Below are 72,089 nucleotides of genomic sequence, written 5' to 3' on the forward strand. Positions count from 1 at the left end.
TGGAGCTGCTGCGGAACCGGGAGCTCGAACATCTTGCCTGGGTATTGCTGGTTGTCACTGTACGCTGAGGTATGGCTATCTGGATTTTGAGCAGTTCACTACTGGTACCATGTTTTGTTATGTTGCCTTTGTAACATTTGTCAAAGGCAGGTTCAGACGTGTAGATAACTTCAACACATTTATTTACACTATTTACACTTTTATAACTTGAGTTCGACACTACTGCCAATCCTATTATAGCTACCCAGACTGACTAACCAGCTGCCGTTTTCCACGTGGTGGGTGTAATATTGAATCAACCCTGTGCCTGTCCTCACTGACTGTCTCCACTGGCCAAAGGGCAGATCATGTGTGTGGTGTCCTTTATATATGGGTTGGTGTAATGCCCCCCTGTGGTCGTGTCACCTCCTTGTGTATCGTGAATGTCCATTGGTCACCTCCTATCTAATTTATCTATTGGTTGAGTGTGTGTGTGTGATGTTTCCGGTGCTCCCTCTAGTGTCTGGCTAGCTTACATGTATTTACAGTGATGCACATCACCAAGGGTCCTGCGCATAAAAGGTGGGTGGAGGGGGGTTTGAAGAGTAGGGGTGTGTAGGGCAGGTAAGTAGGAGTCTCTGGGAGGTTGGATGGGTGATGGGTGGGGGTGCTGTAAGGGACTTGGTGGGGCTTGAAGAGGGGGCACCCAGGCACCCCCATTGCAGGGTGTCCTCACCTGTGGGGTGTGGGGTAGTGCCCACGTGTATAGGGGATGACACTGCCCATGGGTGGGGGGGTGCAGGGGAACCACAAGCTCACGTAGAGATTGGGGCAACCTTTCAAAAAGGCGGCCCGATCACTGAGTTAAGCTCCCCAGTGCTAAAAGAAATTCTAAGTCTGGGTTAAACTAGTGTGAAACTCCCCAGGGCCCAAAAACATAACTAAGTGATATTAAATACTGGTGGGGAACTCGCCGGCAGAGCCAGTGGAAAACTCCCTGAAAGATCCGCCACGAATTGGGCGGAATTCTCCCACCCCTCGCCGGGTCAGAGAATCGGCGCGGCGCAACTCGCGCCACGCTGCACCGACGCCTGGATGCAATTCTCTCCAATGCAGAGAATCAATGCCATCGCCACCGGCGTGGTCGGAGCAGCACCGGTCGGGGTATGCGGCGACTCTCCGAGCCAGATGGGTATGAGATGATATACCTTCAATTCACCAAGACGCCGAGAGAGCAAGTGAACATAAGGCTTTATTAGTCGTGAACTTGCCAAGCCAGATTCGGTTGTGGAGATGGCCGGATGATATATGGCCCCGGTGAGGGTGGAGCCAGAGGCGGAGCCTGCCGGGGTTACGGTACAGTACCTGGAAGCAGCTCGTATCACCACTTCCAGGTCATAGGTTACATTAGGTGGATACAATGGTTACAGTGTCATGCATTATGGTGAATACATTCACCACACAGCTATAACCCCCGGGGAAACGGACAGGTGGAGAGGGAGAACGCGACGTTCTGGAAGGCCATCCTCCTGGCCCTACGGTCGAAAAGTCGCCCAGTCTCCCGCTGGAAGGAGGTCCTCCCCGATGCGCTCCACTCCATCCAGTCGCTTCTATGTAAGGCCACTAACCAGACTCCTCATGAGCGTATGTTTGCCTTCCCCATCTCAGGGGTCTCACTTCTATCCTGGCTAAGAGTGCCGGGGCACGTTCTTCTCCGCAAGCATGCGAGGAGCCATAAAACCGACCCCCTCGTCGAGAAGGTCCTGCTGCTCCATGCGAACCCCCAATATGCCTACGTGACACACCAGGACGAGCGGTAGGTCACAGTCTCCCTTCGGGATTTCGCTCCTGCAGGCTCCCCGGCGACAATCACCACCACACCCCACCCTACACCGTCTCCCCCCCACCTCCGCCCACCTCTCTCACGAACTGACTCCCGCAGGCCCACCGAGGACAAGCACCACCACCCCCGCCCATACACCAATCCCCCCCCCCTTCGCCGACTCAACATCTGGGTGAAGAAGATGACAACACGCTCCCGGACGCGCAGGTCTCGACGCCGACGCCAACACCACAGCCGGGACTGAGGCGGTCACAGCGGAAGGTCAAGGCCCCCGACAGACTTGACCTTTAACACCACTTCACTCCCGCCAGACGTTTTTAAACAGGGGGTGAATGTGGTAAACCACGTTATTGTGTTTATTGTATCATATTCACTGTGCTGTGTTGTACATGCCTGGGCTTGTCCAGGCTGGCTCCGCCTGTCGCTCCTCCCCTCGGGGCTTCTGTATAAAAGTAGCAAGTCTCCGCCTCCGGACCCAGTTTGGGTCCAAAGGCAGGAGGCTTGCTGTTTAGTGTATTAAAGCCTCAGTTACGTTTATCACTCGTCATCTATTATTGATGGTGTATCACTACAGTGTAGAAGGAGGCCATTCAGCCCATCAAGTCTGCAGCCACCTTCTGAAAGAGCACCCTATCTAGACCAACTAGCCACCTAATCCCCCAAAACCCTACCTAACCTTTGGACAGTAAGAGGCAATTTATCATGGCCAATCCACCTAAACTGCTCAACTTTGGACTGTGGGAGGAAACCGGAGCAGCCAGAGAAAACACACATGTACAAGGGGAGAGTGTACAAACTTGACACAGTCACCCACGGCTGGAATTGAACCAGGGTCGCTGGCGCTGTGAGGCAGCAGTGCTACCCAGTGTGACACTTCACTTATTTCTGGGACAAAGTGCTTATGAAGAGAAATTGAACAGGTTGGGCCCATAACAACTGAATTTAGAAGAATGAGAAACGATCTTACTGAAACATATAAGATCCTGAGGGGACTTGATACGGTGGATACTGGAGGAGATGAGAACTAGGGCACACAGATTGAAAGTTAGAGATGACCCTTTTAAGGCAGAGATGAAAAGTCTATGGAATTATTTTCCCCAGAAATTCAAGGCTGGGTTAGGTAGATTTTTGATGGACAATGGTTTGATAGGTGGGGGTTGCAGACAAAGAGTTGAGACCACAATCAGATCTGCCATGATCTTTATTGAATGGTGTAGCGAGCTAGAATAGCCTAGATGTTTACAGCATGGAAACTTGCCCTTCGGCCCAGCTTGCCTACTGCCGCTCTTAAATCCTATGCTCCTAATACCTCTCCTTATTGATCCTGAAAATGAGTTGACCAATAATCCCAAGAGGTTAAAGCACACGGTAAACAAATCACAAGCAGTATCAGATGCTTGCATCAAAGCAAATTAATTGAACCGGAGAGGCATAAATATCCTGGCCGCGAGGTTTGCTAGTGTCACACGGGAGGGTTTAAACTAGTATGGCAGGGGGGTGGGCACGGGAGCAATAGGTCAGAAGGTGAGAGCATTGAGGGAGAACTAGGGAATAGGGACAGTGGGGCTCTGAGGCAGAGCAGACAGGGAGACGTTGCTGAACACAGCGGGTCTGGTGGTCTGAAGTGCATATGTTTTAATGCAAGAAGTATTACGGGTAGGGCAGATGAACCTAGAGCTTGGATTAGTACTTGGAACTATGATGTTGTTGCCATTACAGAGACCTGGTTGAAGGAAGGGCAGGATTGGCAGCTAAACGTTCCAGGATTTAGATGTTTCAGGCGGGATAGAGGGGAATGTAAAAGGGGTGGCGGAGTTGCGCTACTGGTTAGGGAGAATATCACAGCTGTACTGCGGGAGGACACCTCAGAGGGCAGTGAGGCTATATGGGTAGAGATCAGGAATAAGAAGGGTGCAGTCACAATGTTGGGGGTTTACTACAGGCCTCCCAACAGCCAGCGGGAGATAGAGGAGCAGATAGGTAGACAGATTTTGGAAAAGAGGAAAAACAACAGGGTTGTGGTGATGGGAGACTTCAACTTCCCCAATATTGACTGGGACTCACTTAGTGCCAGGGGCTTAGAGGGGGCGGAGTTTGTAAGGAGCATCCAGGAGGGCTTCTTAAAACAATATGTGGACAGTCCAACTAGGGAAGGGGCGGTACTGGACCTGGTATTGGGGAATGAGCCCGGCCAGGTGGTAGATGTTTCAGTAGGGGAGAACATCGGGAACAGTGACCACAATTCAGTAAGTTTTAAAGTGCTGGTGGACAAGGATAAGAGTGGTCCTAGGATGAATGTGCTAAATTGGGGGAAGGCTAATTATAACAATATTAGGCGGGAACTGAAGAACATAGATTGGGGGCGGATGTTTGAGGGCAAATCAACATCTGACATGTGGGAGGCTTTCAAGTGTCAGTTGAAAGGAATTCAGGACCGGCATGTTCTTGTGAGGAAGAAGGATAAATATGGCAATTTTCGGGAACCTTGGATAACGAGAGATATTGTAGGCCTCGTCAAAAAGAAAAAGGAGGCATTTGTCAGGGCTAAAAGGCTGGGAACAGACGAAGCCTGTGTGGAATATAAGGAAAGTAGGAAGGAACTTAAGCAAGGCGTCAGGAGGGCTAGAAGGGGTCACGAAAAGTCATTGGCAAATAGGGTTAAGGAAAATCCCAAGGCTTTTTACACGTACATAAAAAGCAAGAGGGTAGCCAGGGAAAGGGTTGGCCCACTGAAGGATAGGCAAGGGAATCTATGTGTGGAGCCAGAGGAAATGGGCGAGGTACTAAATGAATACTTTGCATCAGTATTCACCAAAGAGAAGAAATTGGTAGATGTTGAGACTGGAGAAGGGTGTGTAGATAGCCTGGGTCACATTGAGATCCAAAAAGACGAGGTGTTGGGCGTCTTAAAAAATATTAAGGTAGATAAGTCCCCAGGGCCTGATGGGAACTACCCCAGAATACTGAAGGAGGCTGGAGAGGAAATTGCTGAGGCCTTAACAGAAATCTTTGGATCCTCACTGTCTTCAGGTGATGTCCCAGACGACTGGAGAATAGCCAGTGTTGTTCCTCTGTTTAAGAAGGGTAGCAAGGATAATCCAGGGAACTACAGGCCGGTGAGCCTTACTTCAGTGGTAGGGAAATTACTGGAGAGAATTCTTTGAGACAGGATCTACTCCCATTTGGAAGCAAATGGACGTATTAGTGAGAGGCAGCATGGTTTTGTGAAGGGGAGGTCGTGTCTTGATAGAGTTTTTCGAGGAGGTCACAAAGATGATTGATGCAGGTAGGGCAGTGGATGTTGTCTATATGGACTTCAGTAAGGCCTTTGACAAGGTCCCTCATGGTAGACTAGTACAAAAGATGAAGTCACACGGGATCAGGGGTGAGCTGGCAAGGTGGATACAGAACTGGCTAGGCCATAGAAGGCAGAGGGTAGCAATGGAGGGATGCTTTTCTAATTGGAGGGCTGTGACCAGTGGTGTTCCACAGGGATCAGTGCTGAGACCTTTGCTGTTCGTAGTATATATAAATGATTTGGAGGAAAATGTAACTGGTCTGATTAGTAAGTTTGCAGACGACACAAAGGTTGGTGGAATTGCGGATAGCGATGAGGACTGTCAGAGGATACAGCAGGATTTAGATTGTTTGGAGACTTGGGCGGAGAGATGGCAGATGGAGTTTAATCCGGACAAATGTGAGGTAATGCATTTTGGAAGGTCTAATGCAGGTAGGGAATATACAGTGAATGGTAGAACCCTCAAGAGTATTGAAAGTCAGAGATCTAGGAGTACAGGTCCACAGGTCACTGAAAGGGACAACACAGGTGGAGAAGGTAGTCAAGAAGGAATACGGCATGCTTGCCTTCATTGGCCGGGGCATTGAGTATAAGAATTGGCAAGTCATGTTGCAGCTGTATAGAACCTTAGTTAGGCCACACTTGGAGTATAGTGTTCAATTCTGGTCGCCACACTACCAGAAGGATGTGGAGGCTTTAGAGAGGGTGCAGAAGAGATTTACCAGAATGTTGCCTGGTATGGAGGGCATTAGCTATGAGGAGCGGTTGAATAAACTCGGTTTGTTCTCACTGGAACGGAGGTTGAGGGGCGACCTGATAGAGGTCTACAAAATTATGAGGGGCATAGACAGAGTGGATAGTCAGAGGCTTTTCCCCGGGGTAGAGGGGTCAATTACTAGGGGGCATAGGTTTAAGGTGAGAGGGGCAAGGTTTAGAGTAGACGTACGAGGCAAGTTTTTCACGCAGAGGGTAGTGGGTGCCTGGAACTCGCTACCGGAGGAGGTGGTGGAAGCAGGGACGATAGTGACATTTAAGGGGCATCTTGACAAATACATGAATAGGATGGGAATAGAGGGATACAGACCCAGGAAGTGTAGAAGATTGTAGTTTAGTCGGGCAGCATGGTCGGCACGGGCTTGGAGGGCCGAAGGGCCTGTTCCTGTGCTGTACATTTCTTGGTTTGTTCTTTGTAATTGGCTTGACAAACTTTAAAGTTTGTTGCCCATTCTTACGTCTGTTCAGTCCTTAACTAAGAGTAGGGTTCCTGTGTCTAGTCCATTTATTATCAACCGTTTTCCCTGCAAAACATGCTTTTGGTGGGCAATTGATAAAGATGTGAGGAAATGAAATTTCTAACATCCAAGGAACTCAGTGGAGAACTGATAGCAATATTCAGTTCAGTTTTTGGTAAAAATCGATAACAAGAACAACCGCATAACTCAATGTAGGAACTGAACCCAAAGATACTTAGACTGAGTCCAACAAATAGGGGAAATTGATGGAGACAATTCGCTTTCAATATTACGGTTACATGCGGATATCCCGGGCAATGTAATTTGCAGGAGATGGATAGAGCACAAAACAAACTCGCTCACACCATCGTAGGGAGAACGGCACATGACCCGGACCCGGGCGCGGGGGCGCGCGCGACACACATCCGCAGCAGGAGGAGGAGCCCAGAGCTCTTGCGCAGCTCCTCCCGACATATTGCCGGTTGGTTTTGAAGCTGGCGTCACATGCCTGCATCGACACACCGGAAATAACCGCCTCAGTACCACGTGAACAAGGGTAGCCAATCAAAAGTGTCTATCCACGGCTTGCACCCCCCCACCCTCCCCTCCCAGAAATCACATTTCGCTAATAGAAACGGAGGACAGGCCTCCGCACACCCTCACACGCCCTGCTCTAGGATTAACCAATGAAAGTGCCTGCTGCCGGCAGCTGTCTGCGCGTGCGCTCTGCTTCACCAATCAGAGTCATTGTTTTTTTTAATTTTTGGGTTTGTGCCGCGCGGAGAAAAATTCCAACCGGCGGCGCAGAGCGAGAGAGGGGCGGGGGGAGGGGCGGGGGGGAGGAGGAGGGTGAAGGAAAGAGAAAGAGAGAAGACTCTGAACAGGCGTGTGTGTGACCGTTCAGTCACGGCCATTATATTCGTGTTTGCAAAGGTAATTTTCACCTTTGTGATTAATGGAAAACAAGGAGGTGGCAGATGAATTGTGCAGGTATTTTGCCTCGGTCTTCACTAGAGGAACTAAGCAAAATACTGTGGATGCTAGCATCTGAAACAAGAACAATCCCTGACAAGATGCTGCCAGACCTGTTGAGTTTCTACAACATTCTCTTCTTGTTTTGCTGTCGCAGAATCATAGACCCCCCCCCCCCCTACCTAGGCCCAATTTGCCCCCCCTCCTCCCCCTCCTACTCTAAGGGGCAATTTAGCATGGCCATTCCACGTAACCTGTACATCTTTGGACTACAGGGGGAAACCGGAGCACCGGGAGGAAACCCACGCAGCCACCGGGAGAATGTAAACTCCAACACAGTCACCCAATGTTGGAATCCAGCTAGGGTGGTAAGGTAGCAGTGCTAACCACTGTGCTGCCCAAAAATGGAGGGCACAACAGCTCAGAAGCAGCTATAAATCAGGAAATGGAAGGGACGGAGAAACTCAGGCAAATTACAATCATCAGAGAAGTAAATTGTTATCTGTCTTGATGGATTTCATCCTCGGGTCATAAAAGAAGTGGCTAGTGCGATAGTTGATGCACTGGTTTTAATTTTCCAAGACTCGCTAGATTCAGGGTAGGTCCCAATAGATTGGAAAATAGCAACTGTAACTCCACTATTCAAAAAGGGGGGAAAAGAGAAAATGGCATGGTTTTGTGGAAGGAGAATCATGTTTACCAACTTAGAGGAGTATTTGAGGAATGCCCTGTGCTGTGGATGAAAGGGAACTGATGGATGTACTGTACTTAGATTTCCAGCAGGCATGATAAAGTGTTACATTAAAGATTACTGCAGAAAATAAAAGCTCATAGTATAGGGTAACATTGGCATGGATAGAAGATTGGCTGGCTAACAGAAGGCAGAGAGTAGGTATAAATGGACCTTTCTCAGGTTAGCAAAATGTAATGAGTGGTGTGCCACAGAGATTAATGCTGGGAACTCAGCTGTTTACAATTTGTATAAACTATTTTGATGGGGTGGTTGTAAAATTTACTGATGACAAAGGTAAGTTGTGAGGAGGACATAAGGAAGCTACAAAAATATATAAATAGGTTAAGTGGGCAGAGATCTGGCAAATGGAGTATAATGTGAGGGAAATGTGAAATTATACATTTGGCAGGATGAATAAAAGAGAAGCATATTATCTAAATGATAGGGTGTAGAGGGTGGCTTAGTACATGAATGACAAAAGGTTAGTATACAGGAAGGTACAGCAAGTAACTAGGAAAGCTAATAAAATGTTATTAATGTGAGGGGAGTTGAATACAGAAGTAGGGAGATTGAACTTCACTTTTATAGGGGACTGGATACATTACCTTACAGTCATGTGTGTCATATATAGTTGAGGCCAAGGTACTGAACCTTGCCATACAGAAGCATTAATGTTTGGGGTAGCGGTCATAAAGGCTCAAGGGGCTAGAAATCATATTTTAAAAACCCTTTTGTCTCTGAGCACAAGAGAAGGTTTGACATGAAATGATGGTACATTGTAATTACAGACTGTAATATTAAGCTGATCTGTGTATTACAAATTTTAAACTGTAACATGTATTCACAATTCTTTGGAATAAATTATAATTTTGGAGGAAAGAAATGGACAGTCAGGGCCTCTATTCTCTTTCACAGCCTTTTAATCAAGATTCTGTCTATTCCATTCCCCCCAAAATATAACTTATTTTAAAAAATCATGAATACACAATGTAGAGAACCAGTGTGGAGTTTCAAAAGGTAGGTCATGCTTGATTGAATTTTTTGAACAGATATCCTAACAAGTGGACACAAATGTTGGTTGTTTTTCTTACTTTCAGAAGCTGATTTAAGTAATGTAGAGGGTTAGTATAAATTTACAAAGATATTAATAAATTAAATGGGCAAAACTGTGACTAATTGATTCAGTGGAGGCAAATGTGAGGTCACACACAAGGTGGGTGAATGGGATTTGCTCTAGAGGCTAGAAACTGGAGTCCAAAGAGACTGGGATGGGGATTGTGGGGTTGGTGTCAATGAACAGCTGTAAAATATAATCAAAAAGGCTTCCCTAGTATGTGGAGGGTTTGAAAATACCTTTTCAGGCAAAGGGAGCTAAGGAGTTTGGAACTAATTTCTCGATCACTTAATTTTAAATCCGTAATTAATAGATTTTTGTTGAGCAAATATATTAAGGGATATGGGGCAAAGGCAGGTATTTGGCGTTGGGTCGCGGAACAGCCATGATCTCATTTAATGGTGGAAGAAGCGAGCGAACATAATGTGGCCAATTCCCTGATGTACATTCCTGCCTATAAATCACTTTTAACATTATTTCCCATGATAACCTGCCCCACTTTCAGCTAGCTGTGGTTTCAGTTTATTTGACTTTGCACCACCATTATGTCAGGAAGGGTAGTGGAGCATGAGCACTGATATTGATTAGTTATGTTGCGTAGTCTATGTAATTGTATGGACAAGTGGAATTATCATATTAATATTTGTAATAAGTGAGCATTTTCATTTCTTTGTACCACTTGATTGTTTATTTTGTGCGAGTGTGGGATTATATTGTTTATTTTGTACGAGTGTGGGACTACACAATGTTAAAGTGATGTTTTTTTTTTAAGGTATGGAAAGTGAAGCGATGAATGCAACTGTATCCACCAGCCATTTGGACTTCTCTGGCAAAATGAAGGAACGACGCAATGGTATTTTGAAAAAGACAAAATACAATGCATCTCTGATCTCCAAGATTAAGACCAAGATTCTTAGTAAGTGTTCTATTTTCCTCGACTCTGCTAGTTTCTGCACATCTCGCAGACCTTGTCTTCAACCTGACTTTGCTCAACTCATTTATGCAACAATATATTGGTCTTTGCATTCAAGTTAAAAATTCTGATTTAGAAATGCAGAAAGTTTTAAGTATCCAAACTAGAAACATCATAAATCATTGAATGATGTAAATAAAACGGAACAAAATATAAGTGAGGGTATTTGTCATGGACTCTTTAAAAGGTTTTTCATAAAGTCACTCACGAGCAATGTGTTGTGTGTATCTATGTATTTTTTAGTCCTTGGAGTGGGTAATTCAATTTAAAAATAATCCAGCAGCAAAACCATAATATTTAAAAAGGAAAAAGTTAGCTTCTTTCACACTATTGCTCTGGAAGTTACTGAAGAAGAGATAGTCACTGATACACACAAAGATTAGTTACAGAAGAAGATAATATAATACATGTAAAAATTGGATAAGTTCTGTCTCTATTGTTCAGTGGAGGCCTAATATGTTTGAAGTTGAGATGTTGCGTTGACTGAAGTTAACGTCTTGATATTGCAGGGTTGTCTGTGCAGCTGTGAGCTCTGAGATGCTGAGGGATCTGGGTGCATGAATCACAAAAGGTTAATATGTAGGTGCAGCAAGTAATTGACAAAGCTAATAGAATGGTATAGTTTTTTTTAAATGTATTTTTATTTAAGTTGTCACATTTTTACAAATATTGTATCAAAAGAAAAAGAGAAAAAAAAGCCATAGGTATCAATGCAAAAGAGGTGCAACATAACAGAAGTCATTACAAGCAAAAGAACAAATAAGACCGGATGGAGTCAGGGACAAACTCCATGGATACAAGATCCATCTGCAACAAAACCGGATACAGTCAACAACACAAGAGTGTTGCATCATATTGTCCCAGGGGCAATTTTTAAACAAACAGGTGCAGGAAGACATAAGGAAGGAGGGGGATGTCTAAAACTCGGAAGAAGTGAAGATTCTCTGTCGAGAGAAAGGGTTAGCCTGGTAGCAGGGAAGATGGCGGAGGCTGGGTCACTGGGTGGGGCCGCGCTGTTCATGGCAAAAAAAGATGACCGAGGTGATGGCTGTAAAAAAGTTTACTGAACACATGGAGATGATGAGGAAGGAAATGATGGCGGAAATGAAGGTATTGGTGGAGCGGGCGATTGCCCCGGTGAAGGTGGCGGTGTCAAAGACATCGGCCGAGGTGCGGGAGTAAGGAAAGAAGCTGAAGGGGGTGGAGGAGGCTTTGTCACAGCATAAGACCATAAGACATAGGAACGGAAGTAAGGCCATTCGGCCCATCGAGTCCACTCCACCATTCGATCATGGCTGATTTCAACTCCACTTACCCATAAGACCATAAGACATAGGAGCGGAAGTAAGGCCATTCGGCCCATCGCATAGCGACCAGTTCACCTCGATGGGTGAGATGTTGTAGAGGGAGGTGGAGGCTCTGAGAGCGAAGGTGGAGGACCTGGAAAATAGATCTAGGTGGCAGAACCTAAGAATTGTGGGTCTGCCCGAAGGGGTGGAGGGCTCAAGGCCAACTGAGTACTTTGCCAAGATGTTGGTGGAGCTGCTGGGGGAAGGGGTGATCTCTCCCGGTATGAATTGGATCGGGCTCATCGGTCATTGAGGCCTAAACTGAAGGCAAATGGGCTGTAATAATTGTTTTCACAGGTACCATATGAAGGAGAAGGTCAAGTTAGGCGAAGAAGAAGCAGGAGGTGCAGTGGGCTGGAGCTGGTATATGCATATACTAGGACTTGACGGTGAAGGAGGGGGGCGGCCATTGGTTGACCGAAGGTGGCAGTGCACAACAGTGGCGTGTGGTTTGATGTAGTCTATCCAGCGAAGTTGAGGGTGACCGACAACTTAAAAGACTTTTACTTCAAGACGGTGGAGGCGGCGGATGCTTTTGTGAAGGCAGGGGAACTTGGGTAGAAATGAGAAATGGGACTGAGGTTAGGTCTTGGACCGAGGGTAGGGAGGGGGGGGAAGATTGTATATAGTTCTATTTCATGTTGTTATTTATGATTCATGGGTGAGAGGTTGCCTGTTTGGGTAGGGTAGGAGTTGGAATTTTTTGCGATGCTGGTTTTCTGGGGTTTGTGTGTTTGCACTGGGTGTGGTTGTTTAAAGGGAATTTATTTGTTTTGGGGACTGGGCATGGGGGAGGGGATTGGGAGGAGGGAGACCTGGGTAGCGGCCTCCACACTAGCCAGCGTAAATTGGCTAGTGAACGGAAGTGTGATGGGGGGAGGGCCTGCAGTCATCGGAGCCTGGTCGAACAGATTTTGATGGACCTGGGAGGTGTGAAAGGGGGAGGGAGGGGGATCGATACTGGGAGAGGTATTTCAAGAGGAAGTGAATGGGGGAATTCTGGGAGGGGGTAGGGATTTGATGGCAACAGTGGGACAGGCAGGCCAATTCCAGGGTCCAGAGTTATGCGGATAGGAGGGGCGGGGGGGGGGGGATGGTGAGAGACCCCTGGTCAGAATAGTAACATGGAACGTAAGGAGTTTGGGAGGGGCATGGGATGAGATCGAAGGTGTTTGCACATCTAAAAAGCTTACAACAGACCCACCTGAAGGTGAGGGACCAGGTGAGGCTCAGGAAGGGTTGGGTGAGCCAAGTATTTCGTTCAGGGTTCGACAGTAGGGCTTAGGGTGTAGCGGTGTTGGTGAGTAAGAGGGTGGGGTTCCAGGTGGAGAAGGTGGTCACGGGGCAGATATGTAATAGTAACAGGGGCATTGGAGGGTAAGTTGGTGTGCTGGTGAGTGGCCCTAATTGGGATGATGCAATATTTGTGAGGAAGGTGTTAGAGGCTATCCCGGACTTGGACTCACACGTGCTAATAGTGGGAGGGGATTGGAATATGGTGCAAGAGCCGAGGATGGACAAGTCGCAGCCGCGCTCGGGGGGCTGGGGGCGTTCTGGGCTTATGAGGGAGATAGGAGGAGTGGACCCGTGGAGGTTCTTGCACCTGAGGAGTGCACCCCGGCTCACAATGTATATTCGAGGATAGACTTTTTGTGTCAGGGAAGGCATTGTTGGCTGTGATTGTGGGATCAGAGTACTCAGTGATAGCAATTTCAGGCCATGCGCCGCAATGGGTGGATGTGATCCTGGAGAGGGGTAGCTCAGAGACCAGGATGGAGAATGGAAGCAGGGTTGTTGGGGGACCGAAGCTTCTGTGAGAAGATCGGGAAAGTGATTGAGGAGTACGTACTGGGGAAGTATCACAGGCAGTGGTATGGGAGGCCCTGCAGGCGGTAGTGAGGGGGGAGGTGATATCTTTTAAGGCCAAGGTGGATAAGGCGGAGAGGGAGGAGCGTCAAAGGCTGGTGGAGGAGATGGGCCAGGAGTGGAGGGGCTGCGATTTCGCAGGCAGCAACCCATTTTGGGTACTTGGGGGTGCTCCGTGGTGTTGCTAACTTTTGTTGGCTCTTAATTTGTTGCCCGTTGGGTCTTTACTGAATTTGCTCTGTTTCTATAACCTTTGAACATAGAACATAGAAAATACAGCACAGAACAGGCCCTTCGGCCCACGATGTTGTGCTGATACCTTTGCTCTAGAGTCGCCAGGTATCTTTATGATACCGCCACGAGGTTCAAGTTCAAGTACTGATCAATAACTCAACACGCCAATTAGTAAGATTCAAATCAAAACACATTTATTATATACAGTAAGTCACTACTCGTACATATAACTCTACTTTCTAGACTATTTCTATCACTAAAAGGCCTATACTTAGCTTCGGAATTGGCCCACCAGGTCAGCGGAACAAATGGCCTTCGTTCAGGTCCTGAATCTGCAGGATTCAACAGCTGGTATGGACTTGTAGCTAGGAGCGCCTATCTCGTAGCGAGCATTGACTGGAGACTTACTTGGTTGGTGCAGCAGCTGGGCAGTTCAGTGATTCGCGTTGTTGAGTGACCCTGCCAAGAAGACCGACTTGAACTTGGGGACTCTACTTTATAGGCCCCAGGGGCTTCCCGCCCTTCGGGTCGGACTCCGTACCTGGTTCCAAGTGATTGGACTACGTTTCGATCACTTGGATCGATTTCTCCAATACTGGAGTTCCCTGATCGCTGGGCGGTCCCTGAGTGTTCGTTGGCCTTCCTTTGTCTTGGCTCCTGCTGGCGCCGAGGAGTCTGGCTTGGCCTTATTCACCTTAAATGTTTTGATTGTTCCCGGGGATCGCTCATTACTATGCAGATGGCTGTGAGTTTCAGTGCTGTCTGGGCTTTTGCAAGTTCTAATACACAGGATTTCTGCACTTGCTAGTTTTTGCCTGTGTTGGCTGAATTTCCCTGTAGTCTTTGCGGACCTCCATTTTAAGTCGGGAAGTGGCCAACCCAGGTGGCTATACACCCTCCTTGTGATCCGTAATGCGAAGCGTGAAGGATCACATAACTGCGTTGTCTTCACTTCCTGACCCAGCGAGCACTCTTCCATGGCCTCTACACTGACCATAACTATGCAATGAAAATTTTAACTAACAATTCTGAGTGGTGCTATGTCACAACAGGGGCATGCATTACAACATTTTAAAAAACGGTACTTCTAACTATCTTCCATAACTATCCTCACTCAAACAATTAGAAATAATCTACTACACTTTAAATTTACAAATAGCAGCAACGCAAGTTTGTCTGGCTTGGCAGTCAAGCACCGGTAGGTTTACATTCTCTCAGTTGTCTTTATTCACAAAATGACGCTGAACGAATGTCCTTTATTGTAGATCAAGGGGGTCGGGTGCCTGGTGAAAACCAAAAATAGGGGATCTCATCCTGTATACCGGGGTGCGAGAGCGGGAGGCTCTCCTTCGCCATTCCTCATGCGGATAGTCTGCACGATGCTGCAGAATATCGGCAGTACTAGAAGGGATTCAATTACGTATGATAGTGAATACCAGGTTATAATTGAATCACACCATGACGGGGTGTCGGTAACTATCTTGGGGTTAACTATTTCAGGGTGTAGTGTATGGTAGGGATGGGAATCATTCACGGCCTGTGTGGTAGGGGTCAGGGGGGTGGCATCCGCGCACAACTGAAGGGATCCTGCTAAGATCCAGGTGAACATGAAGGTTGTCTTCATCTTTCTGTCTTTTTCTTCCTCTGGAGTTCCTGAGGTTCCGGAGTTCTATGGACACAAGTGTAATATCTGTTACTATCTTGTGTAATATCTTGAATGTTAGCATGTCTGTTTTTTAGTGCTAATTTCCCTTTATAATTGGTCACCATGTGTGACTCCCTCTTTTTTTTTTAAACCAAAAATTTGGACGAGACATCTAAGAACATACTGCCATACTGCGAGCCGTCTCGCAGCCTGTGCCATTTACCATCCTAGTGTTTGAGGATGTAAATAGCAGAGGGAAGCAACCATAGGTTGCCAAAAGCAAACAAAAAGAATTTTGAACATAATGAGCCAAAAATGGGGTGCGTATGGGCCCCATGCGGGTAAGAATGTGGTCGTGTGGGGGCTGCCTCGTGATTACCTTCGAATCAGGAGAGTAGTTATGATTGTTGTCTGCCGACAGACTAGTTCCTCTGAACTATTGTCTGGGACAAACTTGTACCTTTAACAGCTGGGGGGCGCTAAAGGAGTGGTGACGTGGGGCCGTGAAAAACTTTCCGAGTTTACACACAACACTTAACGATAACACTAACGAACAAACATTCAACAAACATGGTGCAGGTTCCATCAGAAATGACATCGTAAATCACATTTGGACTGGGGTGTAACTAGCATATGGAGGCAGTGTAGTGTGGCCGAAGAAGAGAGGAAGGAGGAGTGAAACAAAAATGAAGTGGCCTTGCTGAGGTGTCCCTGCCAGGAGAAGTGGTGGGTAAGCGCTCACAGTTTGCATGGGGCAGCTGGGTCCTTGTAGCTGCTGTGGGTGGTGTTCGCTTTCATATCTGGGGGCTAGTCTCGCTGGTGCGGGTCTCCTGCAATCTCGGGCGAAGTGTCCTGACTGCCCACAGTTGTAACATGACCCCTGGGGCACATAAGGTGGAGCAGGCTCTCTGGTGCATTGTTCCCTTGGGTATGGTTCCCTAGGTGGGGGGTCGGGGCTGTTGGTGTCTGCTGGTTCGGGGGGCATTTGTGGGCTGATTCCGTTGCTGTTTCAGGTGGACTTGACAGTCTCATGTGTAATGTCCTAATTGTCCGCAATTGTAACATTCTTGAGCTTTGGGCTGGGGTTGGCTGTTCCTGCCCTCATTTACCCGTGCGGGGTTCTGGTGTGCTTTAACTGGGTTCATTTCTACCTGCTCTTCATCGGGTGCTATAAATGCGGTTTTGTTTTGGCCAGATTGCTCCCAGGTGCGGGACAATCTTTTTAAAACCCACTATTCGTTGTGCGCTTCTTCCGAGGGGTCATAATTGGTACAGGCTTTTTGTCCTGCCTCTGTGGCATGGGAGATAAAGGTGCGGGTCCATTTGGCCATGTTATCTTGGGACAAATGGGCGCGGTCTAAATTTCCAAAAACGGCTGTAAAATGGATCCACAGGCATCCAGCAAACGCTGTGGGGTGTTCTGTCTTTTTCTGCCTGCACTTATTCAGGCCTTCTACTGGGTCACCTCTGTTGTAACCGATCGCGTCTAGGATCGCCGTGTGCATCTCTGCAAGGGTGTCTCCTACATTCTGTGGGTCGGGAAGGGCTGCTACAACCGAAGGAACTAAACTCAAAATTGTGAACTTCACTTGCTCACGTTCATCCAGGCCGTACATGGTCGCCTGCTGCTTCACTCTAGCAAAGAAGTGGTGGGGGTCTGAGGTGGGGAGAAACGGTGTGATCTTTTCGCACGCATCCCGTAATTGGGTCACGGTTAAGGGGGTGGTGTAAAGGAATTCCGCGTCTCCTTCCGATGTGACTGTGCGGTGGGTGGTTACTGGATTCATGGATGCCTGATCTATCTGCTCTGTGGGGGGTTGGGGTGCTTTTCTCCTTTCGGGCTTTCCTTGCGTACATGTTCCCTGAACATACCTATGCGCGGTTTTGTTTCATTCTTGCCAATCAGGGCCGTCTTCCTCATCTAATTGGGATCCAAAGGTGTTCTGAAACCCATTTTGCGCTGAAAGCAAAGACTGCAGTTCCGCAATCTGCTTCCTGCATTTTGAATGATCCTCTGAGCTTTGTCTGTGCTCCGTGGTGGCAGCATGGAGTGCTCTTAACGCTGCTTTTAAATCGCTGCACTGCCTTTGCAGTGCCTCTACCTGTTTCTCTGTCTCTTCTCTTACCAGGACTGCACGTTGCGTGTCCTGATAAGCCCTCTCATATTGGGTTTGGAAGCTGCTCAGATGCGCTAGACAAGACTGGTGTGCCCTCTTGGCATCATCCACCTCTCCGTCCTTTGCTGCCAACTTCCTTCTCAAATCTATATTCTCTCTCAATCTCACTAACATCGACCTTGCTCATTCGATGTCTCTCTTCTATCTCTTTGCGGAGCATCCGAACGACCTCTGTGCCTCGCAATTGTGCCAAACAGGACACGATTGCCATCGGCTTGCGAGCTTTCCCTAAGCTTTTCTTATGGATCTCTGACAGGTTCTCCCACCAAGTATGTCCTATACTCCCGGGTCCTGTTTCCTCATTATCACAGAATTCACTCCAAAGGGGCCATCCTTTCCCTTTGAGATATTTTCTGATCTCTTCTTCCCAATTTTACTAGTTTGGTGGGGAGGGTGAAAGTTGGCTTGGCAAATGGGATAACCTCCCTCTGCCAATGGTGGGCCAGGTTCAGGCGATTAAAATTAACATGTTGCTGCGATTTTTGTTTTTATTTCAGTGCCTGCCAGTCTTTTTACCCAAGGCATTCTTCACGGAAGTGGACAAATGGGGGTTGGTCAGGTCAGGAGGGTGGTCCTGCAGAGAGGATGGCAAGCGGGGGGGGCTGGGCCTCCCCAATTTACTATACTATTATCGGCCGGCGATCTTGGAAAAGGTGAGGCGTTGGGTCTGGGGGATGCAGAGGGGAGAGAGTACCGATGGATTAGGATGGAGGAACGTCTCTGAAGGAGGTCGTATTTGGGGGTGCTGGTAACGGCCCCGGGCAAGTACTCTGGGAGACCAGTGGTGGTGCACTTTAACTTGGGGGCTGGGTCAGGGGAGATGCCAATCAGGTGGACTCAGAGGTTTGAGCTGGGGAAGCTGGATGGGAGGTTTCAGAGATAGGAGGAGAGGGGGGATCAAGATATTTAAAGACCTGTTCCGAGGGACATTTTGCAAGGTTGGAAGAGTTGTTGGAGAAGTATGGACTGGGGCAAGGGGAAGGGTTTCGGTAACTGCAGGTCCAAAACTTTGCAAAGAAGGAGGTTCCGAGCTACCCGATAGCGCCAGCCCCCTCGTTGTTGGAAGAGATATTAATGGCAGGGGGATTGGAGAAGGGGGTGGTGTCGTTGATTTATGGGAAGATTTTGGAGGAGGACGGGGTGTCATTCGAAGGGAAGAAGAGTTGTGGGAGGTAATGAAAGAAAGTTTGTGGTGTGAGATGCTACGAAGAATGAAAGCCTCAACCTTGTACGCTAGGTTGGGCTGATACAGCTGAAGATCGTATATAGGGCGCACCTCACGAGGGCGAGGATGAGCCGACTCTTCAAGGGAGTGGAGGATGTCTGAACTGGCTGGGAGAGGTCTCGCAAATCATGTACATATGTTTTGGTTCTGTCCAAAGCTGGAGAGGTATTGGACGGAGGCCTTTAGCATCATCTCAGGGGTACTACATGTGGACATGGATCTAGGTCCCTCAGAGGCCATTTTCGGGGTGTTGGGCAGGTGCTGGGGCAAATCTTTTACCCTTTGCCTCGCTGATTGCTCGTAGACGGGTCCTGTTGGGGTGGAGGTCAACTTCTCCACCCTGTGCCTCGACTTGGCGGGGGGGCCCAGTTGAATTTTTGATAATTGAAAAGGTGAAATTTGAGCTGAGGGGGATAAATGAGGGATTCTACAATTCATGGGGACTGTTTAGTATGCACTTTCGGGAACTGGTTGCAGTTGAACATTGGGTGTTTTGGGTTTACCGTTTTACTGTTTTGTTACCTGGAATGCACAATTGCATGTATTAGATTGTATATTGAGGGGTTGTTGTTTCTGGGGGATTGTTACCGTGTTTGTTTTTGTCTTTCTTTTGTTGTTTATTTGATGTAAATGTTCAGAATGAAAAGATTTTAAAAAACTTTTATCTGCAATGTCACCAGTCTGCTCTCTCATTTGTTCACTACATTTCCAATTAGTACCAGCAGAGGGAGGGATTGCTCCTTATTTTAATAAAACCTTGGAGCCCAACTGTGTTATTGTGGCCAATTATTTTTATGCATGTTAATATAAACTCACATATCCAGAATTTTATGTTAGAAATTGTCACCTTGTATTTATACCTTTCAGCCAGGACTTCAGTTGATAGAAGGGATTCATTTTTGAAGCATCGCCAGTTTACATAAGTAATTGTCAATGTAAATATGGAGCTAGAAAATTCTTAGAGAAAAAGTTGAAGAAAAGCACACGATATGAGATTTTTGTGGCATGGCAGACAGCAATGGGAGAAATTAGTTAATATTTTACCTGTCACTGTCTTTGTTTTTGCTCAATAGTCTGCCTCTCCCGGATCTGTTATCTCTTTACTATCTTACTCTTCTTGTGTGTGTGTGTGTCTCTCTCTCTCTCTGTTTGCCATTTTCTTTTATTTCAGTTCTGATATTGTGAGTGATATGGTATAATAGTGAAAGGGTTACAGACTTGGGATGCTTTGAGGTTGCAGGGAAAAAAATCAGGTTTACAGCAGCTACTGCCATCCTACTTCCTCTCCAACTGTCCAACCACAATGCTTCTCCCCTAATCTGCCCCAACGCTGTACCATATTGTGTTCCCTGAACTGGCCTGCTGTTCATTTTCCTCCCTGCTGCATTATTGCCCTTACCACTTCCCACTCGCATTCTTTGAAAGATCAAACTAAAACTTTTCAATACAGATTTTGACAACTTATGTGACACACCATGATAGCCTGATTAGAATTTCCACGATAAATCTCTAATCTGCTCATTTTTCCCATCACTCTTGTGGTTAGCATATTATTGCCCTCAATTTAATTTACTCCAATGTTGCGAAGCAAACATTTTCCTGCAGCTGATTAGATCCTTTTCATACCTATATTAGTAAACCAATATGTGTTAACTCTGAAAGCAGTCCCACAAGTGCCCATGTAGAAATGGCCCCACTAATATAATTGACACAAAAGTCCTATTTAACTAAAGACTTATCTTGTGAGCTGTCCACTAGTTATATTTGGCCATTCCCTTGTAACTGTCTCCCAACCTTGTGTTTTTCTTAAAAGAATTGAATCGCTCCAAAATACATGCATATTTGGGAAGATTCACACTTAGGATAGACTTGACTTGTTTTTCCTTGAATTCTTTTTCTTTCTTGGAAATAACAGCACATTTCAAGTCCGTTTTACAATGTGTCCCACTTGTAATTGTTCTGAATTCAGCATATTTCCTTCCTGCATGGTGGTTAGCACTGCTGCCTCACAGCTCCAGGGACTCTGGTTCAATTCCGGCCCTGGATGACTATCTGTGTGGAGTTTGCACTTTTCCCGTGTCTGCGTGTCCTCGAGGTGTTCCTGTTTCCTCCCACATTCACAAAGATGTGCAGGTGAGGTGGATTGACCATGCTAAATTTCCCCTTGGTGTTCAAAGATGGTGAGGTGCGGTTATGACGATAGGACGGGGGAGTGGGCCTAGGTGGAGTGCAGACTCGATGGGCTAAATAAACTCCTCCTGCTTCTATGATTAAACAGCTGCTACTAAAGTGAGCAATTCAGACACTGAAAGAAGCATCTCAATTTCTAAACTGCATTTTGCACTTAATCCAAAGCAGATATTTTTCTCTTTCAGACAATTCATCAATGATGAAGATCTCACTTAAGAATAACAACAAAGCTTTGGCATTAGCTCTTGCTGAAGAGAAGAAAAAATACAGAATGGCTGAACAAGAAAAAGTAATTCTTCATAAAGAAATATACACCCAAAATTATGATATAGTTATGCTCCAGCAAAGATTAAAAACTCAGGTAATAAATGCAAATTACGAATTGCCTCATCTTCTTTAATTTTGGATTGTAATTGAGCAGTTTTTGAAATCCATCTACGTTTTCTTTTCACATTTTAGATCATTTTTAGTTTATTTTATCTGACTTCTCATAAGTTGCCAAGTCTGTATGCTGCTTCCAGCCTGAAAGTCCATAGGTTTTTCGTATGAGTGTTGCGGGAACTTCACCATTAGTTATTCAATATAGCATAGTTCACTCCCCAACTGCCCAGATGAGACGTGGGGCGTGATTTTATGGCCACACTGCGCCCGAAAAGCAGCTCTCCACAGTGCAGCGTGGCCGATAGAAGCAAGGAGACCCTGCTCCCGGGATCTACCCGGCTTGCAATGACTCACGAGATCTAATGCAATGTCACAAGACAATGCTATGTATATCCCGCCCACTGCGGATGGGATCACCTTTTAGTAAATCTGCATATTAAAGAGAGACTGCTAGTCTCACTTGATTGTGCAGATTCCCAAGTTACCTGAGGTGTAGTATTAATTTTCTTTGCCTCGGAGACCTCGGGCGAGTGCCGTTCAGTACTACTCTCCACAAACAGAGCGGCACTTGTGGGGGTCTCTCAGGGGATTAGAGGCCTCCAGGTTCATGCTTTTTGGTCAGTGTCACCCTGGCACTGCCAAGGTGCCAAATTGGCATATGTGTGTGCTGGCGTTCAGGCCTGGGTGCCCCCTGCGGGTGTTAGGAGGGTGTGGACCCTCCCAGAGTGCGTTGTGGCTTTGGGGGGATAGGAGGGGGCGTCGGGGGCCTTGGAGGTCGGGAGGCCATTCAAAAATTACGTCCTGATCTCTCCCTATACTGAGGAGTTTCGGTGAGCGGAGCACCTCAGTATAGAAAGGTGAGGGGAGAGATACGCGGTTAAACGTGCTCACTATGGGACTTTGTTCCCTTTTTGTAAAATCATGCCCAGAGTTGAGTTTCAGTTCAGAACTTTTATTCCAAGCTAGCAGGGAAGCAAAACTACCACCAGATGACTTGCCTGCTCCCCGATCACAAGAAATACAGCGTAATTATATCATCCATTCTCTCTTCAGGTAATTAACCTATACCAATCAAAGAATACATTTGTTTAGAAATTATCTATGTTCATTCACAACTAATAATTAAGATTACATAATGCATTACATATGAGTATAGTTGCCAATCACAAAGCATGTACATAGTATTATAATATCGTCAGGCGCGTAGGTGTCTCTACTTCAAACAGTTATTAGATTAAGTATACGCCTGAGCTATAGTTCCCAGACTCCTAAGCCATTCTCCTGTATTCCATGATGGTGACGTGAGCAGCAGCTGGCATGTTCAATTAATTTTATGTGTAGGCATCCTTGCCAAAACTACAAGTCCTTCGAATTTTTATCTATTGCAATAGCAATGGCTTGCTGCTATCTGTCTATGGAAAATTACTAGCCTCTCAAACAGGAGTTCATGTGAGCCCTTAGTTTTTTTTTAAACCTGGTATATAGTTTTGTACATAAATCTACCTCTTTATACCTAAATCTACCCCTTAAATCAGCATAGAACGTCGTTCCACAGTACAAACTCAAGGCAAGGTGCGGGTATAATCACCAGAAATTGAGAGGGAGAAACTAAGACTGATAACTGAAAGTATGGCCAAAGGAATAGGCTTTAAGACAGTGAGAGTATGTGTAAATGTCATCCGAGTCAACAATTTTAATGTGAGTTCATTATGTACTTGAATACTGTCAAAATTATACCTGAATTTGTCTCTTTTGCGAACAGAATGCTAAACTTTCGACCTTGGAAGATTCCTTGATGAAGATAAAAAGCTGCTTCTTTGATGCTACCGAATATTTGTCAGCTGCCATCAATACCTGTGAATGTGATGTAAGGATTTGTCTTCATCTAGTTTCTTTACAGCCTGTTGTAGGTTTTCCATGGAATCCGGGCACTGCACCGAACCGTAAGTGGGGCAGAGATTTAAAACATTAAGTGGGTTATTATAATCTGAAGTACACTACCTCAAAGTGCAGTGGAAGCAAATTCAGTGGAAAATTTAATTAATAAGATAATTAGATATCTACTTGAAAAGAAGAATTTTCGAATTCTTTCACAGGATGTGAGTGTCTCTGATAAGGCCAGCATTTGTTGCTCATTGATAATTGCCCTTGCAGATGATGGTGAACTGCTTTCTTGAACTGCTCCAGTTTATCTGGTGTAGGTATACCTGATGTTAAGAGGGCATAAAGAGTCTACAAAAGGATTTAGATAAGTTGAATGGGCAAAAAATTGGCAGATGGAATGTAATGTGGGAAAATGTGAACTTGTCCACTTTAGGAAGAATAGAAAAGCAGGATACAATTTAAATGGAGAGGCTTTGCAGATCTCTCTTCTGCAGTGAGAGCGGGATGTCCTGGTACATGAATCACAAAGTTGGCATTTGGGTACAGCAGCTGATTAAGAAGGCAAATTAAATGTTGGTGTTTATTGCAGGGGAATTAGTTGGGAGGTATTGCTGCAAGCTTACCAGTGACTTTGCGAGATCACATCTGGAATACTGTATACAATTTTGGTCTCCTTCCTTAAGAAAGCATATAAATGCATTCAAGAGGACTTCTGGTGGTGGCGAAGTGCTGAGCAGACGTACATCAGGTGGCTCACCTCCCAATCGGACCCAAAATAGCAAATCTTTCAGGATTCTTGACTCAAAAATCCACCCAAAACTCCTTTTAATAAAACCAAATGGCATTAGTAGCAAAGAAGCAGAAGAGAAGATGCTGGCAAGCGGTAGCTCAAAGGGCCGGCGAGAAGGCAGATGCGGCGGCATGGGACAGGAGCAACGAGCAGAAGGAACAATGGACACACGAGGCGAGGCGGAGGCCCCGGCGAAATGAGAGGGGGCGACCGCTGACCCGAACAGAGGAACAGGCAACTACGACCCCCAACACACCGGGTCAGGGATGGGAAGACATTCCTAAAAAAAAGAACTTGCGCCATGAGGGAGGCGATCAAAATGGAACTCTAGGTGGTGATGGAAGAGGTGGTGACAGAAATGATGACCGCCCTCCAGCGCACAATAGAAGGCCTCGGAAAGAAGGTGGAAGCCCAGGAAAGGACAACCCTGGACCTGGAAAGAGTGGCAATTGACCAGATTGGTTAGAACCGTGGCTCTGAAGAGTGAGGTGAAGAGTTGGTGGCGGCCCAAGAGAACCTGAGGGGAAAGATAGAGGACCAGGGAAATAGGTCCAGGCGACAGGCCAACTGTATTGTGGGACTGCCAGAGGGGGTGGAGGGAAGGAACCCATCGGCCAAATGCTGGACAACTTGGTCGGGACGAACCGCTTCCCTAACCCCCCAGAACTTGACCAGGCACACCGGTCGCTCCGGCCAAAACCCAAGACTGGGGAGCAGCCGAGAGCGATCATTGCGAAGCTGCACCAGCATCAGGATGGGGAAAAGATCCTGAGGTGGGCCCGACAGACAAAGTCGTGCTCGTGGGAAGGACACAGAATAAGGGTTCATTAGGACATTGGGGCAGACCTCGCAAAAAAAAGGTGATGAACAGGGGAATATGAACAGGCAGCGACGGCACCCAACACACCTAGGAGGGATGGGAAGACATTCCTAAAAAAAGAATTTGATAAAGCAAATTCGGCGCTCTACAAGAGTGGGGTTTGGTTCAACATGTTGTTCCCGGCCAAACTCTGAGTAACTTATGAAGGGAAAGAACATTACTTCGGCACCCCGGTGGAGGCCGAAGAGTGAAAACCAACAGTCTAGAGAAGGAACAGACGCAGCAACGGTGAGGGCAGCGGGCGAAAAGACAGAAGGTGGAGGAAGAAACGGTACCAAGATCTGCTGAATGGACTCGGTGTTTACGTGGGACAATGCTGGCTCGTTCTCGGACTAACGTAGGAGGACAGAGAGAGGGAAGCGAGGATAGGGGAAACGGGTGAGGGGGCGAGGAAGGAGACGGGCAGACAGAACAGAGACTGGGCGAGACCAGCTTCCGTACTAGCAGGGAGGACTAGGACGGGAAGACGAGCAGTAAAGAGGGCTACAGAGCACCTCTCGGGGGAGAGGGTGCGTCTGGCCAGGGCTGGGGGGAGGGCAGGACGCAAAGGGAGGCGAATACAGGGGGGAGGATAGGGTGGGGAAGAGGGAAACGGGAAGGGGGGGGAAATGACTCACAGAACAGAAAAGGGGCAGAAGGATAGGAAAGGGTTGGCAGTGGGACAGGCATGGAGCAGGCTGAGGAATCAAGATGGCGCCGCAAACAGCCACTTTGGAGGGCCCCTAAACAAAGGAAGACCCCGGAGTGTAAGGGTGCACCCACGTGGCGTACACACAGTTGCTGGCCGTATTGGGTGCTCCTGGACAAAGGAAAACCCCGAAGCGCAGGGACCCGACATCATGGCAAAAATGACGACCGTGACCATTTTGGACGGGCCCCCATCAAAGGGATACCCCGGAGTGCAGGGGCGCGTCCACCAGGTAAGTACGGTTGATCCCGCAGGACCTGGGGATCAGAAACCCCTTACCAGGATAGTCACCTGGAACATAACGAGACTTAACAGTCCAGTGGAAAGATCCAGAGTCTTTGCCCACCTGAAGCCTGAAGAAGGACATAGTCTATCTGCAGGAGTTACACCTGAGGGAGAAGGACAGATTACTGATGAGGAAGGGCTGGTTGGGACAGACAAACCATTCCTGCTACGGGACGAGGGCTAGGGAAGTGGCCATACTGATCAGCAAGAGAACGTGATTTACTGAGACCAGAACGGTTACAGACCCAGGGGGACGGTACGTCATGGTCTGTGGTATCCTAGACGGGCCAACAGTAGTACTGGTAAACCTGTACTCTCCCAACTGGAACGACACAGACTTTATAAAAAAGACCATGGCGGAAATCACCGACATTGACACGCACTGACTGATTATGGGGGTCGCATTTAACTGCGTACAAGACCCGCCCTCTGACCGATCAAGCCGCAGAACAGGGAAAAAGACCGGCATGGCTAAGGAAGTGGGAGCATTTATGGAGCAGATGAGGGCGCTGGACCCGTAGAGCTTCCTGCACCCGGGAGAAAAATAATTCTTGTTTTTCCCGCAGGTGCACAAGGTATATACCCGTATTGACTTCTTTGCAGTGGGGTAATCAGTGGTTCCAGGAATTAAATGAGCGGAGTACTCCGCGATTGTCATCTTCGACCACGCTCCACACTACGTGAATATGAGGTTGCCCAGCGCCCCACATGGAGGCTGGCCACGGGCCCCCTGGCTATTAAGGCCTTTTGCCAGAAAACATCGCAGACCCTAGGCAACTACGTGACTAACAACCGGAATGGGGAAATCTCACCTTCCAAGTTCTGAGAGGCACTGAAGGCTGTGATCAGAGGGGAAATTATAGCCTACAAGGCACGTAGAGATGGGGAAGAGGGGGAGGCCAGGCAACAGCTGATCGATTCCATCTTGGTAGACAGAAATTACTCCAAGGCCCCGACAGTAGAGCTGCTGGCTGAGAGAAAAAAGATACAAATGGACTTTAACCTGCTATCCATTTGGAAAGCAGTGTACCAACGCCGCCAGGCACGGGGGATCTTTTACGAACACGGAGACAAGGCTGGCGCCTATTGGCTCACCAACTGAGAAAGCAGGCAGCCACAAGGGAAATAGCGCAGGTAAAAAAAAATAGCAGAGGCAGACTGGGAGCGTGACCAAAAGAGGTCAATTAAGCATTTGAGACCTTCTACTGAGGGCTGTACACCTCCAAACTCCCCCAACGGGGACGCGAGGATGAAACAGTTCCTCGATGGACTGGAAATGCCGTTTGTGGGGGAGGATAGATGGGGGGAGCTGGAAGCACCAATAGAACTGGGAGAAATCATAGAGAGTATCAGCTCCATGCAGGTCGGGAAAGCGCCGGTACCTGATGGGTTCCCGGCGGATATCTACAAAAAAGTCTTCCTGGCCCTACATCTAAGGGACATGTTCGCAGACTCACTGGCAAGGGTAACTTGGCCTCCTACGCTAACTCAGGCCACAATATCATTGATACCCAAAAAGACAAAGACCTGACGGAATGTGGATAAAATAGACCCATTTTGCTGCTGAATGTGGATGCGAAAATACTCGCAAAGGTCCTGGCCAAAAGGCTGGAGAAGGCCTTACTGGAGGTGGTCGCTGAAGACCAAACGGGCTTTGTCAAATGTAGGCAACTCACTGCGAACATCAGACGACTGCTGAATGTAATAATGCCCCCCCCCCCCCCAAACACTGTAAAGGAGGAAAATTAAGGCAGGCCTGACACTGCCAAACCTGCAACACTACCACTGGGCAGCAACAGTGGAAAGAGTGAAGGAATTGGTGCACTAACCCAACTCTGAGTGGGTCCAGTTGGAGGAGGCCTCCTGCAAGTGAACGACCCTCCGGGCCCTGGCCACAGTACCACTCCCATCCCCCTTGACGAAATACACATCGAGCCCAGTGGTAATGGCCACACTGAAAACGTGGAGTCAGCTAAGACAGCACTTCAGGCTGACCAGGATGTTCCCCATGGCCCCCATCTGAGGTAACCACAGATCCCCGCCAGCCATGCGAGACGCAACATTTAAAAAATGGAGACTGGACAGTGGAGTGCTGACAGTTAGTTACTTCTATGTAGGGCACAGACTAGCGACGCTGAACAAACTGACGGAGGAATAGGAATTGCTGACTGGACAGGAAATGAGACACTTACAAATAAAACATTTCCTCCACAAAGAGACAGTAGGATGCCCCAGGGTCCCGGAAACCACACTATTGGAGAACCTGATGACCACGGACAGTAAGGAGGGGGGGGACTCTATGGGAAATATACGGACAGCTACTGGACAGAGCCCTAACACCACTGGACGAGACCAGACTGAAATGGGAGGACGAACTGGGGACAGAAGTGGGGTGGAGACTCTGGAGCAAAGCATTGAGCAGGGCGAACTCCACCTCCTCCTGCGCAAGGCTCTGCCTCATTCAGTTCATAGTGGTGCACAGAGCACACCTGACCAAAACCCGAATGAGCAGGTTTTTCCCAGAGGTGGAGGATAAATGTGAATGGTGCCAGAGGGGCCCTGCCAACCACACCCACATGTTCTGGCCATGCCCCAAACTCGCTGGTTCTGAACAGCCTTTTCCGAGGCAATGTCCAACGTTGTAGGGGTGAGGGTGAAGCCATGCCCAAATGTGGGAATGTTTGGGGTGTCAGAGCAGCCATAACTACACATGGGGAAGAGGGCCGACGCCCTTGCTTTCACTTCCCTAATCGCTCGGCTGGCGATCAGCAGCACCACTCACAGCTGCAGACTGGCTAGCTGACCTTTCGGAATTTTTCCACCTGGAGAAGATAAAATACGCCATCCGAGGGTCAGAGGAAGGCTTCCTGACTGCATGGGGGCAATTTGTCGGTCTGTTCCAAAACCTGTTTGAAGCCAACAACAGCCAGAAGAGAGGGAACTGGAAGCATTAGAGGGGAGAAAAACAAAAAGACAAGGAGGAAATCCAGGGACGCACAACCCAGGGGGAGGGGTTGGGGGGGGGGGGGAGGAGAGGAGAGAGTCTGAGACGGACAAAGAGGGATAATACAGGGGGCAGGGAAGGGGCAGCCCCCTCCCACCCCCTCACTCATCCACAAAAAGAAAAAACAACACGGCTGAAGCTGACAAATGGAGAAGCGAGGAGGGGGGGAGCACACCTCCGGATCAACCAGGGAGGATAGCAAGGGGGATGGGCAGGGAAAGGGGGGGAGGGGAGGACACACCGAACTAGACGCCAACAATCTATAAATAAAGCAAAGCAAGCCAAAAGCCTTTTTTCGTTACACTGTACAATAAATAAACACGAACGTCAATGTACATAATGCCGAAAATGCCAATAACATTTTCTTTTTTTTAAAATACATTCAAAACAATGCAGAGATGGTTCACTTGTCTAATTTCTGGGATGAAGGAATCTTATGGGGAAGGCTTGAGCAGGTTGGGCCTATAACTATTGGAGCTCAGAAGGATGAGAGGTGATCATATTGAAACATATAAGATCCTGAGCGGACTTGACAGGGGGATACTAGGAAGATAATTTCCCCTTGTGTGGACTCAAGAATGAGGGGACACCACTTAAAAAAATTAGGGGTCGTCCCCCATTTAAAACTAAGATGAGGAATAATCTTTTTTCTGTCCGAACATTGTTAGTCTGGAATTCTCTTTCCCCAGAGGCATTTTAAAATGAAAGGTAAAACTCTAAAGGGGGTGTAAGAGCTGACAGACTTGCAGGTGTTCGTGTACAAATCATTGAAGGTGGCGGGGTCAGTTGAGAGATAAAACACGTGGGACCCCTGGTTTCATCAGTAGGGTTTTTTATAAAAATTAAGGACGTATGATAAAGCTGTATAAAACATTGGTTTGGGCTTAATTGGAGTATTCAGCCAGTTCTGGACACCACACTATAGGAAGGATGTGACCCTTATCTTTGTGCCCCATGATCTTGCTTTCCCCAACAGTAGAAATATCTTCTCAACATCTACCTTTATAAGAAAAATCTTTAAATTGTAAAGGCCTCTTTATCAGATTAACTCTTAAAAGGTTTTCCTGGATAAAAATTCTCCTGGCTGTTCAGTCTTTCCTGACGAGCATTACCTTTCAGTTCTGATTTTTTTATATATATATAATATATATATCCTTGTTATAAAATGGAGACCAGAATTGTGCACAGTACGTAAAGGCGACCTAATCAATATTCTATGCAAATTCAACAAAAATTCTCTGCTTTTCAGTCCTTTCCCTCGTGAAATGAGCCCAGTGTTTTTTGCTTTTTTAACTGACATGGAGTGATTTATGTACCTGTACTCGAGATCTATTTGTTCCTCCAACATATTTACCAAGGGGTATATGGCCTCCTTATCATTCCTATAAAAGTTACCACATCACACTTATTGAAGTTAATTTGCCAATTATGTATCTTGTGTCAGTTTATTAATATTGTCTTGTATTTTGCCGCAGTCTTCTGTAGCGAAATTAAGCTCCTAATTTGGTATATTTGACATGCAAGTACTTCACTTTGAGTGGCAGTCACATTTAGGTAGTTGCTTTAACCTGCTCTTTCTCCACCCCCTCCCCTCCATTATAAAACTGATGCGCTGATTGGTAGCTATTTTTTTGAAAGATTTTCTAAAATATTTATTACATAATATTCTGATTAAAGTAATGAAAATTAGACTGACCATTTAGTACATGTATTTGTATCCTCCCTACTGAGGCATTTACCTCTTTCAATGTAGTTTCAAGAACATCAATGGGACGGTATGTTATTCCAAAGAAGTAATAGTGTTAGTGAAGATTCCGGCTCTAACTTGTAAGTAATCAATGAAATTATGATACTTTTTTTTTTTAAGTCAAATAATTTGCCAGTTATATTTAAAGTTTAATGAAAAAGATCAATAATAGTTGACACTGTATGAACTTGTACTACTTCTGAACTCTGGTGAGGTATTAGCTTATGCGACTCAACTATAGTGGAGTTAAATAAGTAAATGTTACTAACTGATGGAAGTAGTTCAAATACACCATTCCTATTGTATGAGAATTCTGAAGTCGATTGCTTTTGTGAAATGAATTACAATTGTTTTGGTTCAACCGACTCACACTGATTTCTTTGGGTACCCGAAAGTGGACTTCAAACCAAGTCCGCTTTTGGGCATGTTTGTCGGAGTGTTTCTTGGCGCTGTAGCTGCCAGGATTCACCCCACTATTCATCAGCAATGTCCAAGGTTGTGAGGGTGAAGCCATGCCCAAATGTGCCAATCTTTGGGGTGTAAGAGCAGCCAGAGCTACACATAGGGAAGAGGGCCGACGCTCTTGCTTTCGCTTCCCTAATTGCACACCAGAGAATCTTGCTCGTCTGGCGATCAACAGCACCACCCACAGCGGCAGACTGGCTAGTTGACCTTTCAGAATTTCTCCACCCAGTTTTTTGGGCCTCGGGGAGTTTCTCCTTGCCGAGGCTGATCTTTAGTTGATTTTCTGCACTAGAGAGTGGAGCTCACTAGCAGGAATCGCTACCCAGATCTCGTTGGATGCCATGTGATGCCTGAATCGTGCCCTTTATTTCTTGTCCTACACCAGCTTAAGAGGATAAGCATCCAACTGTTTCCAAGTTTTTGGCTGCTTTCTTAATTGGTTCTGGGTGGCAAGCTGTTTTTGGTAAAGCACCTTGCTGAGGTGAGCAAATCTCCTGATGTACAATGATCAATGGCTTTGGTGTTAATATGAACAAAAAATCAGTTGAAATCATCTGAAATTTTGTTATGTGGACCAATCCCTTTTCCATTATGAAAACTGATCTCCAATTAGATAAATCTGTCCTGCTAAGTTGTTGGAAGGTTGGAGTAGGTTGGTCAGCATGGATTTGTTATCTGTCAAAGGAAGGTCTTGCCTCACAAATTTGATTGAAGCCATTGAGGAAATAACAAGAAGGGTTGATGAAGGTAGTGCAGTGGATGTGATGTACATGGATTTTAACAAGGTCCCACATATGCGATTAGTCAAAAAAATAAAAACCCGTGGTATATAGGGTAATGTGGGAAACTGGATAAAAAGTTTGCTTAGTAGCAGGAAACAAAGAGTAATGGTCGATTGATGCTCTTGTGAATGTAATGTTGTTTCAAGTGGTGTTCACAGGGCTCAATGTTGGGACCGTTGCTATTTGTGTTATATATTAATTTGAACGTCAACATGGGGGGCACGATTGGGAATTTGCAAGCGACACAAAGATTGGCTGAGTAGTGGATAGTGTACAGGATAGCTGTAATCTCCAGAGCTATATAGATGGGTTGGTGGAGTGGGTGGCAGATGGATTTTAACACCCACAAGTGTGAGTCATGCATTTAGGGAGGTTAAACAGATGTACGGAGTACACCATTAATGGGAATATACTCAGGGGTAGGTGAAGTGAGAGATCTTGGCTGACAAGTACACCGGTCCCTAAATGCAGCAATTCAAGTAGACAAGGTTGTAAAGAAAGCATATGGAATGCTCTCCTTCATTGGCAGAGGTATAGAATATAAAAGTAAGGATATAATGTTGGAATTGTACAAAACACTGGTGAGGCCACACCTGGAGTATTTTTTTTTTTATAAATGTTTTATTGAAAATTTTTTCCCAAACAACAATTTTTCCCCTCTTACAAAGCAAACGCAACAATAACAATACAGAAATTTTAAACAATACACAAGTAACAAAACCCCTTTATCTTTGACCTAAACTAAACCCCCCCCCTCCCTCCCCCTGGGTTGCTGCTGCTGGTCATCTGTCTTCCCTCTAACGTTCCCCTAGGTAGTCGAGAAATGGCTGCCACCGCCTGGTGAACCCTTGAGCCGATCCTCTCAGGGCAAACTTTATCTGCTCCAGTTTAATGAACCCCGCCATATCATTTACCCAGGCCTCCAGTCCGGGGGGTTTCGCCTCCTTCCACATGAGTAGGATCCTGCGCCGGGCTACTAGGGACGCAAAGGCCACAACGTCGGCCTCTTTCGCCTCCTGCACTCCCGGCTCTTCCGCAACTCCAAATAGAGCTAACCCCCAGCCTGGTTTGACCCGGGCCTTCACCACCTGCGAAATCACTCCCGTCACTCCCTTCCAATACCCTTCCAGTGCCGGGCACGCCCAAAACATATGTGCGTGGTTTGCCGGGCTCCCGCCACACCTCCCACATTTGTCCTCCACTCCAAAGAACCTGCTCAATCTTGCTCCCGTTATGTGTGCTCTATGTAGCACCTTAAATTGAATCAGGCTAAGCCTGGCGCATGAGGAAGAGGAATTTACCCTGCTTAGGGCATCAGCCCACATACCCTCCTCTATCTCCTCCCCTAGTTCTTCTTCCCACTTTCCTTTTAGTTCGCCCACCGACTCCTCCCCCTCTTCCCTCATCTCTCGGTAAATCTCTGACACCTTGCCCTCTCCGACCCGCACCCTGAAAGCACCCTGTCCTGTATCCCCTGTGTCGGGAGCAACGGAAATTCCCTCACCTGTTGTCTAGTAAATGCCCTCACCTGCATATATCTCAAGAAATTTCCCCGGGGCAACTTATACTTTTCCTCCAATGCTCCCAAGCTCGCAAAAGTCCCATCTATAAATAAATCTCCCACCCTCCTAATTCCCAACTGGAACCAGCTCTGAAATCCTCCATCCATTCTTCCTGGGGCGAACCTATGGTTGTTCCTGATTGGGGACCCCACCAGGGCTCCCCGCACCCCTCTCTGTCGCCTCCACTGTCCCCAGATATTCAATGTTGCCGCCACCACCGGGTTCGTGGTAAACTTTTTAGGTGAGATCGGTGGCGGCGCCGTCACCAGCGCCTCTAAACTCGTCCCTTTACAGGACTTTCTCTCCAGTCTTTCCCACGCCGCTCCCTCACCCTCCATCATCCATTTACGTATCATTGCCACATTGGCGGCCCAATAGTAATCGCCCAAGTTCGGTAGTGCCAATCCTCCTCTGTCCCTACTACGCTGAAGGAACCCCCTCCTTACTCTCGGAACTTTCCCTGCCCACACGAAGCTCGTGATGCTCCTGTCTATTTTATTGAAAAAGGTCTTAGTGATTAGTATAGGGAGACATTGAAATACAAATAAGAACCTCGGGAGGACCATCATCTTAATTGCTTGCACCCTGCCCGCCAGCGATAGAGGCTGCATGTCCCACCTCTTGAAGTCCTCCTCCATTTGTTCTACCAACCGTGTCAGATTAAGTCTGTGCAAGGTTCCCCAGCTCCTAGCGATTTGAATCCCCAGGAATCGGAAGTTTCTTTCCACTTTCCTTAGAGGCAAGCCTTCTATCTCTCTACTCTGGTCCCCTGGATGTATCACAAATAATTCACTCTTCCCCATGTTTAGCCTATACCCCGAGAAATCCCCGAACCCCCTCAAAATTCGCATAACCTCTATCATTCCCCCCGCTGGGTCCGACACGTATAACAATAGGTCATCCGCATATAACGAGACTCGGTGTTCTTCTCCCCCTCTAATCACCCCTCTCCATTTCCTGGAGTCTCTCAACGCCATGGCCAGAGGTTCAATTGCCAACGCGAACAACAATGGAGACAGCGGGCATCCCTGTCTTGTTCCCCTATATAGTCGGAAATACTCCGATCTATGTCGACCTGTAACTACGCTTGCCGTTGGAGCCCCATAAAGAAGTCTAACCCAGCTAATAAACCCGTTCCCAAACCCAAACCTCCTTAACACTTCCCATAAATACTCCCACTCCACCCTATCAAATGCCTTCTCTGCGTCCATTGCCGCCACTATCTCTGCCTCCCCCTCCACTGGGGGCATCATTATCGTCGCACGTTAACATTCAGTTGTCTCCCTTTTACGAACCCTGTCTGGTCTTCGTGCACCACCCCCGGGACACAGTCCTCTATCCTCGATGCCAGTACCTTTGCCAACAATTTGGCGTCCACGTTCAACAATGAAATGGGTCTATAGGTCCCCCACTGCAACGGATCTTTATCCCTCTTCAAAATTAACGATATCGTCGCCTCCGACATCGTCGGGGGTAGGGTCCCCCCTTTCCTGGCCTCATTGAACGTCCTCACCATCAACTGGGCCAACAAGTCCACATATTTTCTGTAATACACACCTGGAGTATTGTGCGCAGTTCTGGTCACCACATTACAGGAAGGACGTAATTGCTCTGGAGAGAGTGCAGGGGAATTTTATAAGAAAGTTGCCAGGTCAGGAAAAGTGTAACTACGAGGAGCGATTAGATAGGTTGGGGTTATTTTCCTTGGAACAAAGAAGGCTGAGGGATGACTTAATTCAGGTGTACAAAATTATGAGGGGAAGAGATAGAATGGACAGAATAAAATTGTTTCCCTTGGAGGAGAATTCTACAACCAGGGGACATAGATTCAAGATAAGTGGCAGAAGGTGTAGAGGGGTCATGAGAAAGAACGTTTTTACGCAGAGAGTAGTGGGAGTCTGGAATTTGTTGCCTGAGTTAATGGTGGAGGCAGAAACCCTAAACTCTTTTAAAAAGTACCTGCAACTGCACCTTAAATGCTATAAGCTACAGGGCTAGTGGCCGGGTGCAGGAAAGTGGGATTAGAAAGGGCAACTGGGTGTCCTGGGGCTGGCATTCACAAGGTGGGCCAAATGGCCTCCTGTGCTGTAACTTTTCCATGGTCTTATGATTCTAAGACCAAGTATAATATAAAAGTATTAAGTTGATTGTTCTTTCTTGGGATGTGTAGTGAACAGCAAACAAAAAACATTCAGTAAAATAAATTGACCATCTATTGAATGCCTATTTTGATTACAGAAACACACGGTTACCATCAGGAGTCCCACCCAACTTTAGAATTGAAGAAATAAATCAAGCCAGTAGCATCCAGGATGATAAAGTTGATTCCTTGAAACAAGCTGTAGCAGTTCTAGTGGATGATTCTACATCCTCAACGGGTGCACTTGCATGTCAAGCCTTTACTGTGAATCTTCATGAAAACATTTCAATCAATGATCCAAATATCAGAGAGCATATTGAGGTTGGACATCCAAGTCAAGGCAAGTACAGTTTTTCTGTCTAAATATTCTTACAGCTGACAACCACTTAAGACAATCATTGCCTGTGTACATTCTAAGCAACATTAACAGCAAATTAGAACTTGGGTAATTACAATTCTGGGAAATTAAATGAGAGTAATTCATCCGCTGAATCTACGCTCATTACTGAGGGACGTTTTTGGGAATGACTGGCTAGCTGCCGCTTACTCGGCTTTCTGTTTCGGCCGTAACTTGGTTCTTCTCCAGAGTAGCTGACTTGGATGAAAAACTCAACTGGTTGAGAATAGAGTCTGAATCCACCTCTTCCTTTACTGTGCCTTGGGAAGCTACTCCCATATCGACTGGATCAAAACAGCCACCATATTTTCCTTAGAAATTGTTTGTGGGAGTTTTAAATAAATGCAGCCAGCCACATTTGAGAAAGCTTGTTGTTCAGTTCCTTAAACTAAAGTGAGGAGAACATTACATCTCCTAAGAAAAGCATGAAAGAATTCCACTAATTCTTCACTGCATTGATGGGAAAATTATTGAAGTTTCTTGAGGATGACAGATGTAACAATGCAAGAATATTGGGTTTGCATTTATTTTATATGGTTGAGTTAGATCATATTTGTGAGGCTTTTATATTTAGCATCAATTCACTGGAATATAGTACGTTTATAGAACTTAATTGAGGATGGGGCTGATGCTGTTCAGATGAAGGAATCCAACAACTGAAACCTTTCAAAGTATACCGTTGCCAACAATAGTGAATCAGAGGTGTGAATTTGTATAACACTGAGGATAATTTCTGTAACATTGAGGATAATTCCAGACTTACAGTTTCAAATGTATTAAAATTCATACTTTTGAACTATTGTACAAATCATAGTTATGCCTCATCCCATATCGATTAAATCTTCTACTCCTCCTACCTCAGCAATAACTTCCAGAACCCTCCAACGATCTGTCTCAGGCCATTTCTCTTTCTCATCCACATAGTGTTGCTCTTATCAGCCTTAGTTTATTACCTCTGATTATGTCACCTTTGCTCATGAGTCGTCAGGTATCTTTCTGATACCGCCACGTGGTTCAAGCTCGAGTTATGATTAATAAGTCAGCTTAGTAAGATTGAAATCAATGGTCATTTATTATATACAACAAGTAATGCTTACACAATAATGCTACTCTCTATATAGGAACCTACCACTACTGGCCAATACTTAACTTTAGGAAGGGCCCACCAGGTCAGGGAAACAAATGGCTTATCGAATCGGATCTGGCTCGTGGGATTCAAAAGGCTGATACGGGTCGATGGCTAGGAGTCTCTATCGTGTAGCGATCGCTGGAGTCAAACTTACGCATTCTGGTCGATGTTCTTACGAAGGTGGCGAGCAGGCGAAGAAGGGAGAGAGAGAGCGGTCTGAACTTGGCCCCTCACTTTATAGGGTCCCGGGGCTTCCCGCCTCTCGGGGCGGCCCTTGACCCTGAGTCCCAAGTGATTGGACTTGTTCCCAATCACTGGGTTCGATATATCCCATAACGGGGCGATTCCTCGATCAGGGGGGTGGTCGTTCACCTGTCTTTGTTTCGGCCACTGCAGGCGCCGGCAGGTCTGGCCCGGCATTCAATTGCTAATATGTTGCAATTGTTCCCGGGGATAGCCGATTAAACTGCAGATGTCTGGGTTGATGTGCTGCTAATGGTCTTGAGTATCGATCTGGGCCGACTTCCCCAGAGCCGAATACGCTATTCTGTCTGCAGCTGTCCGTTTGTGTCCTGTTGACTGCTTTTCCCATCAGCCTTTTCGGTTAGCCATTTTAAATCGGGTTTTGGCCAAATTAATAGGGAATCAGCCATTTTAGGTGGCTACAATGGTCAGTGTTTATGATACTGTTATGCATGTACCTCCTGGTCTCCAAACTTTCCATATGGGAGGACATAAAATTCTGCCTTTAGTTTTGCTGCTCAGTATACAGTTAGGTAGAAAATGTTTTATTTTGTCCTTAAAATAAAATATTTTTTATGTATTTCAGATCGAGTTTCAAATCATACCAGATTTTCTCAGAATTTCAGAACATCCACCATGTATAGTGTTCCACAAATATCGTTAACTGAACAAATACCTGAAACTTTGCTGAGTGGAGCTATGTTAGAAAACCAAAATATTACCTTAAGAAAGAAAGATTCGTGCTCTCGAAGTTCTAAAATCTCTATGGAATTAATGGAGAAGAACGGTACTTCCTTGATTCGAGAATCTCATTCGAGAATTTCTAAATCCAGTGATATCTCTGAATTTAACAGGACAAGTTTGGTTGTGCCACAAGTTAGAATTACTCCAGTGCGGTACAGTTCACCGCTTTTTGATTTAAAAAAGTGCAGCACAAATCTATTTGCTGAAAAACAGTCCGATGAGCCATGGAAATCTGAAGTGACTATCCTTGATGCAGAAATGGACCTAACTACCAGTGAAGCAGTAGAAATTGTTACTGTTGCAACTAAATCTACAAAACACAAAATCAAAAAAGCTGAAGGAGACGAGGTGAAAGTTGAAGCATCCTCAAAGAACGGGGAGACATTGCGAAAAGTAAAACGGCCAAAGGAAAAGGATTCCAACAGCACAAAAAGGAATTGCAACATTAAATATCTAGTGTGTAAAAAGAAACAAAGAAAAAGTTCTGAGGAGGTTTCTGTTTTTGACCAAGGCTTTATAAATAATAATGAAGAACCCATTGCTGGTATTCCAAACAATGAACCAAATGATTGGCATAAAGACAGTATCCCAAACAGTCAGGAGGATTATAGCCAGGTTGTGAGTTTTTCAAAAGAAAACATTTGCAATATCAAAGGAAAAGCTGAGAAAAAGACCTGTAGAGTTGATGAGAGCATTAAGGAAAGCACATCTAATTTAATTGTACCAGGAGCTCGTGGAGATTACCATGAAGTGGAGCTAAATGAACATCTAAATAATGTGGAAGTGAGCAGTGGAATTTCAAATGCTTTGCAAGATCAGCTTTGTAATGTAAAAGAAAACATTGGCCAAGGGACATTTGTTGTGACTGAAAAGTACCACAGCATTAAAGAAAGTACATCTAACCCAGTTACACAGTCAAAGGGAGACTATGATGTGGAGGTGGCTGAACATCCAGATATAAAAGATTATGGGAATTTAAATAACAAGAACACTAGCCGAAGGACATTTGTGGTTACAGAAGAGCACAAGAGCATTAGAGATAATACAACTAAATCAATTTGGCAGGAGAAACTTAGAAAGCACCACAACATTAAAGAAAGTACATCTAATCCAGTTGTGCAGAAAAGGACAGAACATGATGTGGAAATGGCTGAACATCCAGATATAGAAGATTATGGGAATTTAAATAACAAGAACACTAGCCGAAGGACATTTGTGGTTACAGAAGAGCAAAAGAACATTGGGGATAACGCAACTAAATCAATTGGGCAGGAGAAACTTAGAAATCAGAATGTAATGGTCACAGATAACTATCCAGATAGTTCAGAAGAAAATATTGGTATTAAAGGCAAAGCTAACCGAAGGATAGAAAAGCTCAAGAGCGTTAAAGATAGCTCCTCTAAATCAGTTGGACAGAAGAAACTTAGAAAGCAGAGTGTAATGACCACAGATGAATATTCGGATAATTTCGAAGAGGTTTGCAGGACCCGTGATGCTTCAGAAGAAAACACCGGTAATAAACGCAAGGCTAGTCTAAGATTTGTAGTGTGCAAAGAACAGAAGACGGTTAAAGACGGTTCACCTAATTCAGTAATATGGCAGAAAGGCAAAGAACAACATGAAGTGGAGATGGCTGAGCGTTTAGGTAATCTAGAAATTTGCAATGCAAATAATGAAGATAACCAAAAGACGATTGTAGTGCCTAAAAGGCACAAAAAATTATCCAAGTGGGAGAAATGTAGCGAGCAGCAAGAAATTGTGATAGATAATCTCGTAAAGATTCGTCTGGATAATCTGGAAAAGGGCAATAAAAATTCTAATACCGTAGAATGGAATATTAGCAATGAAAAGTGCAAGGCTGACAGAAGAACATTTGTGATATCTAAAGAACATAAGAGTGCGAAAGAAAGTTCTTCTAAACTAACTAAAGAGAAAGAGGAAGAACAGTATGTGACAGCTGAACATTTCCCCAGTACAGAAGGGAGCAATGGAGCAACTGACACACCACAAGATTATATAAAAGAAATAGCTGACCAAAGGACATTTGTGGCAAACAAAATACCAATGAATGTTGCACATTCACCTAATCTAATAGTGGAAAATCAAGGTAAAAAGCAGTGTCTAACGGATGTAAATCAGCATTTTAATCGTTTAGAGATGGGGAGCAATAAAAGCTACAACCAAAACGCAGATATTTCCCAAGAAAACTTTACCAATATAAAGAAGAGATTGGACAGAACAATTGTTGTTTGCAAAAATATTGAAAAAGGCCCAACTCAGTCAGCTTTGCCAGTGAAAAAAGCATTGCTGTACGAAGTCAAGAAAGTACAAGTAGAGTGTGAACAGAACACACACAGAATTTTAAAGAATGATTGGATGGCTATTTCAGAAAAAGGAGGCAAACCTGGTAGGAAAATCTGCATAAATGGCCCCAGTGAATCTGTCCCGCAACTACCCATAGAGGACAATCTTTCAACTGCAGTGCATTCAAAAGTTCAAGGTATACCTTTATCTTTGGTCAAACAATTATGTGCACTTGCATGGTATATATTAATGACTTCTGTAGGTGAGTATGGCAATAATGTGTTGGCTCGCTTCTCTGGAAAAGAAATCTAAGAAGCCAAGATCTTATGGTATTTAAAGTTATGAAGTGATTTGGTAAGATGGATGCGAGGACTGTTTCCACTTAAATATATTATGGCCATTAAACAATCAAATGCGTGGGTCAAGGATGTCTCGGAGGGGTTACAGGACATTTTGGAGAGGGAAGGTGAACAGACGGGCCGTGGTAAACACTGTTACAAAGTCAGAAAATAGGGAGTTAGGAAGCAAGTTGAAAAGTAGAAGCTCAAAAGTGGTCATCGAGATCTACAGCACAGGAAAGGCCCTTCAGCCCATCACGCCTGCTCCTATCAAAAACAACCATCTAACGATTCTAATCCCATTTCCCAGCAGGGAAAAGCCCGCAGCCATGGATGCCATGGCATCACGAATGCATACCTAAATAATACTGTGGCTCCACCATACTTTAAGACAGTGAGTTCCAAACTCCCATCACCCCATGGGACCCCTCACCATCGCAGAGCGGCGGTCACTGGTTGGTGGGCCGTGGGAGAGGGCAGTTGCATGGGCGGAGATCGGCATCAGCGAACCAAGTGAGCCCCTGCTGAGTTGTGGTGCCCCGATGGCACGCAGCGCAACCCCCCCCCCCACCCTGTCTTCCGCCACCCCGCTCTGCCCCACCACTCCAACCCGCAATCCAACCATGCGTCATGTCTTGCAGGATCACCCGGCGCACTACTGGTGTCCCCTGCCCCCAGCCACAACCCCAGAACACGTCAAACGATTGGGCGGCATAGTACAGCGACGCGAGCCCCCAATCACCAGCTCGCAACACCCTGCAGCACCGTAGGAGATTACACCAACTTTCTGTCACAACTGTCTCCAAAACCCTCCACCATTCCAGAGACACGAGCTCCCAATCACCAGCTCACAAGACCCTGCAGCACCGTAGGAGACTACACCAACTTTCTGTTACAGCTGTCTCCAAAACCCTCCACCATCCCAGAGACATCGCCTCAGTTAGACATTATAGTGAAGAGGCTCCTGGGGCATCATCTGGTGCGCAACACACAAACACACATGCAGCAGTACATCAGGTGGAGCTAGGAACCCCCCCCCCCCCCCCAGTGGGTGGACGGTCGGATGGTGGCCCGACCCCAGGGACTAGCTACCGTCTAGTTGGCTCTCGAACTTCTGGAACGGGTGGTCCCATCGATGCTAGAAATGCAGACACAGAACCGGGCACTACATGAGGGGTTGTCAGCAACCATCTGGTGCCTGCAGGTGCTGGTGTAAGAGTCCAACCGCCTGCAGGGGCAGGAGATGGTGCCAAACATGTGTGCCATCCAGATCACCACAGCATCCACGGTGGAGGCCTTTGGGACGAAGGTATCAGCCATGGGTCAGGGTGGCCCTGTCACAGGCAGCCATGTACGAGAGCCACCTTGACATTGCAGCGGCGCTCCAGAGCTTGGCCCAGTCACACCAAGTAATGGCTGTGGGCGTCGGCTGCAATGCCCGGGCACTGGCTGACCTGAGCCAGTCACGGAGGGATGTGGCACAGTTCCAAAGGGAGGTTGCCCAGTCCCTGTGCTCAATGACCGCGAGCATTAAAACCCTGGTTGAGACGGGAGTGAGCTTCCAGGATTGACAGTGCCAGGTGGCTGTGGAGCCCCCTGAGCCCACTGTAGATGCATCCACGTCTCAAGAGGTTGTCCGGCAGACTGAGGGAGGAGGAAGTGATGGGACCTAGGCAAGGGAGGTGCTTTGAGCCAGTTTTGCAGTGCCTTTAGCACAATGCCCTGTTCAGGGAATCTTGGGATGTATGAACATAAGAACTAGGAGCAGGAGTAGGCCATCTGGCCCTTGAGCCTGCTCCGCCATTCAATGAGATCATGGCTGATCTTTTGTGGACTCAGCTCCACTTTCGGGCCCGAACACCATAACCCTTAATCCCTTTATTCTTCAAAAAACTATCTATCTTTATCTTAAAAACATTTAATGAAGGAGCCTCTACTGCTTCAATGGGCAAAGAATTCCATAGATTCACAACCCTTTGGGTGAAGAAGTTCCTCCTAAACTCAGTCCTAAATCTACTTCCCTTTATTTTGAGGCTATGCCCCCTAGTTCTGCTTTCACCCGCCAGTGGAAACAGCCTGCCCGCATCTATCCTATCTAGTCCCTTCATAATTTTATATGTTTCTATAAGATCCCCCCGCATCCTTCTAAACTCCAACGAGTACAGTCCCAGTCTACTCAACCTCTCCTCGTAATCCAACCCCTTCAGCTCTGGATTTAACCTAGTGAATCTCCTCTGCACACCCTCCAGTGCCAGTACGTCCTTTCTCAAGTAAGGAGACTAAAACTGAACACAATACTCCAGGTGTGGCCTCACTAACACCTTATACAATTGCAGCATGACCTCCCTAGTCTTAAACTCCATCCCTCTAGCAATGAAGGACAAAATTCCATTTGCCTTCTTAATCACCTGTTGCACCTGTAAACACACCCAGGTCTCTCTGCACAGCAGCATTTTTTAATATTTTATCATTTAAATAATAATCCCTTTTGCTGTTATTCCTACCAAAATGGATAACCTCACATTTGTCAACATTGTATTCCATCTGCCAGACCCTAGCCCATTCACTTAGCCTATCCAAATCCCTCTGCAGACTTCTGGTATCCTCTACGCTTTTTGCTTTACCACTCATCTTAGTGTCGTCTGCAAACTTGGACACATTGCCCTTGGTCCCCAACTCCAAATCATCTATGTAAATTGTGAACAATTGTGGGCCCAACACTGATCCCCGAGGGACACCACTAGCTACTGATTGCCAAACAGAGAAACACCCATTAATCCCCACTCTTTGCTTTCAATTAATTAACCAATCCTCTATCCATGCTACTACTTTCCCCTTAATGCCATGCATCTTTATCTTGTGCAGCAACATTTTGTGTGGCATCTTGTCAAAGGCTTTCTGGAAGTCCAGATATACCACATCCATTGGCTCCCCGTTATCTACCACACTGGTAATGTCCTCAAAAAATTCCACTAAATTAGTTAGGCACGACCTGCCCTTTATGAACCCATGCTGCTTCTGCCCAATGGAACAATTTCCATCCAGATGCCTCACTATTTCTTTCTTGATGATAGATTCCAGCATCTTCACTACTACTGAAGTTAAGGTCACTGGCCTATAATTACCCGCTTTCTGCCTATCTCTTTTTTTAAACTGGTGTCACGTTTGCTAATTTCCAATCCACCGGGACCACCCCAGAGTCTAGTGAATTTTGGTAAATTATCACTAGTGCATTTGCAATTTCCCTAGCCATCTCTTTTAGCACTCTGGGATGCATTCCATCAGGGCCAGGAGACTTGTCTACCTTTAGCCCCATTAGCTTGCCCATCACTACCTCCTTAGTGATAACAATCCTCTCAAGGCCCTCACCTGTCATAGCCTCATTTCTATAAGTCACTGGCATGTTATTTGTGTCTTCCACTGTGAAGACCGACACAAAAAACCTGTTCAGTTCCTCAGCCATTTCCTCATCTCCCATTATTAAATCTCCCTTCTCATCCTCTAAAGGAGCAATATTTACCTTAGCCACTCTTTTTTGTTTTATATATTTGTAGAAACGTTTACTGTCTGTTTTTATATTCTGAGCAAGTTTACTCTCCTAATCTATCTTACTCTTCTTTATAGCTTTTTGAGTAGCTTTCTGTTGCCTCCTAAAGATTTCCCAGTCCTCTAGTCTCCCACTAATCTTTGCCACTTTGTATGCTGTTTCCTTCAATTTGATACTCTCCCTTATTTCCTTAGATATCCATGGTCGATTTTCCCTCTTTCTACCGTCCTTCCTTTTTGTTGGTATAAACCTTTGCTGAGCACTGTGAAAAATCGCTTGGAAGGTTCGCCACTGTTCCACCATAAAGTCTTTGCTCCCAGCCTACCTTAGCTAGTTCTTTTCTCATCCCATTGTAATCTCCTTTGTTTAAGCACAAAACACTAATGTTTGATTTTACCTTCTCACCCTCCATCTGTATTTTAAATTCCACCATATTGTGATCGCTTCTTCCGAGAGGATCCCTAACTATGAGATCATGAATCAATCCTGTCTCATTACACAGAACCAGATCTAAGACCACTTGTTCCCTCGTAGGTTCCATTACATAATGTTCTCGGAAACTATCGCAGATACATTCTATAAACTCCTCCTCAAGGCTGCCTTGACCGACCTGATTAAACCAATCGCCATGTAGATTAAAATCCCCCATGATAACTGCTGTACCATTTCTACATGCCGTTATTTCTTTGTTTATTGCCTGTCCCACCATAATGTTACTATTTGGTGGCCTATAATCAGTGACTTTTTCGCCTTACTATTCTTGATTTCCGCCCAAATGGATTCAACCTTATCCTCCATAGCACCGATGTCATCCCTTACTATTGCCCGGATGTCATCCTTAAATAACAGAGCTACACCGCCTCCCTTACCATCCACTCTGTCCTTCCGAATAGTTTGATACCCTCGGATATTTAACTCCCAGTCGTGACCATCCTTTAACCATGTTTCAGTAATGGCCACTAAATCATAGACATTCATGATGATTTGCATCATCAACTCATTTGCCTTATTCCGAATACTGCGAGCATTCAGGTAAAGTACACTTATGTTGGCTTTTTTACCTGTTTTGAATCTTAACACCTCGATCAGTAACCTCTCCTAAGTTATATTCCCTCTTAACGTTTCTCCTAATTTTCCTTGTCGTTGAACCCATATCTTCATGTAACAACCTGCCGCGTCGCTTACCATTAATGTTTTTACTTCCCGTTTTATTCCTTTCAGTATTATTGGGCCTATTCACTGAGCTCCCCTCAGTCACTGTACCTTGTACTGTCGCCCTTTTTGATTTTTGACTATGACTTCTCTGCCTTACTTTCCCTCTTACTGCCTTTTGTTTCTGTCCCTGTTTTACTACCTTCCAACTTCCTGCATCGGTTCTTATCCCCCTGCCACATTAGTTTAAAAGTGCAAGAAAGTGACTTCGACAATCAAATTGAAGAATTCTCACAGAGGCACACAGAATCTAAATTGGAAACGAGGTAGTTAATTGTTAACAATTCAACTATATATTCTGAAAAATATGACAGGTTTAGGGTTATTCCTTCGAGCAGAGAAGGCTGTGGGAGAACACAATCAAAGTGTACAAAATTGAGGGAGATAGATGGGAAGGAACTTTTCCCTTAGAGGAGTCAATAACCAGGGAGCATATTTGATTTAAGATAAGGGGCAGGAGATTTTTAAAAATTTATTTAGAGTATCCAATTATTTTTTTTTAAATTAAGGGGCAATTTAGCGTGGTCTATCCACCTACCCTGCACATCTTTGGGTTGTGGGGGTGAGACCCACGTAGACACGGAGGATGAGTATTTGAAACACTATAGCATGTGAAGCTATAGACCAAATGCTAGAAAATGGGATTAGAATAGATATGTACGTTGTGCCTGTGCCAACCATCATATGCCGATGGGCCTATTTTTATGCTCTAAAACCCTTAATATGTGTCAGCAGAACAATTCTATGAGGAGGTAGCCAGTGCAGAAACTGGGGGGGAAAGTAGTTATTTAACATTAATTTGATAGTGTAAGAGAAAATGAGGAGGTTGATGGGACCAAACATGAGAGGAACCAGATTATATTGTCAGAAGTACAGTTTGATTTTGATGAATGCTTGTTTTAACTGTGTTTGGACGTTGTACAAATGGAAAGGACCACAAAGCAACAAACAAATTGTAAGAATTCAAGTGGACCACATCATAAAGCATCTGCAAAATGCAGTTGTAGAAGAGAAAGAAACTTGTTGCACTCAACGCAGTCATTGTTCGCAGAGATGATTATTAGCAAAGGAGGGACCAACCCTGAGGAGAGAACACAGTTCACAGTATTAGCTAACATGGAGGCCAGAAGGAGAAGTTGGATGATCAGCATTTTACTAGGAATAGGATCAAGGGAATTGGAGCTGTGTCTCCTGATCAAGGTGAGCTCAGGGTATAAGCGGAGATAGGAGAGAAACTAGAGAAATATGCATGTTTGAGGTTAAGGTGAGGAGGAGCAGTGAAGGGAGCTTGGCCAGGTGGGAAGTTGAGGTGGCAGAGGAGCATAGCAGAGGTAGCATTATATTGTCTCAATCTTAGTAACAAAAAGGGCCTCAAGCTTCTCTTATTTGTAAATCTATGCTGTGCTTCTTCCAAGGGTAATATAGCCACCCTAAGGTACAGTGCCCAGAACTGTTCTCGAGATGAAAGCTAGCATTCCTTTGTTTTATTGTGATTTAAATTTTATTTATACATTTTTCATTTTAATAACTTATGTACCTGGACCCCCAAGACACACTCAATCTCCACTGTTTCTAGCTTTTCTCCATTTATTGTGTACCCTCTTTTATCTTTTTTCATTCCAAAGTGGATGATGTCACTTTTGCCCACATTGAAATCCATTTATTGCAATTTTGACCATTCATTTTATTAATATTGTTGCGATGATATCCTGCCATCTACTGTTTATGCCATCTACTGTTTATACTGGTTTAAACTAGTATGGCAGGGGGGTGGGCACGGGAGCAATAGGTCAGAAGGTGAGAGCATTGAGGGAGAACTAGGGAATAGGGACAGTGGGGCTCTGAGGCAGAGCAGACGGAGAAATTGTTGAACACAGCGGGTCTGGTGGCCTGAAGTGCATATGTTTTAATGCAAGAAGTATTACGGGTAAGGCAGATGAACTTAGAGCTTGGATTAGTACTTGGAACTATGATGTTGTTGCCATTACAGAGACCTGGTTGAGGGAACGGCAGGATTGGCAGCTAAACGTTCCAGGATTTAGATGTTTCAGGCGGGATAGAGGGGGATGTAAAAAGGAGGCGGAGTTGCGCTACTGGTTCGGGAGAATATCACAGCTGTACTGCGGGAGGACACCTCAGAGGGCAGTGAGGCTATATGGGTAGAGATCAGGAATAAGAAGGGTGCAGTCACAATGTTGGGGGTTTACTACAGGCCTCCCAACAGCCAGCGGGAGATAGAGGAGCAGATAGGTCGACAGATTTTGGAAAAGAGGAAAAACAACAGGGTTGTGGTGATGGGAGACTTCAAATTCCCCAATATTGACTGGGACTCACTTAGTGCCAGGGGCTTAGACGGGGCGGAGTTTGTAAGGAGCATCCAGGAGGGCTTCTTAAACAATATGTAGACAGTCCAACTAGGGAAGGGGCGGTACTGGACCTGGTATTGGGGAATGAACCCGGCCAGGTGGTAGATGTTTCAGTAGGGGAGCATTTCGGTAACAGTGACCACAATTCAGTAAGTTTTAAAGTACTGGTGGACAAGGATAAGAGTGGTCCTAGGAAGAATGTGCTAAATTGGGGGAAGGCTAATTATAACAATATTAGGCGGGAACTGAAGAACATAGATTGGGGGCGGATGTTTGAGGGCAAATCAACATCTGACATGTGGGAGGCTTTCAAGTGTCAGTTGAAAGGAATTCAGGACCGGCATGTTCCTGTGAGGAAGAAGGATAAATACGGCAATTTTCGGGAACCTTGGATAACGAGAGATATTGTAGGCCTCGTCAAAAAGAAAAAGGAGGCATTTGTCAGGGCTAAAAGGCTGGGAACAGACGAAGCCTGCGTGGAATATAAGAAAAGTAGGAAGGAACTTAAGCAAGGAGTCAGGAGGGCTAGAAGGGGTCACGAAAAGTCATTGGCAAATAGGGTTAAGGAAAATCCCAAGGCTTTTTACACGTACATAAAAAGCAAGAGGGTAGCCAGGGAAAGGGTTGGCCCACTGAAGGATAGGCAAGGGAATCTATGTGTGGAGCCAGAGGAAATGGGCGAGGTACTAAATGAATACTTTGCATCAGTATTCACCAAAGAGAAGAAATTGGTAGATGTTGAGTCTGGAGAAGGGTGTGTAGATAGCCTGGGTCACATTGAGATCCAAAAAGATGAGGTGTTGGGTGTCTTAAAAAATACTAAGGTAGATAAGTCCCCAGGGCCTGATGGGATCTACCCCAGAATACTGAAGGAGGCTGGAGAGGAAATTGCTGAGGCCTTGACAGAAATCTTTGGATCCTCACTGTCTTCAGGTGATGTCCCGGAGGACTGGAGAATAGCCAAGGTTGTTCCTCTGTTTAAGAAGGGTAGCAAGGATAATCCAGGGAACTACAGGCCGGTGAGCCTTACTTCAGTGGTAGGGAAATTACTGGAGAGAATTCTTCGAGACAGGATCTACTCCCATTTGGAAGCAAATGGACGTATTAGTGAGAGGCAGCACGGTTTTGTGAAGGGAAGGTCGTGTCTCACTAACTTGATAGAGTTTTTCGAGGAGGTCACTAAGATGATTGATGCAGGTAGGGCAGTGGATGTTGTCTATATGGACTTCAGTAAGGCCTTTGACAAGGTCCCTCATGGTAGACTAGTACAAAAAGTGAAGTCACACGGGATCAGGCGTGAGCTGGCAAAGTGGATACAGAACTGGCTAGGTCATAGAAGGCAGAGAGTAGCAATGGAAGGATGTTTTTCTAATTGGAGGGCTGTGACCAGTGGTGTTCCACAGGGATCAGTGCTGAGACCTTTGCTGTTTGTAGTATATATAAATGATTTGGAGGAAAATGTAACTGGTCTGATTAGTAAGTTTGCAGACGACACAAAGGTTGGTGGAATTGCGGATAGTGATGAGGACTGTCAGAGGATACAGCAGGATTTAGATTGTTTGGAGACTTGGGCGGAGAGATGGCAGATGGAGTAAAATCCGGACAAATGTGAGGTAATGCATTTTGGAAGGTCTAATGCAGGTAGGGAATATACAGTGAATGGTAGAGCCCTCAAGTGTATTGAAAGTCAAAGAGATCTAGGAGTACAGGTCCACAGGTCATTGAAAGGGGCGACACAGGTGGAGAAGGTAGTCAAGAAGGAATACGGCTTGCTTGCCTTCATTGGCCGGGGCATTGAGTATAAGAATTGGCAAGTCATGTTGCAGCTGTATAGAACCTTAGTTAGGCCACACTTGGAGTATAGTGTTCAATTCTGGTCGCCACACTACCAGAGGGATGTGGAGGCTTTAGAGAGGGTGCAGAAGAGATTTACCAGAATGTTGCCTGGTATGGAGGGCATTAGCTATGAGGAGCGGTGAATAAACTCGGTTTGTTCTCACTGGAACGAAGGAGGTTGAGGGGCGACCTGATAGAGGTCTACAAAATTATGAGGGGCATAGACAGAGTGGATAGTCAGAGGCTTTTCCCCAGGGTAGAGGGGGCAATTACTAGGGGGCATAGGTTTAAGGTGAGAGGGGCAAGGTTTAGAGTAGATGTACGAGGCAAGTTTTTTACGCAGAAGGTAGTGGGTGCCTGGAACTCGCTACCGGAGGAGGCGGTGGAAGCAGGGACGATAGTGACATTTAAGGGGCATCTTGACAAATACATGAATAGGATGGGAATAGAGGGATACGGACCCAGGAAGTGTAGAAGATTGTAGTTTAGTCGGGCAGCATGGTCGGCACGGGCTTGGAGGGCCGAAGGGCCTGTTCCTGTGCTGTACATTTCTTTGTTCTTTGTACTGTTTACGATGCCAATATGTGCCAAAAGACTTTGAATATTTTTTAAGGAAGAGTCGGATAGATTTTTGGTGAGCAAGGGGGTGATAGGTAGGAAGCATTTTGAGGTTACTATCAGAGCAGCCATGATCTTATTAAATGGAGCGGGGCCGAATAGCCTACTCCTGCTCATATGTTTTTTTAAAAGTACTGTTTTCTCCATAATTTTTTTTATTTTTAATTTTTATTCTCCTTTTTCACATTTTCTCCCACATTTACACCCATCAACAATAAACAATCATCAGCAAGATATTCCACCCCGGCTAGACCACTCAGACCCTGTTCTGCCAGGCTCCGATGGCCGCAGCCCTCCCCACCTCACTCCCGTTCACTGGCCGGCTTAAACCGTCCAGCATGGAGGCCCCCGCCCGGGTCCCTTTCCCCCTTGCCCGGCCCCAGGAAAGCCCAAAGATCCCCTTTTAGCACACAAACCCCGCATATCCACCTACAACCCAAAGAGCCCTCATTTCGAGTAAAAGTCCCGTCCCTTCCCTTGTCCAAATATATACAACATTGGCTCCTTTAGCCTCTACACCCGCGCGCAATGGTACAAAAAAGAAAATACAGTCATGAGGTTACATCGGCACATGGCCATTCCTCAATTTGTCAGTTCTGCCACAGTCGTTCCGCTTTCGCAAACTCCTCCGCTGCTTCCGCCGTTCCAAAACAAAAGTCCCTGAGCTTGTAAGTCACCCTCAGCTTCGCTGGATATACAATGCCGCACTGCACCTTGCTAATGTACAGTGCCCTCTTCACCCGGTTGAAGGCAGCCCGCCTCCTCGCCAGCTCCACCGTAAAGTCCTGGTATACACGTATACCAGCTCCAGCCCACTGCACTACCCGCTTCTGCTTGGCCCAGCTCCTTCACACTGCTCCTTCACACTGTACCTACGGAAGCACAGAGTCACTGCCCTTGGCGGCTCACTCGCCTTTGATACAGGCCTCCACGACCGATGAGCCCGATCCAGTTAATTTCGGGAGGGATCCTCCCCCTCCCCCAATAGTTTTGCCAGCATCGCGGCAAAATACTCAGTCGGCTTCGGTCCTTCAACTCCTTCGGGCAGCCCCACAATCCTCAAATTCTGTCGCCTGGATCTGTTTTCCAGGTCTTCCATTTTTCCTCGCAGATCCTTGTTCGTGTCCATCACCTTCCGCATCTCCTTCCCCATCGAGGCACATTGATCACCGTGCTGCAATAACGTCTCCTCCACTTCCTTCAGCGCCTCCCCTTGCTCTCGCACCTCCGCCACTGCACTCGCCACCGCCGTCCTCACCGGGGAAACTGCCTCCTCCACCAGCGCACTCAAAACCTCCCTCATCTCCTTCCTCACCGTCTCCATGCATTTCGCAATCTGCGCCAACTGCTTTTCGAATTCCGCAGCCATTACCTTCGTTATTTCTTCAGCCGTAAGCAATGCGGCCTCCCCTGGTGCTCCAGCCTCCATTTTCCTTGGTGACCCCGTGGTGACCTTTCCACCCCCCGACGGACCTTCAGCTGTTTTTTTTTTTACGGCCGTTTTTTTGCTCACCCTCAACATTTTTCTTTCTTCACTGTGCCTCCTCTGCCTTCTCCCTGCTTTTGCCGCCTCCGTGGACCCTGGGACCGGGCTTAAAGCCCCGAAAATGCCGTTCCCAAACGGGAGCCCTCCATTGTGCGGCCGCCTCCCGCCCGCTCTCACCGGAAGTCCAAGTTGTTCACAGGACAGGCCGTCAAGACTTCTGTTTTCTCCATAATTAACCAAACAATTGCAGAAGTTGTGCATTTGAAAAAGTGAACTTCTCTGAGAATTCTGTTGCAATTGCATCTCCAGATTTTCCATTAGTCATTTCACTCATTTTTATTCACCGCTCTGGTATATCCCAGGCCCAAATCGGACAGATTAGTTTCAGTTGACTATTTAGGCTGTAGTTAACACTAGCTCTGTTTAAAGATGTATACTCGTAGCAGATCTTGTCCATTGATTATTTCCCAAAATGCCTGTTTGCAGTAGTGAACGATTTTCAGAACTGTGAAATAAGTTTTAACTTCAATAAAAGAGACTGGATTCAACTCTTCCACCTCCATGTGAACTTCTGAGAATCATTTTCGGATAGAGTGGTGCCTACAGTATTGAACAAAACTCATCAGACCCAAACTAATCCAGGAATGTTATTCAAGAAGCTCAGACAATTTCCTTCAGTATAATTGCAAATTTATTTAATCACAGGACTCTGTAGCTGTTTTTATAATGATAATCTTATAAGCTGGAGTTGGCATGCACTGTCTTCACATCAGTCAAGATTTAATTTGATTGACATAGCATACAGGATAGGAAGAACTGACAACCTCCATGGTCCTAATTCAGGGAAGAACAGCTGCAACCAAATGTCAGATTCTTTTTTCAGACTTCACACTCTATGTTTCTTTTTCATCTATTACTCTGGCATTGACATATACTTAAGTTGTCTAATATTTTCAACAAAAATGTCTGACTCCTACCATAGTTTGAGGTTTTGAGGACAATACACTTGTCAATTCATTTCTATTCCAAACACAAAATTAGATTTTCCTTCCCATTTCTTTCAGAGAATAAAGAATATGAAGTCCTGAAAGATGTGACAAATGTAACTCCTGCCAAACTCTTGCATCAGCCACAGCTCAGTTTACGTGGTAAACGGCAAACTACTGCAGGATTAAATTACAAAGAACCACCACTCGGAAGGTATGTGATTGAGTTTTGTTCATAATTTTTGCTATTTCAAAAGACAAATTCTTTCAAATAGCCTATTGGATCAAATTCATATTAAGAATGTTTCATCGCCCAAACTGGGTGAATGTGCTTGCAAATCTCTCAGATCCTTTTACACTAAGATTTCAACCCTGGTTGAAAAAAAGTGCTTTTTACAGACCTACGTGTAAGCAAAAAGTTCCCTTTTCCTTCTGTTCTGAACTTTATCTTGTGGTCCGTGACCCCTCAGTTGCTCTATTTGTATCTATCTATTCTGTCTCACCTTTCCATGATTTTAAGCAGCTCTACCAAATCACCCTGCAATTTCTTCCAATGAAAATTACACTGTTTAACACAATCTTTGTTTACATTTCCTTGTGCATCCAAGTGAATGTGTGCACTCTTTCTTGTCTCAACCCCTTTCTAATGGTGAGAGACTCAAAATAGCACAGAAAAGTTTAACTGATTTTAACTACAGTTTCATATAAATTTATAATTCCGCAATTTATATTCCATACCTCATACTATAAAATCCAGCTTTCCTTTTGGGTTTTTTATTCTAGCCTTTTTCACTTAAAATGCTCCTTTTGTATTTGCTGTTCCAGATCATATAGCCTTCTCCCTTCAAAGCACACCTCATACTTTTTAAATCAAAATTTAGTTGCGGTTTACTTCACAAATGTATTTCTTGCACCTTTTTAAGTATCATCTAAAAATGTAAGCACCTTTTGGAGAATGGAACCTTCACAATGTGGCAATTATTTAGACAAAGAAAGTACAATATTTTATATACATTTTCCAAGTTGGCATCATGTTGATGTGGTGTTGGTAAGACCAAATAAGAATGACGGGATGGAGAAACATTTGGATTAAATACATTAGATTGGGTTATTATAAACAAATTATTATTTTTTTTAACAGGAGACCGGGACAAATGCATTCAGATCAGAAAGTTTTTTGATCTCTTGTGTAATTGGACACTTACAATTAGGAATTTAAGAAGTAACAAGCCAAGATAAATATTTTTAAAGGGAAGTGGACGTTTTTTAAATTGACTTGCAGCTCCTCTGCCATCTCAATTGCATGAGATTCCATGCCACCATTCGAAGAAAAGCGGGTAGTTCTCCCAGTGTCTTGGCCAACATTTATCCTTCAACCGATACCACTTTTTTTTAAAAAAAAGTTATCTGCTGTTATAACATGGCTGTTAGTGGGATCTTTACTCTGCAAAAGATGTTTCCTGCCTTACAACAGTGACTGCATGTCAAAACTTAATTAGCTGTAAAATGCTTTGGGATATACATATGAAATGCACTATCTTAGTATAAGTTTTTTCTCTTTTAATTGATTTAACAAATGATTTATTGAAGGTTACATGAAGTGGATCTCTCTAGGGAGGTCAGTTTGGAAAATAGGACTGAGGTAGAAGAATCTTACCGGTGGCAAATATGCTGTAGGGCAATTTTAAGAATAGTTTAAATTAAATGTGGCAGAGAGACTGCAAGTCATATCTCAAATATTTTTGAACTTCAAACAATGAGTTAGTTTAAGGCACAGTGACAAATATACACACAAATGTAGCAAACATTTGTGTACAACAAGACCCTATAAACAATAATGGGAAGAATGACTAGTTAATTCTGTTTTTTGTGCTAGTTACGGAGAGGAATGTTGGCCAGGGCAAAACGCTATTAAATTATATTCCCCTTTCTGTTTCCAAATCAGAGGTCAGAAGTATGCAGTCTTGTGCAACTTAGTATAGTGCTCTGACCATGTCCCTGTCAGGCAGGGAGGAAATGGCCGTGTGAGGGAACCATGGTTCACAAAAGAGGTTGAATGTCAGTAGGGTCGCTTGAGGGTTACTAGGTAGCAAGGAATGAGCTCCAGCGACCCTACTGAACCTTATTTTCTCATCCTTACATACTCTTCCTTTTTCCTCTTGACAAGACATTCAACCTCTTTTGTGAACCATGGTTCCCTCACACGGCCATTTCCTCCCTGCCTGACAGGGACATGCCTATCAAGGACACGCAGTATAAGGTTCCCTATGGTCGGCTCATGAAGAAAATAAGGAGGTATGGGATAGAGGGAAATTTGGCCAATTGGTAAGTAACTGGCTATCACATAGATAGTGGTGGTGGATGGAAATTTTCAGACTGGAGACCAGTTACCAGCGGTGTACCACAGGGATCAGGGCTGGGTCCTCTGCTATTTGTGATTTTTATCAATGACTTGGAGGAGGGGGCTGAAGGGTGGGTCAGTAAATTTGCTGATGACACCAAGATTGGTGGAGTAGTGGATGAGGTGGAGGGCTGTTGTAGGCTGCAAAGAGACATTGATAGGATGCAGAGCTGGGCCGAAAAATGGCAGATGGAGTTTAAACCTGATAAGTGCGAGATGATTCATTTTGGTAGAAAAAAATTTGAATGCAGATTACAGGGTCAACGGCAGGGTTCTAAGGAATGTGGAGGAACAGAGAGATCTTGCGGTTCATGTCCACAGATCTCTGAACGTTGCCACTCAAGTGGATAGAGCTGTGAAGAAGGCTTATAGTGTGTTAGCATTTATTAACAGGGGCTTGAGTTTTAAGAGCCGTGGGGTTATGCTGCAACTATACATGACCCTGGTGAGACCATATTTGGAATATTGTGTGCAGTTCTGGTCACCTCATTATAGGAAGGATGTGGAAGCATTGGAAAGGGTGCAAAGGAGATTTACCAGGATGCTGCCTGGTTTGCAGGATAGGTCTTATGAGGAAAGGTTGAGGGGGCTAGGGCTTTTCTCTTTGGAGCGGAGGAGGATGAGAGGCTTATAGAGATTTATAAGATAATGAGGGGGATAGATAGAGTGGACGTTCAGAGACTATTTCCTTGGGTGGATGTAGCTGTTACAAGGGGGCATAACTATAAGATTCAGGGTGGGAGATATAGGAGGGATGTCCGAGGTAGGTTCTTTACTCAGAGAGTGGTTAGGGTGTGGAATGGACTGCCTGCTGTGATAGTGGAGTCGGACACTTTAGGAACTTTCAAGCGGTTATTGGATAGGCACATGGAGCACACCAGAATGACATGGAGTGGGATAGCTTGATCTTGGTTTTGGATGATGCTCGGCACAACATCGAGGGCCGAAGGGTCTGTGCTGTACTGTTCTATGTTCTCCCCATGTCTGCGAGGGTTTCCTCCGGGTGCTCCCGTTTCCTCCCACAGTCCAAAGATGTGCAGGTTAGGTGGATTGACCACGCTAAATTGCCCTTGGTGTCCAAAAAGATTAGGTGGGGTTACTGGATTACGGGTGTGGGCTTAAGTAGGGTGCTAATTCCAAGAGCCAGTGCAGACTCGATGGGCCGAATGGCCTCCTTCTACGCTGTAAAATTCTATGACTCTATACACTGTTCAATTTCTGCTGCTTCATTTGATTTTTGTCAGTACAAATTCTTTTTCAATATTGCAACGCCCTTAGGTGGTTCAGCATTGTACCTTTTTCTAAAAAGACATTTTATATGCAAATATTTTTATTGCTAAAAAAACTCATGACAGTAATGTACTGATGTGCAAAACTCATTTTTTTCTTTTGTAGAAAACTGCGTCGAGGCGATGCGTTTACAGACTCGAGGTTTTTGCATTCACCTGTAACTAAAACTGGACAGAAAGTAAAGAAAAGATGTGGTGTTCAAAACGTACACAAATAAGCATGCAGGAAAAGGACAATGAATTGACTTTTTCATAATTTCAATTTTTCTAACTAAAATTTCAGAAAAGCAGTGTTTCTCCTGTATTTTTATAATTTCTCTGAATTTGGCATGTCTACCTCGTGTGATGTTATTGCTCATGTAGATTATGTAACTTGGCACAGGAAAGCTTTACAGTTATTCCGAGGAAATAACCTAAAACTATCTGAACAAGTTAAAATCTTAAGAGGTGCATCATGAGTTTTATCTATCATATATATAAATGACAGTCGAACAAATTGAGTTGCCATTTTCTTGGTGAAAGTATTTCAAAACCAATGTAAAAATGCTAATTTCGGAACTATCAATTGATATATGGTTACAATATAAAGTTCATGAACACTTGGATCAGTTCAGAAAGTCAGGATAATGTCGGCTCCATGAAGCAGTTGAAGATCAGAGCATGCCCAATGTTTGCCTGATTGTCCTGGGGGAGGCCTAGTCTATTTTGAGGGTCAGCATTATGAGCTTGAGGACTGCAGACTGCAACAATACATATTAGATCAGGCGACATCAGTTCCGATAAAAAACGCTGCAACATCAGACAGCCTCTTGCCATGAAAAAGGTCCAGTGGGAGGCCTGTGAGATTGAAAATCTAGCACTGGCCCAGACTGATTTAGTGAGACTGGAGGATCATGCCTACTGAGTACTTCAGATTCTCAGTAAATCTTACCATCTAGGCTGCTATTCAGTTCGATCACCAGATGGTATTGGCACATACTCTAGCCAGTGTTGTTCCTTAATGCAAACCAGGTCCTGGGAATGTTATAGGATCCTGAATTACATATCAACTTGGCCTACTGCCTAGATGTGGCTGCCTAGCAATTGACCCAGAGAATATTGTGACAGCCATAGTAATAACAGGAATGGGAAATTAATCAGTCCCCATCATTTGCACTATTGGCCCATCTCCAATGGGCAGGATGTCTCAAAGACACCTCGTCTCTAGTTGAATTGTTAAACCTTTGGGAACAGGAGGATCCACATAGCTAAAATTGGTGCAATGCCTTTGCAATTCTGCCACTTAAAATTGCCATACCAGATGTGCAATAAACTTAAGTTTAATAACAACTGGGAAAATTTCCACTTATTTTAGATATTTACGCATTTTTCTTCAGTTTATTTAAAATTGTCAATGGATCTTAGTTTATATAATTTAACTATTCATTGTGATGATTTTTAGTGCATTTCTTCTTGTGCCTTTCTGCTTTGTGAAGGAATAGTTGAAACAATAAACTTTTTTTTAAATATTTAAAAAAGCGTTTTAACATTTCATTGCAAACTTTACATAACAAAATAAGACCAATACACACATTTACACAGATTTACAGCCACTGAGGTTCAGGCAGTAATTTATAAGCAAACTGTCCCTTACGGATTTCTTCTCCCACACCTGTCCCATGTTTTTCTTGGGTGCGTCTCCCTCACCCGTTCTTCTCCCCTTCCTTTCTCTTCCTTATTTCGTGACTTATCCTAGGTCCCCCTCCCCCTCCCTACTTCATTGGTTGCTGGTCACAAACAGGTCTTGGAACAAGTTGGTGAACAGCTTCCTTGACTTGTGAAAGCTTTCCTCGGATGACATAATTTATTTTCTCCAGCCTGAGAAATTCCGCCAGGTCGGACAGCCAGCCTGCAGGCCTGAGTGGTGTTGCTGATCGCCAGTCGAGCAGGAGCTTCCAGCAGGTGATCAGGGAGGCAAAGCCGAGCGTATGGACGAATCGGCTGACGTCGGACTACTTTAAAATGCACCGGGGGACAAGGCAAAGATGTCCTCTCTCCCCACTGTTGTTTGCTTTGGCCATAGAGCCTCTGCCGATGTCACTAAGAGCATCATAGGACTGGAAGGGGATAGTCCGAGGGGGTGGAACGTAGAGTCTCGCTATACACAGATGACCTGCTCTTGTATATTTCCGACCTGTTGGGGATGGGGGAGGTTTTGCGGATCTTTGGGGAATTTGGCCGTTTTTCAGGGTACAAATTGAATATGGATAAAAGTGAGGTGTTTGCGATCCAGATGAGGGGACAGAATAGGAGAATGGGGGAGCTGCCATTCAGAGTGGTGGGAGGGAGTTTCCATTATTTGGGAATCCAGGTGCACAGGGATGGGAGCAACTACATAAGTTAAATTTAACCCGGCTAGTTGAAGAAGGACTTCCGGAGGTGGGGCATGCTCTTGCTGTCCTGGCGGGGAGGGTACAGATCATGAAAATGACGGTCCTCACGAGATTTTTGTTTGTTTTCCAGTGCCTCCCTATTTTTATACCAAAGGCCTTTTTTAAACGGGTGAATAGGGTGATCTCTGGTTTTGTGTGGGCGGGTAAAAACCCCACTAGTAAAGAAAGTGTTGATGGAGTGGAGTCTAGGGATAGGTGGGCTGGCACTGCCAAACTTTAGTAACTACTACTGGGCAGCAAATATAGCCATGATTAGGAAGTTGTGGGAGGGGGGGGGGGTGGGGGGGGGGGGGTCGGTGTGGGAGCGAGTAGAGGCGGCATCTTGTAAGGGCAAAAGTTTGGGGGCATTGGTAATGGCTCCTCTGCCGTTCTCGCCAGCGCGGTACTCCACAAGCCTGTGGTAGTAGCGGCCCTGAGAGTCTGGGGGCAGTGGAGGAAGAATATGGGAGTGGATATTATATTGTATTTTTTCTTTTTCTTTTTTAAAATTTTTTATTTATTAACCAGATCTTGGTTGGAAGTTAGAGGGATGGCAGGGAAGGGAGTGCAATGTTCCTCCTGCAGGATGTTTGAGGTGAGGGATGCCGTTAGTGTCCCTGCTGATTTTACCTGCAGGAAGTGCAGCCATCTCCAGCTCCTCCAAGACCGAGTTAGGGAACTGGAGCTGGAGTTGGAAGAACTTCGGATCATTCGGGAGGCAGAGGGGGTCATAGATAGCAACTTCAGGGAACTAGTTATACCAAAGATTGGAGATAGATGGGTAACTGTAAGAGGGACTGGGAAGAAGCAGTCAGTGCAGGGATCCCCTGCGGTCGTTCCCCTGAGTAACAAGTATACCGCTTTGGATACTTGTGGGGGGGGGGACTTACCAGGGGTAAGCCATGGGGTACGGGCCTCTGGCACGGAGTCTGTCCCTGTTGCTCAGAAGGGAAGGGGGAAGAGGAGCAGAGCATTAGTAATTGGGGACTCGATAGTCAGGGGCACAGATAGGAGATTTTGTGGGAGCGAGAGAGACTCGCGTTTGGTATGTTGCCTCCCAGGTGCAAGGGTACGTGATGTCTCGGATCGTGTTTTCCGGGTCCTTAAGGGGCAGGGGGAGCGGCCCCAAGTCGTGGTCCACATTGGCACTAACGACATAGGTAGGAAAGGGGACAAGGATGTCAGGCAGGCTTTCAGGGAGCTAGGATGGAAGCTCAGAACGAGAACAAACAGTTGTTATCTCTGGGTTGTTGCCCGTGCCATGTGATAATGAGATGAGGAATAGGGAGAGAGAGCAATTAAACACGTGGCTACAGGGATGGTGCAGGCGAGAGGGATTCAGATTTCTGGATAACTGGGGCTCTTTCTGGGGAAGGTGGGACCTCTACAGACAGGATGGTCTACATCTGAACCTGAGGGGCACAAATATCCTGGGGGGGAGATTTGTTAGTGCTCTTTGGGGGGGTTTAAACTAATGCAGCAGGGGCATGGGAACCTGGATTGTAGTTTTAGGGTACGGGAGAATGAGAGTATAGAGGTCAGGAGCACAGATTTGACTTCGCAGGAGGGGGCCAGTGTTCAGGTAGGTGGTTTGAAGTGTGTCTACTTCAATGCCAGGAGTCTACGAAATGAGGTAGGGGAACTGGCAGCATAGGTTGGTACCTGGGATTTCGATGTTGTGGCCATTTCGGAGACATGGATAGAGCAGGGACAGGAATGGATGTTGCAGGTTCCGGGGTTTAGGTGTTTTAGTAAGCTCAGAGAAGGAGGCAAAAGAGGGGGAGGTGTGGCGCTGCTAGTCAAGAACAGTATTACGGTGGCGGAGAGGATGCTAGATGGGGACTCTTCCGAGGTAGTGTGGGCTGAGGTTAGAAACAGGAAAGGAGAGGTCACCCTGTTGGGAGTTTTCTATAGGCCTCCAAATAGTTCTGGGGATGTAGAGGAAAGGATGGCGAAGATGATTCTGGATAAGAGCGAAAGTAACAGGGTAGTTATTATGGGAGACTTTAACTTTCCAAATATTGACTGGAAAAGAGATAGTTCGAGTACATTAGATGGGTCGTTTTTTGTACAATGTGTGCAGGAGGGTTTCCTGACACAATATGTTGACAGGCCAACAAGAGACGAGGCCACTTTGGATTTGGTTTTGGGTAATGAACCAGGCCAGGTGTTAGATTTGGAGGTAGGAGAGCACTTTGGGGACAGTGACCACAATTCGGTGAATTTTACGTTAATGATGGAAAGGGATAAGTATACACCGCAGGGCAAGAGTTATAGCTGGGGGAAGGGCAATTATGATACCATTAGACATGACTTGGGGCGGGGGGGGGATAGGTTGGAGAAGTAGGCTCCAAGTGTTGGGCACACTGGATAAGTGGAGCTTGTTCAAGGAACAGCTACTGCGTGTTCTTGATAAGTACGTACCGGTCAGGCAGGGAGGAAGGCATCGAGCGAGGGAGCCGTGGTTTACCAAAGAAGTGGAATCTCTTGTTAAGAGGAAGAAGGAGGCCTATGTGAAGATGAGGTGTGAAGTTTCAGTTGGGGCGATTGATAGTTACAAGGTAGCGAGGAAGGATCTAAAGAGAGAGCTAAGACGAGCAAGGAGGGGACATGAGAAGTATTTGGCAGGTAGGATCAAGGAAAACCCAAAAGCTTTCTATAGGTATGTCAGGAATAAAAGAATGACACGGGTAAGAGTAGGGCCAGTCAAGGACAGGGATGGGAAGTTGTGTGTGGAGTCTGAAGAGATAGGCGAGATACTAAATGAATATTTTTCGTCAGTATTCACTCAGGAAAAAGATAATGTTGTGGAGGAGAATGCTGAGACCCAGGATATTAGAATAGATGGCATTGAGGTACGTAGGGAAGAGGTGTTGGCAATTCTGGACAGGCTGAAAATAGAAAATGATGGGATTTATCCTAGGATTCTCTGGGAAGCCAGGGAAGAGATTGCTGGGCCTTTGGCTTTGATTTTTATGTCATCATTGGCTACAGGAATAGTGCCAGAGGACTGGAGGATAGCAAATGTGGTCCCTTTGTTCAAGAAGGGGAGTAGAGACAACCCCGGCAACTATAGACCTGTGAGCCTCACGTCTGTTGCGGGTAAAGTCTTGGAGGGGATTATAAGAGTCAAGATTTATAATCATCTAGATAGGAATAATATGATCAGCGATAGTCAGCATAGCTTTGTGAAGGGTAGGTCATGCCTCACAAACCTTATTGAGTTCTTTGAGAAGGTGACTGAACAGGTAGACGAGGGGAGAGCTGTTGATGTGGTGTATATGGATTTCAGTAAAGCGTTTGATAAGGTTCCCCACGGTAGGCTATTGCAGAAAATACGGAGGCTGGGGATTGAGGGTGATTTAGAGATGTGGATCAGAAATTGGCTAGCTGAAAGAAGACAGAGGGTGGTGGTTGATGGGAAATGTTCAGAATGGAGTACAGTCACAAGTGGAGTACCACAAGGATCTGTTCTGGGGCCGTTGCTGTTTGTCATTTTTATCAATGACCTAGAGGAAGGCGCAGAAGGGTGGGTGAGTAAATTTGCAGACGACACTAAAGTCGGTGGTGTTGTCGACAGTGCGGAAGGATGTAGCAGGTTACAGAGGGACATAGATAAGCTGCAGAGCTGGGCTGAGAGGTGGCAAATGGAGTTTAATGTAGAGAAGTGTGAGGTGATTCACTTTGGAAGGAATAACAGGAATGCAGAATATTTGGCTAATGGTAAAGTTCTTGGAAGTGTGGATGAGCAGAGGGATCTAGGTGTCCATGTACATAGATCCCTAAAAGTTGCCACCCAGGTTGATAGGGTTGTGAAGAAGGCCTATGGAGTGTTGGCCTTTATTGGTAGAGGGATTGAGTTCCGGAGTTATGAGATCATGTTGCAGCTGTACAAAACTCTGGTACGGCCGCATTTGGAGTATTGCGTACAGTTCTGGTCACCGCATTATAAGAAGGACGTGGAAGCTTTGGAGCGGGTGCAGAGGAGATTTACCAGGATGTTGCCTGGTATGGAGAGAAAATCTTATGAGGAAAGGCTGATGGGCTTGAGGTTGTTTTCGTTAGAGAGAAGAAGGTTAAGAGGAGACTTAATAGAGGCATACAAAATGATCTGGGGGTTAGACAGGGTGGACAGTGAGAGCCTTCTCACGCGGATGGAAATGGCTAGCACGAGGGGACATAGCTTTAAACTGAGGGGTAATAGATATAGGACAGAGGTCAGAGGTAGGTTCTTCACGCAAAGAGTGGTGAGGCCGTGGAATGCCCTACCTGCAACAGTAGTGAACTCGCCAACATTGAGGGCATTTAAAAGTTTATTGGATAAGCATATGGATGATAATGGCATAGTGTAGGTTAGATGGCTTTTGTTTCGGTGCAACATCGTGGGCCGAAGGGCCTGTACTGCGCTGTATTGTTCTATGTTCTATGGAGGGAGCATTGGTGTGGCCTCCAATTTGTGATAATCACCAGTTTGTTCCGGGGAGGCTGGATGGGGGGTTTCGGAGATGGCAGAGAGCAGGTATTGAGAGGATGGGGGATCTATTGATGGGAGCTTTCCCTATTTGGTGGAGAAGTTTGAATTGCCGGGAGGGAATGGGTTTCGATATCTGCAGATAAGGGATTTTGTGCGAAGGCAGGTTTCGACCTTTTCGCTCTTAACGCCACAGGGGATACAGGACGGTAGTTTCTGCAACGGGGGTGAGGGAGGGGAAGGTTTTGGATATCTACAAAGAGCTTATGGAGTGGGAGGAAACCCAGATAAATGAGCTAAAGGGTAACTGGAAAGATGAGCTGGGGGAGGAGGTAGAGGCAGGTCTGTGGGGGGATGCTTTGAGCAGAGTCAACACATCCTCATCATGTGCCAGGCTCAGCATGATACAATGCAAGGCGATTCACCTGCAACGAGTGATGGTGGCCCGGATGAGCAAGTCTTTCGGGATAAAGGACAAGTGTGCGGGAGGGCCAACCATGTCTATATGTTTTGGGCATGCTCGAAGCTTTGGGGTTACTGGCAGGGATTTGCGGATGTCATGTCCACAAAGGGTGGCGCCGAGTCCAGAGGTGGCGATCTTTGGAGTGTCAGAAGATCCGGGTGTCCAGGAGGCGAGAGAGGCTGACATTTTGGCCTTTGCTCCTTGGTAGCCCGGAGACGGATATTGTTAGCGTGGAGGGACTTGAAGCCCCCAAAATCAGAGGGTTGGAATTTAGCGACGTGGCTGATTATCTCAGACTTGAGAAAATTAAGTTCGCCCTGAGAGGGTCAACGTTAGGGGAAAGCTAAACTGTCAGCAGAGGCAATAAAGAGGGGGTGGGGTGGGGAGTTAGGCTACTTTGTGTTTAGGGTAGGCGGGATTACTGAGATGGAGATATGTTTTTTGCACTATGTTTACATTTGTATTTGTACCGTTTATTGTTATAAAATTATAAATGCCTTAATAAAATGTTTCACACTTGTCCTCCACCTCCGGAAAGAACCGCTCATTCTTTAGCTGCATTCGGCTCATCTCTGTGCATGTGGAGGTGAAGTTTGCCCTGCAGTGCCTCGATCCAAATTCCTCCTCCTATTTCCCTGCCTAGCTCTTCCTCCCATTTCTTTCTTGTCTCATCCAGGGGTGAGCGGACCTCTAATAGTCGTCCATACATGTCTGCACAGCTCCTCTCTCCTAGTTAACCTGTGTTCAGTAGTCTAGTCATGACTGCCCTGGTATCTTGGGGTGCGTCATCATTTCCTTGTGGAGGAAGTTTTTGATCTGTGTATACCTTTGGCTGTTCCCTTGCCGGTGAATTCCCCAAGGGTCGCTACTCTACCATCCGTGTACATGTCCCTAACTGTTAGTGTCCCCTCGTCCTGTCTCCAACATTTGAAGGAGGCGTCCATTGTTGCCCGGAGAGGGGGGGCCTGTACTTTTTGCCGATGGAGGCCATAATGGACATCTCGATTAGTCCGAAGTGCTGTCTCAATTAGTTCCACGACTTGAGTGTGGCCACCACCACTGGACCTTTTGAGTACCTGGCTGGGGGGTGGATGGGGATGGGAGGACTATTGTCACCAGTGCTCGGAGGGATGTCCCAGTACAGGAGTCTCCTCCATTCTGACCAACTCTACTCCCAGTTCTTTGACCCATCCTCGTACCCTTTCTGCGATGGCCACTTCTGAGTGGGAGAACTGGAGGTTTGGGAGGGGCAGGCCTCCCACATTTCTTCTATTTTGACGGACCTTCTTCCTAATCCTCGGGCTCGTCCCTCCCTAAACAAACGGCATGATTAGTTTGTACGCTGTGGGCCTTGGGGATGTAGATCGGGAACGATTTTAACAGGAGGAGGAACCTGGGCAGTACGTTCATCTTGATCATCTGCACTCTCACTGCCAGGAAGAATGGGAGTCCCACCTCTGCAGGTCCTTTTTAACTTCCTCCACCAGACTCGTAGGGTTCCATTTGTGGATCCGTGTCCAGTCGTGGGCTATTTGGATCCCCAGGTATCCGGATTTGAACGGCAGCCTCCTGAGCTCTGCTTCCCCCCCCTGCGGATTCACGGGGAAGATTTTGCTCTTATTCAAGTTATGTTTGTAACCCGAGAAGGCTCTGAACTCCTTTAGGAGTTTCGTTATCCCTTCAATGCTGGCCAGGGGGTTCAAGATGTAGAGGAGCAGATCATCCGCATAGAGTGAGTCTCCATGCTTTGTCTGCCCTTTGGATACCTCTCCAGCTCTTCGCTGCTCTGAGGGTGATCGCCAGTGGCTTGAATGCCAGAGCAAACAATAGCAGGGACAGTGGGCATCCCTGCCTCTGTGTTGAAGGAAGTATTGAGAGCTAGTGGTGTTTGTTTGTATGCTCACCATGGGAGCGCTGTACAGCAGTTTCACCCACGAGGTGAACCCTGGACCAAACCCAAACCGTTCCAGTACCTCTGAGGTACTTCAATTTGATACGTTGTAGGCCTCCTCTGCATCCAGGGAGATGATCATCTTTGGTGTTCTCTCCCCAGATGGGGTCATGATCACATTCAGCAGGCGTCTGATGTTAGCTGTCTGCCCTTGATAAAGCCCGTCTAATCTTCAGCGTCTACCTCTGGCACGCAGCTCTCCTCGCCAGGGCATGGACAGGATCTTGGCATCAGTATTAAGGAGTGAGGTGGGTCTGTAAGACCCACACTCTGCCGAGTCTTTGTCTTTTTGGGGGATCAGTGATATTGAGGCCTCAACCAACATTGGTGGCAGGGTTCCCCTGGACAGCGAACATCTCCCCGCAGGTGCGGGGCCAGTGCGGGTGTGAATTTTTTCTAGAACTCCGTCAGGCCCCGGCGCCTTCCTTCAGCTCTAGTGCTTCTAGGCCCTGTCTTCTATCTCCTCCCACGATCAGCTTGTCTCGTCCATCGAAGAACTGCTTCATCTTTGAGTCCCCCTAGGGAGCTTGGGAGGTGTACAGCTCTTTATAGAAGGGTGCAAAGGCCTCGTTTATCTGCTCTGGCACTGCTACTAGTCTGCCGCTCCTATCCTTTACCTGAGCTATTTCCCCCGTGTCTGCCTGCTTTCTCAGGCAGGCTGGCTTTGTCTCCATGCTCAAAGAAGGTCCCTTGTGTCTGACTGAGCTGGTGCACTGCTTTTCCGGTGGAGAACAGGTAAATGTCCATTTGTAGATTTTTCCTCTCCGTCAATAGTTCTATGGTGGGGGCTGTGGAGTACTGCTGGTCCACCTCCAGTATGGAGTCAACCAGCAGTTGCCTAGACACCCTTCCAATCTTGTGGACCTGGGAGAAGATGAAGAACTCTTTCTCCCTTGGGTATGTGAACCTCCATGAGTCCACTGCCCCATCTGCTTCATGAAGACGTTCAGGCTCTCTCGCCATGCCTGGCTGTTTCTCTGCTTTGGGACTGGATGTCTGTCCACGGGTCCTGTGCACAGTTGAACTCTCCCCCCATAATGAGTCGGCGGGAGTCTATGTCGGGGATTTCTGCCATGGTTTTCTGTATGAATTCTGGATTGTCCCAGTTGCAAGCGTACATGTTTACAAGGACCACTGGTGCCCCTTCCAGGACACCGCTAACCATGGCACATTGTCACCCGGTTCCATAACCTTCTTTATTATGATGTGGAGACTTCTTTATTATAAAGGAGTACACAGCAAACCAAACAGGTTGAATCAAAAGGAAAAAAGATGTGGAGATGCCGGCGTTGGACTGGGGTGCGCACAGTAAGGGGTCTTACAACACCAGGTTAAAGTCCAACAGATTTGTTTTGAATCACTGAATGAAGAGGTGGGTTCCAGAAACATTTACATGGACAAAGTCAAAGATGCAATACGATACTTTGAATGCAAGTCTCTGCAGGTAATTAAGTCGACAGGTCCAGACGGAGCAATTGGAGAGAGGGATAATCACAGGTTAAAGAGTTGTGAAGTGTCTCAAGCCAGGACAGTTGGTAGGATTTCGTAAGCCCAGGTCAGATGGTGGGGGTGAATGTAATGCGACATGAATCCAAGGTCCCAGTTGAGGCCGTACTCATGTGTGCGGAACTTAGCTATAAGTTTCTGCTCGGCCATTCTGCCTTGTCGCGTGTCCTGAAGGCCATCTTGGAGAACGCTTACCCAAAGATCAGAGGCTGAATGCCCTTGACTGCTGAAGTGTTCCCATGACTGGAAGGGACTATTCCTGCCTGGCGATTGTCACGCGATGTCCGTTCATCCGTGGGCCCACGGATAACCTCACAATGCTCCACTTCTCCAGTTTCCACCCTAAACACATTAAAGAAGCCATCCTCTATGGACAAGCCCTCCGTATACACAGGATCTGCTCAGACGAGGAGGAGCGTAATAGACATCAACAGACGCTGAAAGATGTCCTAGTTCGTACGTCCTAGGATATGGCGCTCGACTCATCGATCGGCAGTTCCAACGCGCCACAGCAAAAAACCGCACCAACCTCCTCAGAAGACAAACACGGGACACAACCGGCAGTGTACCCTCGTCGTCCAATACTTCCCCGGAGCGGACAAGCTACAACATCTTCTTTGCAACCTTTAACACGTCATCGATGAACACGAACATCTTGCCAAGATCATCCCCACACCCCCACTATTTGCCTTCAAACAACTGCGCAACTTCAAACAAACCATTGTTTGCAGCAAACTACCCAGATTCAGAACAGCGACCACGACACCACACAACCCTGCCATGGTAATCTCTGCAGACGTGCCAGATCATCGACATGGGTACCACCATTACACGTGAGAACACCACCCACCAGGTACGTGGTACATACTCGTGCGACTCGGCCAACGTTGTCCACATACGCTGCAGGAAAGGATATTCCGAAGCATGGTACATTGGCGAGACCTGGCAGACGCTTCAACGATGGATGAATGGACATCGCGCGACAATTGCCAGGCAGGAACAGTCCCTTCCAGTCAGGGTATGCTTCAGCAGTCAATGGCATTCAGCTTCTGATCTTCGGGTAAGCGTTCTCCAAGGCGGCCTTCAGGACGCGCGACAACGCAGAATCGTTGAGCAGATACTTATAGCCAAGTTCCGCACACATGAGTACGGCCTCAATCGGGACCTTGGATTCAGGTCGCATTACATTCACCCCCCACCATCTGGCCTGGGCTTGCAAAATCCTACCAACTGTCCTGTCTTGAGACAATTCACACCTCTTTAATCTGTGATTATCTCTCTCTCCAGATGCTCCGTCTGGACCTGTCGACTTAATTACCTGCAAAGACTCGCATTCAAAGTATCGTCTTGCATCTTTGACTTTGTTGATATATATGTTTCTGGAACCCACCTCTTCATTCACCTGAGGAAGGAGCAGTTCTCCGAAAGCTAGTGATTCGAAACAAACGTGTTAGACTTTAACCTGGTGTTGTAAGACTTCTTACAAAAGGAAAAAGGTTTAATGCAATGGAACAAGAGTACAGAGCAATTACTCTACTACCGAAGACAGCTCCCAGTTCATGGCCTTCCGGTTTTAACAGGATGTAGAAGGGGATGCTCCGCCCCTCAGTGGAGGAGTGCATATCCCCATAGGTTTGAAAATATCAAACCCCCAGTCTGATAAATGTGTCCCATGACCTGCTTAAGCCAGGTTACGACATTCCTCCCCACCGAAGTCCGTGGTAGTGCCGTCACACATGCGACCGGGCCGAGACGGGGAGGCAGGAGGCGAGGGCGGGCGCCAGTGTCTTTTATGAAATGGTTGGCCCTCAACAGTGACAGACTGAAGAGGGTCCAGCGATGATTGGTTGAGCAGGATGCCCCTCTTCCGTCCAGACCGGTTGGGAACCTCGGGCACCAGTGGCGTCGGCGAGGGAGGCACCGGCGGCCCCGGTGCTGGGAGAGTTGAGTCCTTCTCTGAATCAGAAGAGCCCTCCAGGGAATCGGGAAAGCCAGTATGGCCATCATGTGGCCCAGGGAGGGCGGAGACATTGTAGAGGTCCGACAGGGCCCGCGGGGATGTCGGAGGAGCATGCCACCCTGTGCCTGGTTCTAAGGTGGTCCATGTGGCGCTTCACTTGTTGGTTCCCCACTTACAGGCAATACAAGGCCAGCCGGGTCTGCCGCAGGACAGTGCCTTTAAGCCAGCGGTCACCCTGAGAGTAGTTACAGACTTAAATCTCATCCCCTGAGATAAAAACAGGAACCGGTACTTGGCATGCGGAACCACGGTCTGAAAATCCAGTGCCTTGCGCACATTCCCCCCAATGCCGGGCAATAACAACCCCAATCTGTCCGTAGATGACGACCATTCAGAAACTCCGCAGGAGCAATCCCAGTAACTGCATGCAGTGGGGGGGGGGGGGGGGGGGGGGGGCGTAGTCTGGTAAGCAAACCGAAATCGGGCCAACCTGGTATCCAATGAGCCACTGCCCTGTTTCCTCAAACTCTGCTTCAGGGTCCGTACGACCCGGCTGGCCAATTGGTTTGAATGGTAGGGGGCAGCCCCGACATGGCGGACCCCATTGGAACACAAGAAGGCCGAGAAATCTTGGCTCGTGAATAAGGGCCCATTATCGGACATGAGTACCTCTGGAATCCCGTGGATGGAGAAGGAGAGGCGGGACTTCTCGAGCAATATTGCCGTGGTGATAGACGGCATTCAGTGGACCTCCATCCACTTGGAGTGCGCGTTGACTAGCAGAAGAAAAATTTAATCTAGAAAGGGACTGGTCATTCTCATGGGTGCAGGGGCACAACGGTGGGAGCCGCTGGTGTTCCTGAGAGACGTCACACTGGGGGGCCACTGTCTCAATGTTTGCATCTATACCAGGCCACCAGATGTAGCACCGAGCTAATATCTGCATCCACCTGACCCCGGGGTGCCTCTATGGAGGTCACTTAAAACTAACGACCGACCCTTCTCTGGAATCACCACCCAGGCTTCCCAGAGTAAGACCCTATCTTCCACTCCACACTTAACTCAGTCAACTTGGTGGCGAAGGCCTTCAACTCCCCAGACAACTGGTCTGCATTGCCGCCAATTTCGCAGTTTCACCAAGGCAGGATCCTTTTGCGCCCATTCGTGAATACGCCGGGCCGTGATAGGAAGAGTGTCCATAAAATTTAATACAGCCGAAAATCCATCGACACGGTGGCGAGGCACCAATTCCGAAGGCAACAGCAGGCGACTCAGTGCGTCGGCGTGGGAAGTCTGGGTGCCAGGGCGGTGGCCGAGCGTGTATTCATAAGCCGCTAGTAACAACACCCAGCATTGGATTCTAGACGAGGCTATGGACATAATGGCCTTATCTTCTTTAAAAAGGCCCAGCAGAGGCTTGTGGTCGGTAATCAATAATGCCGTCTGTACACATTGATGGAATTTCTTGACAGCGTAGATCATCGCCAAGCCTTCTTTCTCAGTGTGAGCATAGCGAGGCTTCACCGCCGACAGGGTCCTGGAAGCAAAGACAATAGGCCGCTCTGAGCCATCCGGCATTTGATGCGGCAACACCACTTTGATCCCCTACGGAGAAGCATCACCGGTGACGATCCAAGGTTTCCGAGGGTCATAATGTGTCAACAAGCCGGAGGTTGTCAGCGCCTCTTTATTCACCGGAAGGCAACTTCCTGGTCATTGCCCCAATGTCAATTGGAGTTTTTCCTCAAAAGAGGAGGTAGAGATGCCAGAATAACAGCCAGATGTTGAACGAATTTTCCGTAATAACGAATGAGGCTTAAGAACGATCTCAGAGTCGTGGCATCAGTGGGAGCCAGAGCCATTTGGATGGTCTTCACCTTGTCCGCCATGGGATGGAGACCAGCGCTATCCACTCGGTACCCGAGGTAGACCAGTTCATGTGCATGAAAAACACATTTCTCTTGACTCAGCCAAATGCCAAAGTTCGGGAACCTGCGGAACAGTGCCTCCAGATTTTTCAGGTGAAATGAAATGAAAATCACTTATTGTCACGAGTAGGCTTCAATGAAGTTACTTTGAAAAGCCCCTAGTCGCCACATTCCAGCGCCTGTTCAGGGAGGCTGGTACAGGAATTGAACCATGCTGCTGGCCTGCCTTGGTCTGCTTTAAAAGCCAGTGATTTAGCCCAGTGAGCTAAACCAGCCCCTTTTCCCGTTCCTTTTCTGAAACGCCTGTGACCAAAGCATCATCCAAATAAACAGCCACCTGCGGCAATCCATGCAGCACGCTTTCCATGGTGCGCTGAAAAATGGCGCATGCAGAAGACACCCCAAAAGGCAAATACGTACATTCCAACAGGCCCCATTGGGTATTTATTTTTTACAAAACATTTTATTAAGGTATTTATAATTTTATAATAATAACAATAAACAGTACAAATACAAATGTAAACATAGTACATAAAAACATCTCCATCCCTCGCTAATTCCACCTACCCTAAACAGAAAATAGCCTCACTCCCCCCACCATCCCCCCCCCCCCCCTTTTATTGCCTCTGCTGACAGTTTAGTTTCCCCCGAAGAAGTTGACAAATGGCTGCCACCTCCGGACGAACCCTAGCGTTGACCCTCTTAAGGCAAACTTAATTTTATCAAGTCTGAGAAACCCAGCCATGTCGCTAACCCAGATCTCTGATTTTGGGGGCCTCGAGTCCCTCCACACTAGCAATATCCGTCTCCGGGCTACCAAGGAGGCAAAGGCCAAGACATCAGACTCTCTCGCCGCCTGGACTCCCGGATGTTCCAACACTCCAAAAATCGCCACCTCTGGACTCGGCACCACCCTTGTTTTTTGCACCGTGGACATGACATCTGCAAAACCCTGCCAGAATCCCCTAAGTTTCGGACATGCCCAAAACATATGGGCATGGTTTGCTGGCCCGCCCACACACCTCGCACACCTGTCCTCTATCCCAAAGAACATGCTCATCTGGG

At 46.4% G+C, this 72,089-nt stretch overlaps 1 protein-coding gene across 2 annotated transcripts; it reads left to right on the top strand.

The window, feature by feature from the left end:
• Positions 1-7,180: 7,180 nt before the first annotated feature.
• On the top strand, positions 7,181-57,851 carry LOC140393676 (uncharacterized). Of its 2 annotated transcripts, none has more exons than XM_072479971.1 (9): positions 7,181-7,285; positions 9,944-10,087; positions 21,016-21,191; positions 22,974-23,078; positions 30,496-30,569; positions 35,537-35,778; positions 37,794-40,451; positions 52,723-52,858; positions 56,441-57,851. In XM_072479971.1, the coding sequence occupies exons 2-9, from the start codon at positions 9,946-9,948 to the stop codon at positions 56,550-56,552; spliced, it is 3,645 nt and encodes a 1,214-aa protein (XP_072336072.1). In that variant the 5' UTR covers positions 7,181-7,285; positions 9,944-9,945; the 3' UTR covers positions 56,553-57,851. The 2 variants fall into 2 exon arrangements, with proteins under 2 accessions (XP_072336072.1, XP_072336067.1); XM_072479966.1 differs by lacking the exon at positions 7,181-7,285 and adding an exon at positions 7,315-7,342.
• Positions 57,852-72,089: the final 14,238 nt, after the last annotated feature.

The sequence above is a fragment of the Scyliorhinus torazame genome, chromosome 2, assembly GCF_047496885.1.
Source record: "Scyliorhinus torazame isolate Kashiwa2021f chromosome 2, sScyTor2.1, whole genome shotgun sequence".
Lineage (NCBI taxonomy): Eukaryota > Metazoa > Chordata > Chondrichthyes > Carcharhiniformes > Scyliorhinidae > Scyliorhinus > Scyliorhinus torazame.

What these genes read in the sequence shown, in the direction of transcription:
- LOC140393676 (XM_072479966.1), top strand. An exon ending in GATTAAGACCAAGATTCTTA is followed by an intron (nt 10,088 to 21,015) that starts GTAAGTGTTCTA and finishes TTTCTCTTTCAG; the next exon opens with ACAATTCATCAATGATGAAG. An exon ending in TCAATACCTGTGAATGTGAT is followed by an intron (nt 23,079 to 30,495) that starts GTAAGGATTTGT and finishes CTTTCAATGTAG; the next exon opens with TTTCAAGAACATCAATGGGA.